The sequence below is a fragment of the Cyphomyrmex costatus genome, unplaced genomic scaffold (genome assembly GCF_001594065.2).
Source record: "Cyphomyrmex costatus isolate MS0001 unplaced genomic scaffold, Ccosl1.0 scaffold413, whole genome shotgun sequence".
Lineage (NCBI taxonomy): Eukaryota > Metazoa > Arthropoda > Insecta > Hymenoptera > Formicidae > Cyphomyrmex > Cyphomyrmex costatus.
Genome location: NW_017278351.1, coordinates 2,467 through 73,386, shown reverse-complemented (window position 1 = coordinate 73,386; position 70,920 = coordinate 2,467). Strand labels below are relative to the sequence as shown.

Sequence of the window (70,920 nt, the reverse complement as noted above, 5' to 3'; positions counted from 1 at the left end):
TGATTTAGTCTTTTCTAATAAAGCACTTCGTTTCGAAAAATGCACAGAATCATTATCAGTCATATATATAATCATATATAATATAAAAATTAATAATAAAAATAATAAATTATATATATTGTAAATAAAATGTTAATGTAAAGTCGGCCTGCAAAAAAGAGAAAGAGTATAAAATTTGGCAGAGTTTTTAAATAGATTTTAATCTTGAAAAATATATATATACGTATAGATCAAAAGTAAAAGATCGATATTTTTAGGTGATTGTTCTTCTTCGTCGTCAGACGCGGATCCAGACGCTCCTAGACATAGCCGACAGTTCTGCATTTAGTCGCTACGATAAAAAATATGAGGATTTACTCATAAGTTACGCGTGGAAAGGTATCTTTCATCATGCGATTTATCAAAGTTTCGGCGGAATTGCGGTATTTTGTTGGGGTTTTACTCCAGTCGCTGATCTGATCGCTGGTCGTTCACGCCAGCTGCCTATGGAGGGATGGTACCCTTATAATACGACGGCGACGCCGGCTTTCGAAATCACCGCAACGCATCAGGGCATAGCTATTATAATTGCTTGCTTTCATAACGTGGCGATGGATACACTGATGACGGGCTTGATCACGGTCGCCTGTTGCCAGCTGGCAATCCTAGAGCGCAACATTATCTCGATTGATAACAAGGAAAAAATCTGTGGAATGCAGAATGATAACGATGAGGACAAGTCTCTTGAAAGAGGAATTTTAGCTTATCAACTACTCAAGCAATACGTTATGCACAGCAATATGATATTTCAGTAAGTTAGATCCGTAAAAATAAGGCTGAAATAAAAAATTTGATGTGTTAAAATAGTTTGAAGCAAAAAAAAAGAGACAATTCTGTTCGAATATGTTAGTTTGTATTTTATATGTATGTAATTCAAATCTCCGAACAGATCAACTTATTTAAGTACAATGATCGGTATGTAATATCAATTTGTCATGTTTAAAATTCGAATAATTCAAATATTTTGCTATACAAATTTAACTAACGCTACATGTCCTGAAATATTGATAAAATATTCGTAAGATCTTAAAATAATATTTTAATACCACCGTATAGAAAAATAGATATTATATACATATATATATATCTATATTTTATTATACATATAATATTTTGAAATAAAACAATAAATAGGGGGAACGTAGTATAAAATAAAAACTTAAAATATTCCAAACAAGAAGACAGCCTATAACGATCAAACCTGGATTAAAATATTCCATTCGAGCATATCATTACATATTCGACAGATATTCCGCAGGCATTCCGAAAAATTATAATTCTCTTAAATGTGAGCACATTGGCAATAACTTTATATAGTATATATTATTATATATATTTCAAGAAAATTTAATTTATATAATTTAATCAATATATATTATAATTTAATCAATAATCGTTAAATTGTAAGTCAATTTAACTCGCGATATTACTGTCGTAGTTTATTAGTGTTGCGTTTCAAATCTGAAAAAATTTCGGCGCACAATTAAAGAATTACATATGTAGTATATACATTCACACGCACAATTATTTAGAAGCACCGTGATCCAATTTAGACCGCTGCGGCATATTGTTCTCATATCGGTTTTAATTTATATATCTACATTTTTTTAAATTAGATTGCATACGTGAATATGTACTATATCGAAGCTATAAAAAAAATTAATGAAAATAATTATCCGTTTACATTTAGTTTTGTTAGCGACTAATTGCATTGATTTTGCAGTTTCACAAGTGAGATTCAGGACATCTTTGGTACCGTTATCTTTTTTCAATTCCTCTCAAATTGCGTGATCATTTGCTTGATTGCTTTCAACGTATCACAGGTAAATCCGATTGTTTCAATCGATTTATCAATGAGTTCTCATGTGATCGGTTGCACCGCAGATGAATGTTTATATTCCGGCGGTGTTGATCGGCATGCTGACATACATGTGTTGCATGACGTACCAAATATTTATCTTCTGCTGGCATGGTAATGAATTACATCTACATGTGAGTATTTAAGATATTTTCGTATACAGATATACTAGAAACATGCGCGATTTTTAGAGTATACGTTTAATAACGGCTGCGTATTCGAGCAATTGGTTCTCCAACACAAAAAAGTTCAAACGCGCTCTACAAATCGTGATGATAAGGGCTCATCGTCCGCTCACTATGAGTGCCGGTAGGGTCATGTCATTGTCTTTAGATACTTTCGTGCAGGTACGTATATTTTTATCAGACACTTTGTTAAAACAAAATGTATTCACTTAAATACGTTATAAAGATCTAAATGATGATATTGTCTTTCTCGTAGTTGAACTTTTGTAAAGCATGTGCACCATTTAATTTCCGGAACAAATCAAAAAATGCCGCCTCGACTTATTAAAATAATTCATATATATTTTTATTTTAAAATAATCTTAAGTAACATTTATTATTTAAATCCACATTATATTAGTGTTTCGGAAACTAAACTGCTTTAAATTCTAAGTAAAATCTTAAGTTTGAACAAAGGTAATAATTCTCGTATATTTCAGATAATGCGGATGTCCTATTCGATTTTTACGGTACTTCAAGGATCGACTACTTAACAACAAATTTATTAATATCAAATTTTATAACTATGGTATATTTTTTAAAACTACAAAGAGCAGCAAATAAAACATAAATGTTTTAGTTTTATTGAAACTGTATCATTATAATATATACAAAAATATATGTTTTTATATATAAAAATATTCTTCATGATATTGCCTATACTTATCATCAGACGAGAAAAAGAATCAACAATTATTTGTTTGATAAATCATATGATGTATCACTCTTATCATTTCATGTTAGCTCAGTTTGTATATCACAATATATTCTTACAAAATTTAGGTTAAACCTTTTAATTGATTACAGCGCTTCTACCATCACAGCGATACCTTGACCGCCGCCAATACAAGCAGAACCGATACCAAATTTTCCAGACTTTCGCCTTCTGCAAAAAAAAAATACATATTGTAAATAAAGATATTAATAAAAACGTGTTCATACTACCATAAGATATGTTACCTAAGTTCGTGCACCAAGTGAGCAGTGATCCTGCTACCGGAAGCAGCCAATGGATGTCCTACAGCAATAGCACCACCATTTACATTCAGTTTATTTAGATCCAGATTAAGTTCTCTTGCACACGCTAAAGTCTGAGCACCAAAAGCTTCATTGATCTATCAGAATACATAGTTAATGCAATGAGAAAAAACTGAATTATATTTTTAATTACATTTTATATTAATTATTTTCACATCTTTACTTAAAGAAAAATTCGAATGAATTTTTTTATCTAATCTTTACTTAAAGATGCTACTTGATGGGTCAAATTTCTGTTGTATAAATTGAAATCTCACCTCAACGATTTCTATGTTATCGAGTGTCTTGCCCGTAGCTTTAAGTAAGTCCTTGATTGCAGGTGCAGGACCAATTCCCATAATGCTCGGTTCTACACCGACAACACTATATCCTACTAAACGTGCCAATGGTTTCAGGCCTTCTGCCTTGACAGCTTCTTCGCTAGCTAAAATAACAGCGCTCGCTCCATCACAGACACCCTAGGAACGAGAATAGAGTTAATTGAATTTGAGAGAAAACAATATAAAAAAATTCATATAAAAATTCAATCTATAAAATGAATAAAAACATAATACCGATGCAGAACCAGCTGTGACTAGTCCATCTTTCTGGAAAACTGCTTTCAATTTGGCAAGTGTTTCTAACGTTGTTTGCGTACGTGGATGTTCGTCTACACTAACAATTGTATCCTGCTTCTTAATTTTCACTTGCACAGGCGCTATTTCTTCGTTAAAACGACCCGTGTCATTGGCTGTAATAATGTTTTTTTAAATAGAGGCTTAAATTCTATAATCTAATTTATTTAATTAAAGAAGAATATTAATAAACTACGAGCGCAAGTCAATAAGTTCTTAGAAAATCTGTCAAAGGGCATTCGCAGTGTCACATTACAGTAGTACATGTTACATTACTTATTGACAAATAGCATCTTTCAGCTGATTACTGTCAAATTTTGAGCGGAATTCATCGAGAGGTTTTATTTCTGTAGACGATTAAAGCGAACAACCTTTGTATTTTTTGCAAAATGGAAAGAAACGAGTTTCGTACAGTGATACATATGAAAGGTTTAACGTCGAAAGAAATCAAAGTCCAGTTGGATAATGTTTACAGCACATCTGCACCAGCGTTTGCGACTGTATACAATTGGATGAATGAATTTAAACATGGTCGTACCACGTAAATATCCATATATGATGCATCTCGTTCGGGACATCAAATTGAGGCTGAAATCATCGATAAAGTCCACGATGTTGTTTTGACTGATCGACGAGTGAAAGTGCGCGAGCTTGTTGAGGCCGCATATCACATGGCACAGTGATTTCAATTTTGAACGAACAATTGGGTATGAAAAAGATGGGTGCCGCTTTTGCTCACTGTGGACCATAAGCGCGACCGTATGATTTCAAAACAATGTTTGGAGATGTTTCAATCCAGATGAATTCTGCGTCGATTTATTACTGTGGATGAAACATGGATTATTTCACACTCGAGACGAAGGAACAATCAAACCAATGGACTTCACCGGATGAACCAGCTCCGAAGAAGGCGAAGACCGTGAAGTCGGCCGGAAAGGTGATGGCCGCAGTTTTTTGGGATGCACTCGGTATAATTCATATCGATTACTACAATCAAACCAATGGACTTCACCGGATGAACCAGCTCCGAAGAAGGCGAAGACCGTGAAGTCGACCGGAAAGGTGATGGCCGCAGTTTTTTGGGATGCACTCGGTATAATTCATATCGATTATCTTCCGTCGAAGCAAACGATCAATAGCGATTACCGCTACGAAGTGCTTTTCCATTCAGCATATTCGCCAGATTTAGCCCCCTGCGATTATTTCCTGTTTCCAAACCTGAAGAAATGGTTCGGAGGAATAAGAGATTCACCACCATAGAGAGCAGCTCATCGCCGAAACAGAGGCTTATTTTAAAGAGTTGGACAAATCATATTATTCGGACGGCTTGAAAAATTTGGAGAATCATTGGATCAAGTGTATCGAGACTGAAAGGAGACTTATGTTAAGAAATAAAAATAAATTAATAAAAAAAAAAATGTGTTTTACTATGTTTTTTTCTAAAAACTTATTAACTTGCCCTCGTATAAACTTCAAATTTTATTTGATCAATAACTAATACGTAAAATTTTATATTGAATAAGATATTGTAGATATCTACCAGCTTTCCAACGTTGTTGACTATTCAAAGCAAATTGATCGACTTCTTCTCTTTTTAATTTGTATTGAGCACCGAGTTTTTCCGCAGTCAGTCCCATAGGCAAATTACAATAGGTGTCGAGTAATCCAAGCCAAAGTGAGTCTTCGAATTCATGTTTCTGGCCAAGAGCAGTGCCATAACGAACGTTTCTTACAACAAAAGGAGCTTGACTCATGTTTTCTGCACCACCCGTCAAGACAATCTTCGAGTCTCCCATTAAAATATTCTGAAATGGAAAATGTAGTTACTGTAGTAAGATGTTATACAGGGTATAAGGAAATTATAGCATTACCCATCATGAACAGGTAGAGGACTGAATTGAATCGAAAAGTCTTACCATTTTGCAGTTACAATAATAATATTAACAAGATATTAATTTTTAAAAATAAATACTAATACTTAAACAAAGCTCTCAATGTCAAAACAATAAAAAAGATAAGGCAATTCGAATAATAAGCTAGCAGGACCACAAAAAAACCCGGAAGAAAAAGAAATAAAGGTAGAAATGAAAAGAACTGAATTTGTACTAATTTGTACCAGAAAGAAAAAGTTAATTTATCGACTCATTTCTCGAAAAATAACCCTCAATTAAATTTAACTTGGCTAACCTGAGCGCCACTGACAATTGCCTGAAAACCAGAACCGCATAATCTATTTACACTAAATGCTGGTCTTTGTAATGGAATTCCTGATTTTAACAAAGTATGTCTTGCCAAGAAAGCACCATCGGAAGATGAATTCTATAAAAAAAAAATTAAAGATCAGTTGAAAGAGCTATATAAGTTCGTTAGTTATTGCGGTTTCCTTCTTCTTGTTAGTTTATATAAATCGCAATTGATAATTATAAATAGAAACTGACTTACCATTAGAACGTGTCCAAATACAACACTATCAATCTTCTCTGGTTTTAGGCCTGCTGCCTGCATTGCGGCAGTCGATGCAACAACTGACAAATCAGTTGCACTTTTATTCATAAACATACCTCCCATTGTACCAAATGGGGTACGCTTTGCAGCAACAATAAAAATACCTGTGGGAGATTTCAAATCGATAATTTATTTTACTTTCTTATATCCTATTATTCTTATATCTTATATAATATTTATAAATAACTACTTTACAATTAACTTATAAATAACACTTAACATGTACATAACATTACAATAGGTACGACAAAAATTACGTCAAATTACGACAGATCACATTTTATTTTTTAAAATTATACACTTTTCTACTGAATATATTTTATGAATAAAATATCTGGGTTTTTAAATTAAAAAATCATAAAATTCTTCTTATATTAGTAAAAAAATTTTATACTTATTTTCACTTATATTATTTTTACTTATTATTCTTCATTTATTATTATTTCACTTAAAAAAAAGACAATTTATAATCGTGTCCATAATTTGAGACAAAATTTGGAACGTGTTGTAAAAGAGTCGAAATTTAGGATTATCCTTCCTAACTTATATCTAATAATTAGAACTGTAATCACTAATTGTAAGCATTATGATTTCGACTAAACATGGATTAATTCAATTGACAAATGTCTATTTCCAATTTAATTGCATTCTATTTTTTTAATTGCATTCTATTTTTTAATTGCAGTACACAATGATTTTTGACAGAGTTATGAGCAATCAAAATCAGACCTTTACTTATTTAACTCGCGAATAACTTAGAAACAAAAAAATCACAGGATTTTTAAAAACGATTTTAAAGGCTTTTTTTTCACGATAGGTATTCAAAAATTTTTTTGGACACGTGAAAGACAAAATAAAAAAAAATGTTCATCTTTTTCAGCTCGTAATTTTTTTATATGTAAAAATTACCAAACTGACAGAGAAACTCAAAAAATTATTAGAGAGAGAGAGAGAGACACATGTATATAAAAGGACATTTATTTTACAATATTTTTGCTAAACATGAACGAAATTTAAATTTAAAAAAGGATTTTAAAATAGAGATTTTAAACTTTAAAATCCTTTTTTAAATTTAAATTAAAATAGAGATTTTAAGCTTTAAAATCTTTTTTAAATTTAAATTTCGTTCATGTTTAGCAAAGATAAAATAAAGATCTTTTCATATATGTGTCTAATAAAGATTTTTCCCCAATCCAATATATATATTCTTAGGGGCTGCACAGAATAAAAGGAACAAGGAACAGAGAATAAGAATTTCAACCTATCAGAAATCATATACTGTGGAATAAACAGTGTATATTCCATAGTATATGATTTCTGATAGGTTAAAATTCTTGTTCTCTGTTCTCTGTTCCCTATTCCTTTTATTCTGCGCAGCTTTATAATTTTTATACATGATATATAAAATGAGCCATAACTCGTTTTTAAATAAAAATTTCTAATTATTATAATATAATTCATTCCAATATTTTTTCTTTTAAATATAAAACAAAAAATTAATAACTTTAAGGGCCGATTGTTCTATCCTTCGGTACTTTATTAGTTCACTATCTTATTCTCCTACTCTTTTATGCACTCATTCTTTTGTTTATCCAATATGTAAATTACCACATAGTTTATTCAAATAAGATGGAACAACCGCAGACCTTACTGTACTAGCCGTTGTGTTAAGAAAACAGTTTAGGTTTAGGTACATATGCAGCTGGATACAGATATAGATATAGGTATTATTTAACAAGTCACCGATTAAATTAATCAGAGCTGTTTAATCGACCTTATTTTTGATATTCAAAATATTAAAAAGTATTAGCAGATAAATTTACGTTTAAAGTCTTCTTTTGAAATTTCCATCATTGGCGTAACGAGCCAATAATGGAAACTGTTTTGATCAAAAGGATTCAAATTAGAATAGAAATTGTACAATACATACCTTTCGTTACAGCCGACATCGTAGCGAATCACTTCAAGTTGTTTTTGTAGAATTACTATTAAACGACTATAACTGGAATATGACGGAAACTCGATGAGATATATACCCACTCGAGGTTCAAAGTCCTACACAGCGTCGAACATTAATCAGCTCATGTTTACCGAAATGTTTCTGCTGTCATCACTGTTATGGCGCTGGGAGAACTGTTAAATTAAGGCCTGTTCTCTTTAATGGAACTTGTTCGGTTTACCCTTTCTCTTTTTCTCTTCAACGCGGAGAGAAAAGGAAGAAACATGAACCATAACAAGAACTGTAGCCGAAAAGAACAGACTTATAGAAATATTTGTAGTATCTCTATAAAAGGAAGAAAAAGCTGGCCCGGGAAACTTTTCAACGTTCGATATTTCGTGTGTTTTTCTTATCATTTTTCTTCGTTTACAAGATCATCATATCTAATCATATCTAGTTTTACTTAGTGCAAGCATCGATTTTGCACATCATCTTTATATAGTGTGTTCAATAAACATGATGATGCAATCATGTACAAGATATACTTAGATATCCTTAGATATACTAAGATTTTTTTTACATAAAAAATGATTCCCCTTGAAAATTAATGCAAATCTTTATCCAGTGTATGTTTTTCTTTTTCTTTAAATATTAAGTTATCATCTTCGTTTATTCAAAATGCAAATATAATTCTGCCATATTTTATATCTGTGTAATTAAGTAATTAAAATGTTTAAATTATTCTTTCCTCTTATGTCTAGATAATACACGTATTACCCAGTGAGAAATGATAATGGAATCGACATCGAATTGATGTCGTTCGACGTCGAAATCATCTAATTGACGTCGAATTGATTCCATTGTTATTTCTCACTGGGTTGAAACAATACGTCTAATACGGACTCTATGGGTGCGTTTCACTTAACGTTCGAAACACTCATAATCATCATTTCATTTTTTAATATTTGAAAATGATAAGGATGAAATAATGCTCGCGAGCGTTGCGAATGTTAAACCCATTCTAAAATCGCATAAAGCCATTCTACAATGGACAGTAGCAGTAGTGAATTAAGGAGTAGGCGTAGAAATTAACAAATCATAGTCGAATGTGAGAAAGATAATTAACTGTCATTGGTCGATTTCTATGCTTACTCCGTAATCTACTACTGCTACTGCCCATTGTAGAATGGGCTTTAATGTGGTTGTAAAGGGAGCCTACAGACCAGAGCGGCGCAGCGGTGAAGCGGCGAGCGATAGCCAATGAGAGCTATGCTTTTGCGTAAAAGCATGGCTCTCATTGGCTATCGCTCGCCGCTTCACCGCTGTGCCGCTCTGGTCTGTAGGCTCCTTAAGTGACTGTAGTTGTAAGAATTGACTAATTATAGTCGAACATTTCTTCTAACAAAAATATTACAGGAGTGGAGTGGGTCACTCCTGTCGACCCTTAATAATATTCAAAATTATATTCAATTTGAACAATTTATTCACTAAAAATAAAAATAAAAAAAATTGTTAATTTAAATATTTTTTTCAATTTACAGGCCAATGTTTAATATATTTTGAGATAAAAATCATAATATTAATAATTATATAGAATTATAGTAGTCGTCACTTACGATTTTTTAGTTATATTAATTTTGTGACACATAAAATGAAGTATTTTGCTTTGATTTTTATTACATTGTTGGCTTTTATTAAATTGTTTCAGTCTAAGCATCAAACTTGACTGACAAGTCGCACCATATATCGTGCACAAAGCGAATACACATATTTTCTTATGCGACAATTTCTATTTCAGTTCAATAGATACAATTACACTTTATCAGAATATAAGATCAGTCAGAATATAACTACGTAAGATCAGTGATATTTACAATGTTGTTAATTTTGGTGTTGCAACAACTCTTCATAATCTATCAAACGTAATATCCATCATCTTTTCAATGTAATAATAATTAGTAGACAATTATTCGCATTAAACATTGGTGTTTTTGTGCTATTGGCTCATTGATCGTTGTCAGTATGTAACGTATAATTCTCACCAAGATTTTCGCAAATGTCCACTTCAAAATATATAGTTTCGAGATTATTTAAAAATAACTGAATTTTAAAACAATTTTTTAAAATAGTTTATCAGTATAGCTACGGAAATAGAGCTTTTATTATAAAATAGAAAATAATTTTCAGTTTTGGCACATATTTTATTAAAAAAAAAAAAGGGAACAGGAAACTATTTTTATATAGACTAGTATAAAAATGAACAAACAAATTAAATGTCGTAATGCTTGATCTACTTTTTTTCCACTTTGTGCAATTATTATAAATAAGTATATTTCTTGCATAAATTATTACTACGGGAACTTGCATTTGTATTCGTGTGCATATATAGACAATTATATTTGTCAAATTTCGTCTAAAAAAAAAGAAGAATAAAGAAGCTGTATGCAAAAATCGTACAGCTTCCCTTTTTTTTCTCTTTTCTCTTTTTTTTGGTACAATTTCCCTTACAACTTGAGAAGAGCAACATGAAACAACCCGTTTAATTAACATTTACGCTAATTTATAGGAAGGTAATGAATTACGTAAACAGTCAATTAGCAGCTACTTATTAGCTAAAAATCTTCAATCTTCTTCATGATATTCAACGACACCAGCTTGCTTCGCGCTGTCCACTCCCTGTAAAAATACCTCTTTTTGTATATCCTACGTTTTCTTAATTGTAAAATACAAATGCGTAACATGATATGTAACTTTAGATGTAATCATTTGGTCAATTTTTACTTACATCTTCGAAAAAAGTATGCATCTGTTGCGCCGCTTGTACCGACGAGAAGGCTGCCTTCAGAACTCTCCTCTCTGGAGGATCCAAAGCGTAATCAATGCCGCTCCAAATACATTCTTTGCCTTCCACCTTTGTACAACAAAAAACAGAGAATAAAAGATAACAATACATTAGTAAAAATATATGGAGTTCTCTCTCTGTGTATTGTTAATTTACTACAATACATTCAACAAGATAATGCATTTGATTTCAGAAAAACATGAAAATACAAACAGTTAAGTATGGGTGACTATTGGAAAATTGCTAATATTTTATAACGAGTAAATAAAATGAATCAAATTCTATTGTACAGAAGATGATCTACCATTTTCATTAGTATACACTATACAGGGTCTATCAGGAAGCATCTAAAACAGGCCATCGTTGATAATGTTTAACTTATTTCATTCTGTCCACTAGTCAAAGTAACAGCTATATTATTGTGCAATAATCACTTTATACATAAAATAAAACAATAACATAAAATTAATTACTCATATTTTTCTTCGGTAATTATTTACATTAAGAGACACCAGATGGCACTGATCTTAACATATTTAATAATCCTCGCTTTGAATAGAAAGTTGGACACCCTAGGAAAAGTTAGGTGGACTTTGCTTCACATAAAATGTCTTATCTCATTTTGGCATTAAAAAAAAGAGCATTATATAAATTATATAGCAAAATATAGTACATGTAGTAAAATATACATTTTTATGTTAAAAAAATTACATTCTGTTTCTTCTTAAAAAAATACTAAAAGTAACTTCACCTTCAAATATCTCGGAAACTATAACAGACAGCCTAGTTCTTATATAAGGCAAAGTTATTTAGGATCATAACCTTGACAACATATGTCAAGGTCATTGGTGTATATGTGGTGTCCCTCAATATTTAATAATGACCATTTCTTCTGTAAATTGCTTATAAAATGAATATTTTCAATATAAACATCTTTATAGTATAAACTATAAATTATCATGAAGAAAACGTAGGCTTTACTAAATGTTATTAAGATTAATAGAAGAAAAACAAATCCGCAGTACATCTCTAGTATATAAATACATTTGTTACCCGCATCACTGAATTTATGCTGATAATGGTGTTGCTTGCGTAGTCTTCCGAATCGTCGAGCTTTAAGACAATTCTCTCCGCATAGATCTCGGAATCATAATGAATTGCTAGGCTCCCTAAGCCCACACTTTCCCACTTGTTGTCATTCGGCCATCTCGCGAATACAGTGGCGCGTTTCTCGATGATAGGAAGCATCTCCTGATCATCTTCGTCTTCCTCCTCATCCTCGTCATCCTCTTCTTCCTCGTCCACATCGTGATCTCGGTCATGTTCTTCACTATCCTCCGCTTGGCCGATACATCTTTCATCTATCCGGATATAAATTAATGTGAGACTGCATGCTCGCAAATTCAATTAGAGCATATAAATAAATATATATACAGGGTGTTTCAAATTCGCGCCCGCGAAGTACAAGATGTCATACTTTACGCTGAAAGAAACAATTTTTTCCTTTTGCAAAATTGCGATTGACTTGTAGTTTTTGCAGGAGAGCAGGTTGAAGTTAACGAATAAGTGCTCTGTAGTGGAATTCTCTAAATGCTTTATCGATGATTGTCGCTATCGTTAACTAGCAACAGCCAATAGCAGGACAATTCTAAAAAAAAAGCGCGGCTCTCATTAGCTGTCGCTAGTTAACGATACAACAATATTATCGAAAAACCGTTTTAGAAAATCCCGCAACTGATCTATGTAGCGCTCAGAGCCGGCGCGCACTCCTCGTTCACTTCGAAATATTTTAAAACATTAGAAAGTTGTTCCTTGTTTTATAGTGAAAATAAAACAGGAGTTTACAGATATTAGATTCTCTTATTTATTTAAATAATGATTCTGGTTTTAACATTGTAAAAAAAAACATGTAATAATCCCTTATATAGGATAACAGTGGAATAGGCGGCTTCAGCCTTTAAAATAATCCATTGGGGATTATTCTTTTTTACAACGTTAAAATCAGAATCATTATTTAAATTCGTTAACTTCAACCTGCTCTCCTGCAAAAACTACAAGTCAATCACAATTTTGCAAAAGGAAAAAATTGTTTCTTTTAGCGTAAAGTATGACGTCTTGTACTCCGCGGGTGCGAATTTGAAAACACCCTGTGTGTGTGTGTGTGTGTGTGTGTGTGTGTGTGTGTGTGTGTGTGTGTATATATATATATATATATAAATAGCACAATATACAAATAAGGCTCAATAAAATAAATATATTTTAATGAGGTGCGTAAGTACGAGCGTGTGACATTTGTAACCACAGATTTCTACATAATATTTATAATTGCTATCTCCGTAAAATGAGGTGAAGCCAACTTGACACGGGAGGAAATAAACGGCCATCTTTACCCAGTTATGATTTAGAACATTTAGATGACATTCAGCCGAAGCCAGGGCGCCATATTTACCCGGTCATCACGTACATTACTTTACGAAGTAGGTTAGTGTGTACACTACTTCACAAAATAATGTATGTGATGACCAGGTAAATATGACGCCCCGGCTTCAACTGAAATAACGTAACAATCTATAGCAATCTAGATATTCGCGATGCTCACATACCAATACGCCACCTGGTTGACAGAAGCAAAAGCTTTGTAAGGAGGCTACAGTTTTCGTTGCGTTGTATACGTTCGCATGTTTTACCGGATAATTATTAAATACTGGATCATGTATTTGCGATAATCGCGATGATAACGTGTGAACGTATACAACGACAACGAAAACTGTAGCCTCCTTACAAAGCTTTCGCTTCTGTTCATCAGGTGGCGTATCAATGAGCATCGCGAATTATATAAAAATGTGTTTGTAACAAACTTTACGAATGTCGTGAGACACAAATAACAGCAACCGAATTTTTTTTTCTAGAGTATAATTTGAAAAAGCAGACACATGTGCAAAATGCATAATAGTTTATTGTGATTAATAAAGTTTACAGTAATTTTTAAATAAAACAAATGATTGCAGTTGTTTAATATAGCGTAAATAATAAGTTCACAAAATCGATTACTGTCATAAAATGTATAAAATATCACGTAATCAAATGTTATATGATCAAATATTATATTATTTCGTTTAACTTTAGAAGTATATGCATTTTTTAAAATGCTTAGCGTTGTACACACAGCAGTAACGTGTAGAATCAGCGAACAAATAGAAGTGTGCAACCTAATAATCTCGTGAATTAACTACTACCTTCAGCAGTTCTCTTCTCGCGCAATTCTTGTTGAATGTTATCGATATGTGCCTTAAACTGCCGGGCCAAATCGGGTGATTTAAATTTAATCGCTAATTGTTCGACGCAAGGCTCCTGCTCGGCGTAGTTCATGCCGGCCCACATCCAGGCCTGGTTTGATGTAGAAAGCGGATGGAATTCTACGTCGAGAGTGATCAAGAAGTTGCAGACGACCTTATGCACTTGCTCTCGGCGCAGCAGCAACCGATAGCTACCGTGACCTACATGATGTAAGATCTTCATTTCGCCGATGCCGCGCTCTTTCCATTCCTTCGTGGCATTGTCATATCTGTATAACTTGGCTCTTTGACAGAATACTGTAAACGAATAAAAAAATAGTTTATAAAACGGAATTTAAATAGCCTTAGGAGTGAATAGCGAATACTGCAGTTTCTTTTCAAATATTCTTAAGTTAAGAAGTTAGATCTTATCATTATTTGTATTTACTTAATAAGCTGAACATTAAACAGTTTGTAAAAGTATGAAAGACCATCTTCTTATTGCAAGTTTATTTGATAATGATATATTGGATAATAAGTATTATTCTACACTTATTTTAACTTAACTCGTGATAGTACTGCGGTAGTTTATTAGAATTTGCGTTGTAAGTCCGAAAAAATTTCAGCGCGTATTTAAGAATCTACACATACGTAGTATATAATATTATATACGTAGTATATAAATTCACACGAAATTATAAATTGAAAGCATCCAAGATCCAGCTTGACCATTACGGCAAGTTCTCATTTAATTATATTATTATATTGGCCTAGTTTATGGGTGTGATCTACTTGACGCTACAAATGCTTCGAAGAATTTGTAGCATCAAATAGATCGTAGCCTATGGGTGCGATCAAAGTCTCACTACAAATATCTTTAAAGCGTTTCAAGTGCGATCAATCAAACGCTTCAAACTATTCTAGACGCAGATATGACGTCATGATACGTCATCATTTTCGCTTCCAGCTCGCTTCCATTGCTGCTGCCGAAGAGGTAGTGTAGCTGAAGCGTTTACTGTTCAAATTTACATACGCGAGAAAGTGGCGATCACTAGCGATCAGTGCAAAAAGAGCAAAAAATCTTACCGAAAATGTGATTTAAAATGTTGATTGTTGAATGATAGTATTATGCGCTCGATATAACTTTCAATTTTTTAATTAGAAGGTTCATTTTTTATAGAATCAGATGCTATTAAATCATCTTCATCGTCATTTATGTAAGGGAGTGATTCCAAAAGCTTGTTTACGCATATTAATACAAATTATCTTTATTCTATCCATTTAATCGTATTTGTATTCCAATATTACGTGTCGTATGTAGTATGCTGGTCAACGGTTCAATTTCGAAGCGTTTGTAGTGCTATTTTGACCGTACCAGAGTGAAGCGTTTGCAACTTTGAAAGTGTTCATTGACCGGGTCTATGAAACCGTTAACATTTTTTTTCATCAAAATCGGTCAAACTGTTATATATAAACTGAGAAATTCTTTTTTTTATTTTTCAGTGATGATTATATTTATTATCAGTGATGACTTATAGTTAAAATCTCGACCGGATTCGATTGAGGGCAGAACGTATATGCTTATCCTGCTGTTCTCTTTAATTCTCTGTTTTGTTAAAACATCGCTTTATTCCAAAAGCGCAAAAAAACTCACAATTATAACACAAAAAGCTGCATGCGCAATCGCATCGTTAGTGATCGAACTTGTACTGAACGTATTCGTTAGACTTTCTATTACATGCCACGCCACTATAAAAACCTAGTGTTGCTATATTAGCAGAAAAATATTCAGTGCACCAACTTTTTATCTATATCACATATACATATATATTAGTATTAATTTAAATTTAATATAAACGATTTACTATGTTAATATTACGTCGGTGCAAAAGTTCTTGCCGATTGTTTGCAATTTTTTTTATTACAATAGAAAGATCAGTACATTATATACTAATCAAAATATTTTCCATCGCGTTTTTCACACGACCTTTTTTTCATCTTTCCGGCAGCACACGGATACCATAAAAAAAGATCATTCATTGAAGCAATCTATTGATCGACCTATTTTTGTACATCTTCGGCATTTGAGAAGCTCTCACCAGATAAACTGTGTTGCATCGATCTAAACAGATAATAATAAGAAGCAATGTCTGGTAAATAAGCTGGATGCGGGAAAACATCCCATTCCAATTCTAACACTGCTTCTTTGGTCTCCTTAGCAACATGTGGTCTGGCATTGTCATGCAACAGAATGACCTTGCGACGGTTGCTAGATATTTGCGAATATTTCTGAATTAATTCTGTATACATTTGCCTTAATTATGCTTGCTGTAACGGTCTCTCATAATGTCTTGGTTCGGTGACAACAGTTCATAGAAGAGTATCTTCTTGGTCCCAACAGATACACAACAGAACCTTACGGCCATGGATATTGTGGCGTGGAGTCAATAGTGTTGATTGGCCGGATTTCACCCAATGTTTTTTTGCTTTTTGAGGTTATCGAAAAATATCTATTTTTCTCATTTCCAGTTACAATACACCACAAAAAACTTTTTTTTCTTGCCTAATAAGCAACGAAAGGCAGTAGCAAATATGCTCTTTATCTGGCTCCATTTTTAATTGTAATATACTATAAATGTAAGACTTTATTTTTTGACATTTATGATTTATCGTGCACAATTGTTAATGCAGAGATGTCAACTTACAAAAACCATAAACATTTCTATAAAGTCGATAAAGTCATACTAAGACATATGTAGATATATTATCCGCATCGGCAAATACTTTTGCACCGATTTAATATAAACATCTACGTTGACGAATACAGAATTCTACAATCAAGTCTCCTTATATCAAGCTAAAAAGACTCCAATTAAAAATGATAAAAATATCCAGCTACCTTTTTCCTCGTCTTCTTCGCCAGTTCGGACTTCAATGGTATCCGGTAAAGGTACAATAGGTTCAAAGTGAGGATCGTGCTCCTGTTCATTATCTGCTTCGCCATCGTCTTCATCATTTTCTTCCTTTTGCTCTTCGCGCGATGTATTTCGAATTGTCGAACTATTCAGCGAGGTATTAGATTTCGAACCGAACACTGATGATCCCGCGCCAGCGAATGTAAAGTTGGGATCTGAAAGAAGTATCAATTCAAAATTTAAAATACTGAAAGTCTTATACAAAAAATTGAAGAAAATTAAGAAAAGTTGATGTTTTTAACAAGGGAAACAAATTATATTGCGCTGGGAAATAATTTCAGACGTCTATCCGGTTTATAGTTGCTTGAGTACCAATAGCTTTTCTGATTATATAATGTTATGACGTACCGATTTTAAAAGCCTCCGGTTGCACCGCCGTCGCAGCAAGCGCCGAAAACGAAATGTTATCTGTCGATAAGAAACAGGGATTGTCCTCATTTTTCTGAACGTCATCCAATGGTTTCGTACTGAAAACAGCCGCCGTCGCACCGAAAACATTCGTCGCATTTGTTGCCGTATTGAAAACGTTTGTTGCGGCTGCCGCTGTCATCCCACCAAAGATACTTGTCGTTACCGGTGCTGTCGCTCTGCCGAAAAGATTAGTCGTCGTCGCCACCGTTGTCCCGCCAAAAATGTTTGTCGTTGCTGGAGCCGTTGTTCCGCCGAACAAGTTCGTCGTTGTTGTACCACCAAACGACAAAACATTATTGCTACCAAGCGTCACTTTAGAGAAAGGCGTGGAATTGACACTGAATACCGAGTTAGAGGACTGATTGGATGTAACTGTCGACGTGGTGATTACGGTCGATGTTTTCGGAACAAAATTTGCCGTAGTGGCTACAGTAGCAATGGAAGAAGAAACGGAATTGTTACCGCTACTCTCATTAAAGGTTAATGTTTTCGGCGAGGTTTTTGAGGCACCGCCGAAAATGTTCATATCGGAATTGAAAGAGAAAGTAGACGGCTTGAATATGGATGCCGTCGATACCGCTTGACCAAATATCGGATTTTGTCCGGCTGTGTTAGTCGCGTTAAAAGCAGTTGTCTGCGTTGTTTGAGCATTTGAAGAACTACAGATTTTAAGATTCTCGAGCGAGACACTCGACGACGTTGTCGTCGTTATTTTCTCCATCGTTTCGTTAGTACCAAATTGAGGATTCATGCCGAATGAAAAAGTCGTGGTTTTCTTATCATTGAACAGCTTCATATCACCAGTACCAAAGCTCATCGTGGAGCTGTCAAAGTTAGAAGTAGTCGAAGACTTAAACGCAGCGGTGGGTATTGCGAAAGAGAATCCATTCTTCACAGACGCAGACTGCGAACCGTTCTGAGTAATCTCACTAATACTCTCAGGACCGCTCAACGAACTTGTACCCAAGCTTGAGATGTCTTTCGATTGCGTTATCTTTTTTTCTTCCGGTATAAACTTCGTCGAGTCTTGTCCAGTAGTACTTGGATATAACACTATACTCGGTTTCCTACAGCCTCTGCAACCGGGGCAGTTTTCCTTTTGTTTGTAAGAATAAAAGTTAACTGGTAGCTGCAACTTTAAGGCAGCTGCCTTCTCTTCCGGAGTAACCTTAGCCTCGTAAACAATCTCGATCTCTTTAACTGGTGAGCTGATCATTTTTGTCAGCGTTTTCGTTATGGATTTACTCATTTTCTCACTGCTGCTGACAGCGGCGGTCGGTTTAATGTTTTTCCTGGCATCATCAATCGCTCTTTTGAAATCTGCTGCGATCTCGGACGTCTTAAAGCGGCAAGCGAATTGCATGTACTCAATCTCGCCTTCGCTATAATCCGCAGTGGTCCACAGCCATGTTTTCTCGTCCTTCGATGTGAACTCTAGCTCGTTGGACAGTATATGATTCAGACATAACTTTAGCACATGATCCCGACGCATGATCAGCCGCAGCTTCCCGGTTTCTTTATGACACAGCAATTTAATATCACCCAATCCACGTTCTTTCCATTCTTTTACCGTGGTGTCAAATCTGAAGAGTTTCGCTCGATGACTATAGAGCATTTCCTCATCCTCCTCGCCGGTTTTCACCTCGACTTTGTCTGGCAACGGTATAACTGGTGAGAAGTGGATATCTTCACTCTCAATCACCTCGTCTTCGCTGGTCTCACCACCGCCGCCGCCAGGCGATTTAGTCGGTAACTTGGCCGTAAAGTTAAACCCGAAAGACTTTGCGGGTGAGCCAAAAGTAAACGGCGAATCGCCTGTATTTAATGTGGTACTGCTTTTCACCGGCATACCGAACATGAAATTGGTGCCTGTAGTTTCTTCAGGTTTGGATGGAGACTTCGCACTCTCACCTATATTCTTATCCTGTGACATCCGGAAGCTAAAACCAGTGGCGGTTGTTTCCTTGGCAGTGTCTTTGGGAATGCCGAAGGAAAACGTGGTCATGGGAGTTACACCAGAAGATGATGCGTTCAACTGGAAGATGTTAGCCTGCTGCGGCTTAGGCGGTTGCGATGGATCCTTGGAACTGTCGCAGGCAACGCAGTAGTCGTTTGTCTCGGAATTAACGATATAGCATCCTGTGCAGGTCCAGGAGTTGGCAGGTGACTTAAATAACTCTGACAACGGTGGTTTGACAGAATCAACGGGCTTAGTAGTGACTGCGGAGGCATTCTTGTTACTAGTCGTAGAAGGAGCTTCACAGGCTATGCATTTCATATCTGTGGAATTATTTCTAATGTAACAATTAGTACACTCCCAAGAACCAGTTGGTGGTTTAAATAATTCCGACAACGGTGGTGGCTTCGCTTCCATGATGTTTTGACTGTTGTTCTTGTCTGATATCTGAATTTTCTTTTCGAGTGCTTTCACGACTTCGTTCGGACTACTGCCTGTAGCTAGCTTCTGCTGGCAGCTCGATACGGTATTGTAAAACTGTAATGCCAGTTCTGCTGTGTTAAAGGTCGCGGCGTGTAACAACCAAGACTTACCGGGTTCTTTGACGTTTCCAGGAACAGTCCAATTAACAACTGTAGTGCCATTTTTATACGTAAACGCCATATCCAACGGAATTCCATGACTATAGATTTTAGAGCTTCCGCCATCCGTCAGTAACAATCGAAACTTGCCAGATTTTTTGTTCAATAATAGCATCATTGATCCTGTACCTTTATTTTTCCACTGCATGGTTTTGGCACCGCTGACAGATTGACATTGAATGCTCGTTGGTCCGACAAATAACTTGTACTCCTTTTCAATCTGTGGTTGCATTTCGTTGTTAGACGATCCTTGCTTAATGGTGCCGGGTGGTGGCAAACGAGGTCTCCTCAAAGTTGTAGAAGTCTGATCGGTTATTGGGGATGAAGTAAATATTGGCGATTCATTGGAAGCTGCGCTCACAACAGACGATTGCGAATTTGTTGTTGAAGTCGTAGCGAGAATAAAGTTCGCAGATGGCATCGAGACGGCGCTTGTTGCAGTTGTGGTCGTGATTTTCGTTTCGGATTTATTAGTTGATTTAGTAAACGAAAATCCGCTGAATGGACTGACTTTCGGCGGTTCATCGGTTTTCTTGAAGTCATTTGCTTTTGTATCGCTAACTTCTTGAATAATAGGTTTAGAACTGAAGAAAAATCCTCCTAATGTTGTCGTACCAGATTTCAATTTATCAGAAAAAGGCACTTCCGTTGTTGAACTTATCTTATCTTGTTGTGTTAATTGTGATTTCTGAGTCATGGACGAGTTTTTGTCGCTAGAAGAAGCGGTGATAATTTTCTCATTGATCTTGTACGCCTTTTCCGGAGACGTTACAGATAGACCTAGTCTGGCTTGGTCAAAAGCCTCCTTAAACGTCATTGCTTCTTCTGCAGTTTTGAATCTGATACAAAGTTTTTCCAGTTTCACTTCCTCATCGGCGAAATCGTTAGCAACCCAAAACCAAGCCTTGGTGTTGTTCGTCATGGGACTCAACTCCATGTCGGACCTCAGCATGTGATTCGCGCATATCTTGAGAATTTGATCGCGACGCATTAACAGACGCACTTTACCTTCTGTATTGCGCAGCAGTTTCACGTCACCGACGCCGCGTTCCTTCCATTCTTTGTCAACAAAGCGAAACAATTTTGCTCGGCCGCAATATAGAGTATCCTCGTTCTCTTCACCAGTAGTAATTTTCACCTTTGCAGGTAATGGTATAACGGGTACGAAGTTCGGTATCGGATCATGCTCCTGCTCGCACACCTCTGTGGATGTATTTGGCGATTCAATCGACTCATAGGTATTGTCGGTTTTGTCATGTATCTTACTACTATTAGTAGTATTATTCTGAACGTTTTGTAAAACATCACTGTTAGTTGTCTGAGTCACAGTGATAATAGATGGTGATGCTAGATTGGCATAGATCGGGGACGCATTGATATTGGCCGGCGTTACATAAGTAGAGGTTGGTGGTAAGTTGACAGTAGTCGGTATAGTGGCTTGAAGGGGCATGGGAATCTGATAGCAATGAGGTACAGTGGAAGATGACGATTTTGTTGTCGTTATTGTCATCGTCGTTATAGGCGTAGTGGATAAAGTGACAGCAACTCCACTTCCTATTCGATATTGTGGTGGTATGGTGACACTTAAGGTCGGTTGAGTGGATGGTACTGTGGTTGGTAGCGTGTCGGATGTTGTAATGACTACGTTCACAGGAGGTGCTTTGTTCACAGGTGCATCTTTAATTGTCGTCGTTGTTGTTGTAGCTTCGGGTTTAGTTCGTAATGGAGTTTCGATTTTCTGCTTCAATGATATTTGTAATGATGGATTCGCCGCGGTTGCCGGCATGAAATCGGGCAGCTGCGAAGAAAGCGTAGATGCAAAGAGGCCTTGTTGCAATGGATTATCCGACACTTTCGTCTGATTAGGATACAGCATGGGCATTGGATAAACGGTGTGTGGATATAGAGACGATATGGCTGCCTGAGTATTTGGATCGGGGAATGGTAATCCTCCCTGATAATACTGGAATGCGGTCGCTGCTGAAGGATACATCAGCGACGAATAAGGATGTCGAGCATGCTGTGATGTAAATATGTTACCGGAAATCGAAGACGTCGGACCGGTCGGTTGATTTTGATAGTTCAAATCGACATATTCGTCATCGTCAAGAACGTAGAGGTCTTCAGGATCGACAGCGGGATTTGCACTCTGTTGTTGGTGTACACGCTGCTGCTGATGCTTTTGATTTTCTTTGCGCGACTCCACTACCTCTTTCTTCAGATCATCCATTTTCTCAGTCAACGTTTTCATTTGTATCATCATGTTTTTCATCTGCTCCATCATTTCCTGTATTTCATTGTCCCGAGACTGCATAATTTGACGTATTTGAGCGTCAAGACGCTCTGGGCTCGGACGTGCCTCCGTGCGGTTCTTCGACAGATTCAAATAATCCTGCAATCTGCATGGTGTACTAGCGTGTTTTGGCGTCCGATGAATGTTCCTCTGAGGGGTGCTTAGCATGTTCGAACCAGTCAGCGTCGTTAACATCGGCAATGTCGGATTCGTGACCGCCTGATCCACGGCGCTGTGAGTGGGCGAATAACTCTCGTCGGATATACCATCGATGTCATTCCTACTCAAATCGCTCCTTCCTAGATCTGGATCTATTCTCTTCAACTCATTTTCAATATCAGTGATATGAGTACCGAGCTCGGAATTCAATGGATGTTTAGGATTCGTGCCCGGACTACGAAGTCGATCGAGTGTAAGATAAAAGCAATTTCTCGCTTTTGACAGCATTATGATGTGTTGCGATCGCATCTCTGACGTTAGACTCTCGCGGGGCGTGGAATCAACTACCTCGTCCGCAAAGATTTTGTAAATTTGCGCCAGCTGAAATGATGCCTCTGGGCATTTGAGCACCTGCAACGCGTCGATTGCCTGCTCGTACTGTTTATCGCGTACAAGTCGCTGAGCCAATAGTAACTTGCCTTCCTCAAGCGCATTCGTCAGTTCGAAATTGTTCAATTCTTTACCCTGATAATTGAACAATTTTGATGGAGACATACGTAACGTTTGATTGTTTTGTAACCTTTCTAAAAGCGGTAAAGCGGCGGTCCAATACAGCTCGGAACGTGCCTCCCATCTAGGAATGTAGCCATTCGCCTCGTCCTTCTCCTTCATAATCTTCGCGCGATAATGAAACATGCGCGCCAAATGTACCAATAACACCGGATGCATACCGTGATTGCCAATGCAACGAATGACTTCCAATCCTTGCTGCAATTCTTGTCGTAATTCGCCGATGTCACCATCTACATCTTCTCGCTTGGAATACATCTTGTATACCGCCAACCACCATTTCTCTTGATTAGTTGTGGACAATGTCACAGTAAGATCGATAGGCAATGTCGGTAGCTTTTCTGGATTCACAAAGCTACCAAGTTGCTGCTCTTCTAGAACAGCGGACGAGCACAGAATCGCTGCGTTGAGAAACGCATCGATATCAATAAGACACAGGCTGTCAGGTGCCGCTTGATTTGTGTTAAATACTGAAAATTGTAATGCCGGGAACACACGCGAGGTTTGATCCGGGTACGGAGCATCTTTGTTTTGAGACCGATTCTCCATCCCAAGCCAGATTTGATGGTGCAATGAAGCAGGCCACACTTCTTGTGCAACTGCAAACAAAAAGTTAGAAATGTTTCTATTATCCTTTTTCTTTTTTGACATTATTGTTTTCCACTATGTGACAATATACTTATTATGTACATTATTGCAACTATTGCAAAATTAAACTCAAGAATTTGTTCTAAGCAAAGGATAAATTTGGATAAATTTGGATTTTTTTAAAACTAAATTAAAGTTACTAATTTACAAAATTAATAAGCAATATTCAAATCTAAAGACCGTTAATGTACGAACATAACTAATACGAATACGAAGTCTATAACAGTTTAGCTCGGATCTTTAATTGCTTATAATTTTGCATGAATTGATATACTAATATATGTAATCCCTCTAAACTGCGCACCGAACGATTGTCGATCTTGAACGCAACTCTAATAAACTACCGCGGTAGTATCACGAATTAAATTAATTAACAATTTAATAGATTAATTGATGCTCTTTTTTTGACATCTTACATCAATGTTAAAATATATTAAAATCTGGAAATAAAATTAATAAAACTAAGTTAAAAATTAAAGGAACAAAAATTATCTTAAAAGTTAAGATTAAATTAACTTAAATTTAAGAAAAGTTAATTAAAAATTATTTTGAGATCAGAATGTACTAATTTTTTTTTAATTAGAGTTTAAGAGAGATTACTTTACGTAATAATTACAATATAGATTATTATTATATACTAGAATTTAACTTGTTATTCACATGTAAATTATATCTATTTAGAACCAAAAGATATGTATATGTAAAAATTTAGATTTTTTTTTTCATTTAAGGCTTATTTCTTATTTATGTTGTTGAAATATGATATTTATAGCACCCCTAAAATTAGTGTGATTCAAATATAAGCGGAAATTGATAAAATCTAGCAAGTAAATCAAAATCAATTTGCATATAGCGTGACTCTTATTATAAGGTTTCTAATCACAAAAGCATTAGTTTTTTGAATTAATTCTCTAATATTTAAGATCATATAGAAAAAAAACTAGCATTAAAAGATATTTCAAAAATTTTAATTTAAGTTAATAAATTATATTTTAAAAGTAACTTATTAAGTAAAAAATTAATGCATTTAAAATTAACTTAAACTTTTTCTTAACTTTTAAACGTTTTAACTAGTTAATACTCAACCTTGGTTCTGAATGTAATTTGTTATTATTAATATATAACAATTATGCTTCTTATCTAATAACAAAAGCAACGTGATATTTGTTATATATTATGGAAATTAATGAATTGCGAAATAGATATAAAATTCTTGACTATCCTTACGTATTTTAATATTATAAAAGCAGAAAGATTAATAAACATACTTTGACTATAAGTCCTTAGCTGATTTGCAGTACACATGCGTAAAGGTGGATCAGGAGCTGAATGATGATGGCAAAAAAATGAATTCCTTATATGATCAAGGTGTATTTTGGTTATAAAAATTCTCTGCAAAAGAAAATCCACATTAAACGTACATTAAAATAATATTTAATTATCAAGATTTGTAAGAAGCGCGACTTGTACCTGATAAATCCGTTCTCTCCAGAGCCCTGTGCAAAATTTATCAATTCTATCCATCAACTTTTTCGTGTCATCCCTGGCATAATTTTGAAGAATGTAACCTATTAAAATAGAGAATATAAAACTATTAGTAAAAGTTAATAAAGACATTTAAAAATATAGTAATACTATAGTGTACATGGCGTTTTCTGAAATCTTAAGATAAAAGTGATCACTTTTGTTTCAACGTTCAATGACTCGGTGAAAAAAATCGTACAACGTTCATTAAAAAAAGCAAGGTATCTTTACATTCAAGGTAAAGATTCAATCTTTCGATTGCTGTAAATCGCATTTTCGTGTAATTAACCTTAGTAATTGACCTTACGTCTTAGACTCGAGTCCCATGAGGTGTATTTTCTGCGTATAACCAATCAGTAAAATGCGAAAGCACAATAGCAGATTGCTTCTTATTGGTTATTCAATTACACGATATATAGAGATTGAAATAACAATTACCGATTTCGTAAGTAGAGATCTTTAAAATACTTTTTTAATTTTTTATCTGCGATGATTCTTTACCGAGTTACAATCCGAATATTGCCCAATTTTTAGCATGTTCGAAAGTGTTCCCTATTTTTTGTTGAGTAGTATATATATGTATATATATAACCGAGATCTGTCTCCAGATATATACACATACAGAATGAGGAAAAAGTATGGAAACCGTAAAAAATCTCAAAAAATATTAAGTTTTACAGAAAAATGTTTCGGATAAAAATTGTAAGATTTAAAAAGATCTATTTGTTAGTCTTATCAATTTGATAAATAAAATCTCGTACGTACTGTTGTCAAATCTGATTAACTATGATAGACACCGACAAACCAGTCAATGTCTTTAGCTTTTACGAAATTGTGTTTTGTTGACTGGCATCGTATTGAGCATCACATTAATGTAGCAATACAAAAAAACATTTATTTTCATTTTTGTAATAAAAATTCATTTTTACGTAAAAATGAAGAGAAACAACCTCCAATGGTCTTGATCTTGACAAATGATCCAAACCGTAATCCTGAACATTATTTAAGAGATTTTAGCCATCGGTCGGATACCTTGGATAACAGTAATGTCAGTAGTACTTTAAATTCAAATCTTGTAACTCGAAAAGTACTTAATGAGAAATAATTTTATTATAATGTTTTGGAAAGCTCTCAACACCAGCTATTAGATTCTGGAATGAAAAATAGGGAGTTTTATTTAAAGAAAACGATTAGATCTTAACCTGACTTAGGGTAACACTACCCAAGATCAAATGAATGTGATCAGTGAAAAGATCTTTTTAAACCCTACAACTTTTGTCTAAAATATTTTTCTCAAAAAAGCTTTACTTTCAAGATATTCGATTATTTACAGACTTTTAATACACTCTTATACATATTTATGATATATTATAAATTAGTGGAAAAGAAGAAATTCATTTTTTATAATTGAGTCATAAAACGTTCAGAATATGTGAAGCTCATTACAGTACCTAATGGATGCATTCGATACGACGACCGCTCACTGAGAGCTCAGTGAGCGCTTGTATCTGTTTGGTTTATATATTTAAATCTAATGGAATATGGTAATCATATGCAAGAGCTCAGTGAGCGCTCAATGAGCGGTCGTCGTACTAAATGTACCCATTGATTCTTTTTTACTGAGAGTACTGAGGACTATCTTCTATCATCACCCTAATTTTTTAAAAATAAAAACGCATAAACACCCAAGAATTTAAATAAGTATACATGGATACGGATACAGTACTTACTACTAATTGATATTTCACATTATTAAGAAAAAAAATAATCAAAACAATAGTTTTCAAAAAGGATAAAATTTATACCAGAAAGTTTGCGGGTTATCGTCGTGTCTTTCTTCATTATTAATGCCATTAATAATGAAGAATGGCATTAATAATGAAGACATGGTGATAACCCGCAAACCTTCTGGTATAATTGAAGAAAATACCCGTGAAAGCCTCAAAAGGATAAAATTTAAATTTAAAAAAATAAGATTTAAAAAAATAACTACCAATCTTTCCCATTTAATGTTAACTTATAATAAATCTCCATTAATCGAATAATCCCATAACCTCCTAAAAAAAAATAAAATTCCACGAAAATTACTGCTTTTCAAGGATAAAAAAAAAGATCTGAAAATTCAATATCTTCCATTTTTCTCCTAATAAACATCTTATTACAGGATAATTCATTTTACGTACCAGCTTGGCAACATCGATATGCTGCCTCCATTGCCCATATATTGAACTGATTCTTAAATTCATCCTCTAATTGTATGCGTATACGATTTTCCAATGGAGCTACGTGTAATGCAGTTAATAACAGCGGTGAGCATAATCTTCCTGCTTCGTTCCAACTGCCTTGCTCACATTTTGTTTTACGTAATAGCAAACACGCCAAGTGAAAATGCAACTGGCCCCACATGTGTGTGAACAAGTGTTCCGTAAAGGAGTGTTGTTTAGAAAAGTTCTTTGACTTCATCTCGTTCAGATTTTGGTCAAAACTATATCATAATATTTGTTTTATGTATATATTATAAAAATAAACATATGGAACAGAAAACATATAAACATAATTATTTTGTTTCTAAAATATGTAAGATATATTCTACAGATATTAGGGGAGAATGTCCTAAATCGGACCTTTTTAATTGAAATAAATACGGTTAAGCGCAGATTTGTGTGTGCTATTTATAATGTAAAGTCTTTATAAGACACCGAACAAGTGACAGCAGTTTAGAAGTACTCTGTTATAACGTTCATAGAATAGACGCAAATATGTATTTTCGGCTATCATGCGAAAATTTTTTTAAAAAAAGAAGATCCTTGTAAATCATTTAAAAGATGTTAAAAATTTGAACGGTAATTGATTTAAGATAATTAAAGAGTGTAGAATTCAAAAATATCAAGAGTTTTTTGATTACTTTTGTGATTTATTGTAAAGAACCCGTGTCCAAAACGAACCTTTCTTTAGAGTGTCCAAATCGGACCTATACAAAAACCAATAAACAGACGGGTAAACCAGCTAATTCATCGAAGAAAGAAGTTTCGTCATAACCTGGTTATAGTACTGATGATCGAACGATCAGAGATCTGATCTAAGGAACACTACATCAATAAAATATCATATATCATCAGACTCTGATAGAATTTTTTATTGATTTTAATTCTAATAATATAAACTGTATTTTTATCTTTGAATTTTAAATTGCTCGTTTTTACTTAATACTAACAAAAATTAAAATTTTTTACAAATTAAAATATTTTAAAATATTATCTAAAAGTCCATAAAAATAGGAGAGATCCAATTTGGAATGCACAGTTCCAAATCGGACTGGAAAATGCATTTTTACATTTTCCATTATAGTTCGACAGGTAAGAGATACGTCAAAATGGCCTAAAGCAAAAATAAAGGAAATTAAATGATCTTTTGAACGGCACCATTGTGATTTTATAATCGGACTTTATTTACCTCACAGAGAACAAAAACTGCAAATATGTCCGATTTAGACCACTCTCCCCTATATCAATAATTTTATCACTGTTTCACTACCACATTAGAAAAATACATTTTAGTTTATAGAGACGTATCGATATAACTTACTTAAATACTGCCTGAGCTGCCTCTTGAATGCTTTTCTTTGTTTCACTTCCTTGCTCCTTAAGACATAATCCCGCATATTTATCAGATACAGATATATAGAATAACCAGAAAGACCAATCAAGAAATTTAGTCTCTTTATATTTTGTTAATAATTCATACAGCAACTGATACCATGCAATGCTGTCCTTATGAGGGACAGTGACCTCTACACTGATGGCATGTTCATAAGCTTTATCCAATCTACGCTCCGACATATAATAATTTAACAATTTGATGCGAAGTTGCACATCAGTCGGTCTCGCAGCTAATTCAGCTAGAAAATTTCATAGGTTAATTCTGCTTCCTATAATTATTCTATTTCATAATATATATAATTATTTATATATAATTATTTACATGCGAAAAGTGCCTCAAGATCCTCACTGCTGTTGTTTGGTTTCTCTATAGTTAAAAGTTTTTCTTTTAATTGAAAAACTACTGAATTATGTGGAAATAGTTTATCAGCTCTCTCTACCCAATACCTCAGTTTAGTAGCATCCATTCCTATTTCCATGTCAACCAATAATTCACATACTAAAAAAAAAAAGTTTAAATATTATTATAATGATATAAAGTATTCAAAGGATAATGAAAAGTAAATGTAAAGGCTCCATCTTCTTACCTTTCAAAACCAGATTATCTTGTCTCCCTTCAAGTTCAAGGGAAACTTTGTACTCATTAAAAGCTGCTTCTTTCTGACCAAGAGCTTCATAAGCCTGACCCAACAACTTATGTGCACTGGCAGAACTATCTCGTATTTCTAAGTAATTAAATACATATCTTTTTGTGGATTCATAATCACCCACTTGATAATACAGTTTGGCAACATTGTAACAACGAAGGTTTTTCTGTAAAAAGAATCACAAATACTAAGGAGATTCCACAATCCAGATTCAAGTATAAAATATAAAAATATATTATCGTTAATTTTAAATATATTTAAAAATGTATTCTCATAATTTAATACTAAATTGTGTTATAATTAATACAACACTTCTTTTTCATATCCAGGTTATCTAGACAATATCACACTAATAAAGATTATTATTAAAATTATTAATGAATTAAATCTTTTACTATACAAATATAATTTTCTATATTTTATTCCACTTATATTAACTATATTAACAGAGAAGAGAAATAAAACAAACTTATATTAAGTTTATATTAAATAAAATTATATATTATATACTCTGAATATATAAAAAACATTTCAAGTTTTAAATTATAACTTTTTTCATTGCAATGAAAATTTAGTTTAAAAGATAGTAGTTATTAAACAAACATCTGGAGGATAAGTTCGTAACTAATGACTGTATTAGGATAAACATGAACAAATAATGGCTGCAATCAACTGAATAAGACATATGAATTTTTTGCCATCAGTATCCTGTTGAAAAAATTTTTATATTTTTTGTATTACATATTAAGTTGTTCTAAAAGTCCATTTCAAGTTTTCTAGTTCAAAATAGTATATTATACATTTCAAAAATTAGCAATTATGCCATTTGATAGAGCAAAGTTTTAGCTTTAAGAATCTGAGTTCTTAATCGTGGTACTATAATTTTTTTCAGAGTTATGAGCAATTAAAATCAAAATATTCCTTTACTTAACTCGTAAATAAACTTAGGAATAAAAAAATTGTAGAAACATTTTTATAAAATTTTTCGTAGGGGAAGCTTCAAGCTTTCATAAGTAATCAAAAATTTTTGAAAATTTTTTGAGGCACATGAAAGACTCACAAAGTAAAAAAAAAGTTTTTCATCTTTTTCAGAGAGAGCTCGTAGTTTTTATATGCAAAAATTATTAAACACACAGAGACTCAAAAAAATAAAGTAACCTATCAAAAGTAGAGATTTCAAGTTTTAAAGTTCCTTTTTTTAAATTTAAATTTTTGTTCATTATTTACAAAAATGCTGTATAATATATACAATTTTGAACTAGAAAATTGAAATAAACTTTTCAAACAACCTAATATAATACATATCAATATTTTAAGGATTTTTCACGTATTAGTATTATAAAGATATCTGAAAAATATCTTATAGATTTCTTCAAATTATAAGTTTTTTTCGAAAGTTATAAAACAAGAAATCTCAAAATATTTCAAAATTAAATAAAGAATTCCAGAAAAGATGCATTTACATACTTTATCAACATTTTGACAAACATTCTAATTTATATTGAAATCTTCTAAAAAGTTGCAATTACATAAAAAAACGAAAATTTTGGAATTTAGATTAGAAATTCGAAAAATTATACGAAGAGTTCGAAGAAAAATTTTCGTCAGAAAAGCGCGAGAAGTTTCCCGCGAAAACTTGCCGTGATTCAGAAGTACGTCGCGAACTTATTTGACATAATGACTCAAAGATTGCCGTTCGGTGACTTTGACCTTGTTTACCGAGCACACGCATACTAACCAGTAACCTCCTATTAAATTAATTTCGACGATGCGTGTAAATGTATACACGATGTTATTTAATTAATCATCTAAATGCATATGTTTACCAAGCTAGTGCACCAGCTAGTTCTTTAAACGTATTGCCGCAATTAAGCTAATTTAACAGAAAGTTAGTAGAAGTATTTGGTGTAAACTATAAGACATTTAGGCGGCCAAGTAGTCGTCGCTCGGAATATCGAAACATATCGAAAGTACTACTTATTATTGATATTGATATCGGTTGTAATTTGCAAACAGAGACAAGGAAAGAAAACTCATTCAGCAAGCGAATGTCGAGGGCAAAAAGTGAATGTTCTCATGTGCAATAATAACCTTACCTCGTTCTCATTTCGCAGTTTGCAAAAGACGTTCTGCACGTGGCGGTCAACGTCCTTCTTCGAGCGGAACATACTGCCGATTGAATCGGCCCTACACACTTTCGTCGTAACTGCTCACAATCGAAATGAATCGTTTTCACAACTTGAGTGCTTCACAGCGGCTCATCGCAAAAATTGATTCGCAACGCAACGTATCTCTTTCAAACGGTCACCCGTCGACCGTCGAATTCTACGCCGCCAACATAATGATCGTTAACACGAATTTTCTCTAGACGAGGTACAGGGTATCGATCCATGCAACTTTTTCCCTAAAGCGAAAACACAAGGATGCTATTTTTTCATTTGTGCATCTTTTGCCTGGTTTATGCTTCAGGTCTTAATCCCAAGATCCTAAAATTCAACCAATAAAGCTGCCAGTTCTAACCGAAATTTGAACTCTATTGGCTGAATTTTAGGATTAAGATCTTAAGACCGAAGCATAAACCAGGCATTATGCTTCGGTCTTAAGGACTTAATCCTAAAATTCAGCCAATAGAGTTCAAATTTCGGTTAAAACTGGCAGCTTTATTGGTTGAATTTTAGGATCTTGGGATTAAGATCTGAAGCATAAACCAGGCATTTGGGTATGGTTAATTTAATGCTATAAATCCTTTAAAACTTTTTCTGATTGGGACATTTATACATTATTAAATTCGTAATTTTTTTTATTATGTAAAACGAAAGTTTGGCGAAAGCCAAACTCTAGTTAACTTATCCATTCCAGTAACTTTGCAGGATTGACGAATAGCATTTATTATTTGGTTTTAGACGATAGACGCGATTGGTCAATTTCAATGGACTAATCAACCGATTAAGTTAGGCGAGAAACACACACTTTTGCATAACGCATAAAGCATGTGCATAAAGAATTTGATTGGTTCATTGACTCATGCATAAGAAAATGGACCAATGAAATTCCTTATGCACATACTTTATGCGTTATGCAAAAGTCTGTGCTGCGGCCTTAAAACTCTATTGTAGCCTAGTTATGCCTAGTTTATATTGGATGCGATGGGCGATGAACGACGAGCGATATCCAATAAAAGCTTTGCTTTAGCTCACACGACGATGTAAAGCAGAGTTCTTATTGGTTATCGCTCGTCGCGCATCGCTAATCGCGCCTAGTGTGAATTAGGCATTATGCCAGCTGCACACCAGCGCGATATTCGTCGCGCGCGACACGCGATATCCAATGGGCGGCTAGCTTTAGAATGAGAACATCGGTAAAGCTGTACGCTTATTGGATATCGCGCGTCGCGCGCGACAAACATCGCGCTGGTGTGCAAGAGCCATTATGCATTTCATGTGTTTTGGGCTTTAAGCTGGAAACACAATAGGCACAGGCAATAAGCACAGGCAACAGGGAATAACGAGCCGTCCAATCAGAGCTCTGACATATAAGTTCGATTTTATATCCCAGAGCTCTGATTGGACGGACCATTATTCCCTGTTGCCTGTGCCTTTGTGTTTCCAGTTTTAAAGCCATTTATTGAAATTGACTATTCTTTTGGTACCAAACTATCGTTAAAATTTCATATAGACCTACAGTTATCGATATTTTAAAACATCTCGGTATCTTAGCGATTTCTTTAAATTCTTCATGTGGTCGAAAGTCGGAAAACCAAATAGGGGTCTAAAGAAGAAGAAAAATTGAAGAGGACTTCAATATTCATTCTAACCGATCTGTCATATCGCAACTGATCCAAACTGATCGCAACTAAGTAGTTGAAGTACAATGGTGGAAGAGGTTGTCAATCCCAGCGTTAGGACGAAAGTAAGAACAATGAAATTGTGCATAAACGAGAATTTGTTGTTGATGTTAAATTCAGTGTTATAGTTCTAAATAAATGTGTCCTTCGAATAAAATAAGGACGACAAGGTTATTTTATATTGGATTTTATATTAAAATGCTCAACATTTTGTTTCGGAACATATTTATATTTTTTTTGTTTATATATCTGAAGCTAATTCTACAATGAGTATGTAGTTGAAAGTCTTAATCTTAGTATGCTTTCCTTTTAGAGGACACACTCGACACAAACATCGTTCTATCTTTATCATTCGTTGAATGTTAAGAAGGATAGAACGACGTTTGTGTCGAATGTGTTATCTAAAAGGAAAGCATACATAATTGGTGAAGTTGGTCAATCAGCGTAGTCGTATGAGTTAGTTATTGGTCAACTTTACCAATAATTGACTATCAACTCATTGTAGAATCAGCATAACAACATATTGCTGTATTTGATTTATTCACATGATCTGACCCAAATCAATAGTCTCTTCATCAATAGTTTAGCTGCAAAAGAATAGTTAAACCATATAAGAAAGTGCAACTAAAAAAAATAGGTCGTTGACTCGGAATTGTTTTGTGACAGTAAATTGAATACATTACAAGTCTTTGTATGCATTCTATTTTATGCTTGATGAGCATAATGTATTATTTTATCTTTTTTTAATATTCAGTGAATAAAAATGAAATGATACATCATGCACGTAGCTGCTAGCTTTCAACTAGTGTTTCTCTGGAGCTTAAAAGTCATGTATTTGACTGTCCTGCAGGAGATTGCTTAGAAAGCTTTTCAGTTGGGAGATACAATTAAACACATTGTCAGACACAGAAGTACTATATAAAGTTATTTGTAGTTTAAAAGGGCTATTAAATTTTTGCAGCAAATTGAAATCTTTTATTTTTTTTAAATGATTGATAGCCATGTATTTGATACACAAGCCTCAATTTTAGCAAATTTAAATTCCATTAAATTTAAATTAGTAAGAAATATTATTTGAATATATATAAGTAACTATCATTTTTATTTGAGATTAAAATGTTTCTTTTATTTAACTGGCTCTAAGCTCTTTTATTTTCTAAATTAATAATCAAAGTTTAATATTAATATAGATATTTTTCATGAACAATAACACATTTCAATATTTTCCGGTTACCTTTTTTTTCGATTATTGGCATAAACCAATTTTTCTACAGCACTCAAGTATTTCAGAATCGAACTTCCAGATTAAAATATTCTTTTCCATTATCAATAGATCTTTACTTTTCAAATCCATAAAGGTTTAATGAAGAATGATCAACGTTTTTCTTCTTACAACTTTTTTGTGTAGACTCGCAAAGAGAACTTTTTTTTTCATCATTAAAACATTAATATCAACAAATGGCACAAGGAAAATCCAACAAATGAAATTTTTTATTCGTTGGATTTTACTTGTGCTATTGTATTTTATGTAATTCTTTATTGGTCATAAAATTTAAAATGTCTTTTTATAGTATTCAAGCAAACATTACAATAGTCTTTAAATTCTTTTTGGTGAGTGCATTATCAGCGTTAATGAATTATTTTAAATTCTATTCTTGTTTTACATCTAATGAATAAAGATAGAATAACATAATAGCGCTGATAGGTGTAGATATCATGTTCCTCGAACGTAGTTTTAGGGACCTATTCTATAATTTTTAACGACTATAACGTTACAGTTATCCTTAACTGAACTTCTTGCACAGTTCACCTTATTTTTTCTTTATCTTTCTAACGTAAACAGAAAAAGGAGAAAGATAAAATATTGGTGCAAAAAGTTCAACTAAAAAGAAAGAATTCTAGTAAAAAAAGTACGGGATATCTAGTACATTCTTAAAAGTATTCTTGTTGCATTTTACAGAGCAAGACAACTCGACCACGTCCAGTGTATTTATGGAATGTGCTAGATGTACAGAAATGGCTGAGGCGACACTGCAGCGACTATTATCAGCTATATTATGAACTATTTCTGCATGTAAGTGTTTTTTTACTCTATCATAAGTATGTTTTTCAAATTTTGTTTTTAATTTTGCATCTCCATAGATTTACCGCGATACTAATTCCATATAGATTGTCGTTAATTGTACATTAAGAGTTTCTTATTGATGAGAATATATATTTAACAAAAAATTAAAATCTTTATTTTTTAAGCACGACATTACAGGAAAGACATTGTTAAGAATAAATGAGAATAGCTTGAGACAGATTGGTATCGATAATGAACAGCATAGGATGGACATTTGGCGTGAAATTATTAAATTGCATCTTAAAACAGATATGCTAGAGCTTAAGGACATTGAACGACGTGATAATATGATGAACCTGGATCGAAACATGTGAAATCTATTATTGCACAGTATATGTTTTAAGTATGTATTATTTATGGTATGTATGTGTGTGTATATGTACATATATATATATGGATAAAGACGTACGAGTGGGTCAAATATAAACAAACATTTCTTTAAAAAATTTTTTTATATATATGTAATAAAAGTACAAAATATCTTTTTTATTTTCTCCTTTTTTGTGATCTCCTGCTTTGGAAACGTATTTCCCCCGTTTAACTGGAAGCTTCTTTATACCGTCACTATAAAAAGAAGTTTGACATGTTGTGAGCCAATTGTACACAAATGCCTCTACTCCTGCATCGTCCTCAAAATGCTTCGTGCGAAAGTCACGTGAACTTGAGGATCCTAAAGATAATGGGTGGCGCATTCAGCGGACTCAATATTTCAGTGAGCGCTCGCTAATATTGGTGTATTCTTCCAGATCTAAAATTGTGATTGGATGATCTAAAAGAATACACCAATAACAGAGAGCGCTCACTCAACTGTTGAGTCCGCTGAACGCGCCCAAAGTTTCATGTCGAAAGAACATATGGTGCTGTAAGAACCAGTTGCGCACAAGCCAATCACAACGCTAGAAAAAAAAATTCCCTACGCAGAAATTGCTGTGATAAGCAGTGGGTAATAGCAGAGAGAAACCTGAGAGCGGCCATGGCGGCCTTTTTCCTGTAATGCTTCTCACTAGCGGCACCAACGTCCATTTTCGAGCTGCGGGAACTACGTATCACTAAGAGTCCTAGATATCAGAGAAGCGCAACCGGTGTGCCGCATTCTGATTAGCTGACTGTCAGCCAATCATGACATTCATTCAGTGGTACTAAAAATGGCTGACTAACAGACGATTGGTGGATTTCAGTTCGTCCGCAAACGACGCCATTTTTAGTACTTTTCTTAGTAGTTTTGCGTTACTGACTTAAGCCGGTTGCGCTTCTCTGATATAGCATAACTATGCATCCTTTCGGTAACTGCCGAAGGATGAAAAATAGCTACCATAATTTACTTCATTTTTAACCATTTAAATTTGCCGCATAATGATGACGTACTGGATGACAATTCTCATTGATTGTCTGGACTATCATGCGCGTGAGCATACCCTTGTCTTTATACCATGATTCCACCTAATTTGGCAACCCTGCCGTTCTTACTGACGGGTAGAGTCACAATTCTATTTCACGTTATATAAACGTGGGATCCGTAATTTTGAGTTCTTTTTCTGTGGGTTTTTCAATAAGGATGGTAATATAGTTTTGTTTATTGTTTGTAATTTTCCTGAATTTTCGCACAATACGTTTCGCGTTTGCAAAATTTTCTTTGCTATTGCTAAGGCCAAATATATGTTGCGTTTTGATGACATAAATTTCACAGAGGATCAATATCCTTTCATTAAAGCTTTATCTCTAAAGTGAGCCATGTGGCTACCACATTATTTAATTATTTCAAAGATATAACGAGAGTTAAGTTTAAACTTCTTAATTTAATCGTAGAAACACGAATCGATTAAGCATGTTTACGATTTATCGTAAAGCTCAACGAGGCAAAGACTCTAAAGCGAATTATAACCTAATAATTTCCCATGTGTATCACATTGCATATTTAATGTGAATACTGGTTTTGGACTAGATTCATACTATACATATATATGTATCATATATAAAGGAGCTGTCTATCAAGGCTTTTAGACAACACATATCGACACAGTGTAGAATACTTTGTGCTTTCCAACACGATACAAGTTTTACATCCAAAAGGGATGCTTTTCAACGCGTACACAAGTGACACTTGTGTGACAGTATAGGATTCTATGCTTCCCAACTATGACACAAGTCGACATAATCAAATGCAGCATTTTAGTTATATATGATTGTGTTATGTATGATTATGTCCTTGATGGAAAACTCCCATGATATATAAACATACATTACTGCTTATAAGTTTGATAATGTTTGTGATATCTCTAATTTTACACAAAGTATTACAAAAAATTATAGAAAAGTTTATAAGAATGTTTTAAAGAGAAAAATAATTCTTTATATCAGTCAATTTTTTTTTGGAATCATTTTAAAACTTAAAAGTCTGCTTTAAAATTTATTAAATTTTGTCAGATAATATTTCATACAGATATAGCTTTTTGAAAAACAAACATTGGTAAAATATTTTTTCAATGTGTTATGTTTTTAATGTTACATAATTTATAACAACAAAATATCTTAAAGATATAAAATTTAAATACCAATTGAAAATTCTGTCTTTCCTATTTGTAATTTCTAAAAATGGATTTTTAAAGCTATAGTTTGTTTCATCGTTGAGACACTATTTTTATAAAATACAAAAATATTGCAAGTATTTTCGAAATTATGAAATAAATGATAGTGCATATGTATGTATGTATCATATATTAATTTTACATTGTTATATAGGGTTATCTAACTGAGGCTTTGGAGATATGATCTCTTAACTAATCCCTTAAACTAATGATTTTTTGATAATTGTTAAACTATTTGTTATTTCAAAAGGATATTTTTAATGGAACTTTATTTTGATAGGAATATATTTTAATAGTAACACAGATCATCTCTCTAAGTAGACTTGTCTCCAAAAGAGACCTGATTTTATCAGAACCATATTAAAATATTTTTTAATTTAATTATGTGCACTTTTTTAATAAATAATTTATAATATTTATATTAAACAATATATCCTAAATTTTGACTTATCTAACATATATATTATTATATATATGAAATCACAGATGATGTCGATAGAGAATTAAATAATTTTGCACACATCATAACAATAGAGGAAGAGAAAGGGAGAGAGAGAGACGTAGGAAGGGAGGGAGAAAGGAAGGGGAGAGAGAGAGAGAGAGAGAGAGAATAAAATTTCATAAACAATTGATTTTTTTATATCTCTATCTTAATACTTTTATATACAGAATAATTAGAGAAATCATATTATATAAAAAAACAATATAATTTCATTTAAAAAATTGAATATTACTTTAAAATCTTAGTGATACATCATAGGTTCACCTAGAATAACTATAAAAAAATGTTCTCGAAATGAAGGGAGTTCCACTTAAATATTGTTTAGAATAACTATAATAATTTAGGAGAGAGATAATTGCATCCTAGTTTCAAATGGAACACCCTGTATACTCATACTACATGTATAATATTTTATATACATTTGTATCTATATATTTAATATATAGGTCATAGAATATGTATATAATTAATACTGCTTATTCATTACAATGACATACCTAACTGAAAATTATCATTTTTAGTTGTTTATAGATAATGAACGATACTTTAGAGGAAAAGGAATGTTTATTTTTCTTTTGTTTTGTCTTTTTATTCCTTTGTTATTATACCAAAATTTGGCTGCTTTTGGAATCATCATTTGAGTGCATCCAGATGTTATTTTATGTTTGTTTAACATTTATGAACAAAGATAAAACATCTCCCTCTCTCTGGGCGCATCCGGACAACGATTCTGCCTTATAATTTATATATAATAATTCAAAATTTATTTTTTTTCTGCAAAACTTTATTTTTTTTTAATAGAACATTTCTATATTAATTTATATAATTGGTCCGTTGTTGTTTATATCGATATGTATTCGTTTCTGTTTATCTGCCAGACTTGCAAACGCAGAAACGGTGGACGTGCCAAGCATGGCCGCGGTCATGTGAATCCAGTCCGCTGCACCAACTGTGCTCGTTGTGTCCCTAAGGACAAGGCCATCAAGAAATTTGTCATTCGTAATATCGTCGAGGCCGCTGCCGTCAGGGACATAACGGAAGCCAGCTTTTATCAATCTTATCAGCTGCCCAAATTATATGCTAAGCTTCACTATTGTGTTTCTTGTGCTATTCACTCTAAAGTGGTACGGAACAGATCCAAGGCGGATCGTCGTATAAGAACGCCTCCTGTCCGCAACTTCCCAAGGGTAATTATCTTTATTTTGTAGTCCGTTATGTAAACACCTACCACTCTTAATTTAAAATTTAAGTTTTTCTGGGAGTACAATGAAAGTTTTAAATATTTTAAATATGTATTATAGTAAAGAAATGTATATTCAATACAAGGGAGTAATATTTTATATATTTTCAATAACTACACCTGAAATAATACGAAGTTATAACCAAGTAAATATAAAGTTTTTTTAAGTTAGTTATAAAATCTATGCAGTATACATATATGGTGCATTTTGTTTCCAGGATCTACGCCAGGGCCAACAGAACAGGAAATAATTTTATCATGTAAAGTTAATTTCGATATAAATAAAAATTCGTAAAACCAGAGCATTGTTATATTACTTTTATTATTGTGGCAGAAAGTGAATAAAATACAATATTTTGTCGTAAATTAATGCAAAATTGGATAATAAGCTATTTAGTGCTACTACATGAATAAACTCGGATCGCCAAGCTCATTAGAGCGACTGTAGATTTATTGTACATGGATATAGGATTTATTATACATAATGTGCACATGCATTCACACAACGCACAGAGACGTATGCGCACGTCTAATATTTTCCTTGATCTTAAAAAGCGAAATTTTAAATCTAAATTTTATGTATACCAATGAGTTACTTACATTTCATAAAAATACTTGCATCTGACTTTAGCGACAGTTTCTAATAATTGTTTAAAATTAATGTACAAGTAATCATTTTTCATATGCACGCACACACATATAATTGTGTGTATGTGTAAATATATATATTTATTATTTAGTACTTGTTAAATTAGTACTTATATTAAATATATATAATATATAGAAAATCATTTGTTTGCCTCTTCCATTGCTTTCTTTAGTGTTTTCTCAAATATCTTTTTAGAGTCGCAAAATCCTTGTTTTGTTTTTCCGAACGAATTTGGCCCAGCAGATGTTGGTGTTTCACGCCCGATATTTCGCATCCTCATTCTCGCTTCTGCCGGCATCTCCTCTGGTTCTTCATCATCGTCCGTGTTGAACACCGAGGCTACCGTTGGTTTTTGTACTGTCGTTGCTTTTGCAGTTGATTTCTGTAACAAAGGGTTTCTTAGAGACAGAATTTCATAACAAAAATTTGTGTAGTAAAACGAAACATCAAGGTCAATGAGAATGGTTTACTTACAGAGACAGAACCTAATTTAATTTGAATTCCTTTCTTCTGTTCATTGCCAGCCTTTTTCCCAAAGCCAAATGCCAACTTCTGTTTCTTTGCATCCAATTGGTCACAATCGTCTGTATTGCTACGTTCTTCGGTTCTGAGTGGAGAACGATCCCTACCTCTGTCATCCTCTCTCCTGTCATCCTCTCTCCTGTCCTCGGTTCTGTAGACACTTGACCCTGACAACGTCAAACACTGGCAAAGTTCAGATCAAGTTAAACAAAGTTGATTTTTTAACCGGAAATCTTTAAGCGGATTATGTTTAATGCAGTCCTATAAATTCAACAATTAAAAATTAGTTGTATAAAGTTATATATAAAATAAAATTAAACACGTAAATTAAATATGTAACTCTGTAAAAATGTATATTACAATAATTATTACATATGTAAATACAATTACTGTGGACAAATGCTTTTAAAAAATTATGGTACAAGTAAAAAGTAACAACAATCGTACTTACAGTACAAAATATATTCTGTGTCAGGCTAGCAATAAAGGACCAAAGATAGCCACACGATCATAAGTAACATCAATTTCTTTAGAATTAATTATTACAACTGGGGTTCTACAATGGCTGCGTTCAGATAAAACAGATTTGCAACTAAAATTCTTCAATACAATTGGTTTTCGCATTAATCTAATTTCTTATAAATCTGTTTTCTTATAAATCTAAATATATAAACCAGTCATATTATAGAATTTTACAACAGTTGCGAAACTATTTTGTCTGCTCAATGCAGCCAATGAATCGGTAGATGAAAGTCTTAAGTGGTCCTAATGAACTTTCTACAATAAACTATTATATAAATTTTAAGTTTTAGCTATAAAAAATTGACCAATAGTTGAATGTAAAAAAAATAATGGATTGATTGATCAATTTCTTACAAATTAGACTTCAATGATTTAAAACTTAGATGATGACTTATTGTAGAAAGTCCATAAGTTTTAATTGGTAAAGTTGACAAATAGTCAACTTATACAAATTATAGACTTTCTATAATAAACTCTTAACTTAATAGCATTTTTTATCAATGCAGATTTGAATCAATTTGAGTTAAATATTCTACTATTCAATTGATTGACCTTATATTTTACTAATAGATCATAATCCAATCCAACTTAGGTCAAACACGTCATAAATTTTAAGCCTTTAATCTTAAAAAAATAACCAATTATAAATATAATTATCGATTATGATTGATGAATTACTTATAACTAAAGACTTAAAACTTAAATAATAATTTATCGTCTATAAAGAGTCGTCTACAATGGGCAGTAGCAGTAGTAATGATGTTATAAGATGTATCTGGAGTAAGCTGATTTTCCAGCATAATAGGACATAAAGTAAGTCTGAAAACGATAAGAGTAGAATGTAGGGAATGGATTTCAATCATTCACTTAAGGATTTAATTTGCGCCCTATTATACTAGAAATTCAGATTACACCCGACGTGTTTTACAGTCTTATTCCCACTGCTACTGTCCATTGTAGACAACGCATAAAGTTAAGACCATAAAGACTGGTTAAAACTTCTGATTATCACCGACTCATTGTAGAATCTTCATTTATACAAAAAAAAAAAAAAAAAAAGACTGCATGTCGCTTCAATAATTTACGCATGAAAATAATCTAGGTGTCTTAGCCAGGTAGTAAGTAATGAGCGTTATCTACATTCTACTGACAGCGTAATAAATATAATGAACAAAACCTTTTCTATAGTCATCTCCCGAATTTCTTCTAGACATTTTGTCAATATCCTGCGGACACAACTCGAGCAAGATTTACACCAGTTTCGCAGAATATATCATACGAGGTAACCTAAAAATCGTTACTCAAAATTATCTGTCCGCATTGTTGCCAATTTACCGTGCACAAATTCGTTCCTGCTGGAATGTAATGGCTGTTTACAATAGGTGCATCCGATACAACGACAGCTCACCGAGCTCTTGTATCTGTTTGGTTTATATTTTTAGATCTAACGGAATATACCAATCACATACAAAAGCTCGCTGAAAGCTTATAGCGTTTTTCACTGGCAGTAAAGGCCATCACACGTACAAAAATTTTAGTAGTAATCGTAAGGTCTTAAGCCCTAAACACAATGCGAGGGAATAGCGATAGCGATAAGTTTTAACCTATCAAAAATGTGTATTCCGGTGTATTCGATTTCTGATAAGTTGAAACTTATCGCTATCGCTATTCCCCGCATTGTGTTTAGGGCTTTAAGCAAATCGGCCAATCACAGTTTAGCGTATTAAAATGTGAGATCGTAATCTTGATTGTGATTGGTCGATTTGCTTAAGACCTTACGATTCAACTAAAATTTTCGTACGTATGATGGCCTTTATGTTTGGTATTTGTGTCGAATGCTAGGAAGAGAGTTCTAGGTTCCAGTTCAGTTCTTCAGTCTAGTATAGGAACTGATAGGAACAGAAAACAGATCAACTTAATATCTCGGTTCACGGGACAGAACGTTTATCACATTCGTTCATTCTAAAGTGTCGAATGAGCTATTTTCATCGATTTTTAACATTGAACTGATCAATTAGTGAACTGTAAGTTTACTTGATTCATTATTGTGTTAATTTTCTGAAACTAATATAATGGGTAAATGTTAAAAACAGCCCGCTTACCTCAAATTTTGATAAAAATATACTGAATCGACGCGTTTTCACGTAAAAAGATTTGACAAAAAAAAATAATCAACTTTAACTTAAAATATTTCACGAAGCAGAGCGGAGCTTTTTTCTTGTCAAATTTTTATTTTTACGCGAAAACGCATCGATTCAATGTATTTTTATTTCAAAATTTAAGATGAGCGGTTTCTTCTTAACATTTACTTTTAAACTTTATCTAATTTTATAAAAAATAACTTAAACACTTACGTCTTTTAAAAATAAATATTTTCTATTGTTGGTATTAGATTTGTTAACTTAAACCCATTCTACAATTGCTTAAGCATAGTTGTAAATAGTTATAGTACGAAATAATCATATGAATAAAATGTTCAACTGTGATTAGTCAATTCTTACAACTACAGCCACTTACAACTACATTTATGCAATTGTAGAATGGGCTTTAATAAAATTTCTCAGCTGTTTTAAAAAACGTAGTATATTTTATGAAGATAATACATTTGTATTACTTGTTTTTTTTTTATTAAAAAGATAAAGTTAAAAGCCCTATGTCATTACATTAATATGTATTAATTTTTGTTTATAGGAAAAATGAATGTTGGTGTAATTTTTAAATCAGTATATCAAACAATTAATTCTATGGCTCCAAAAGTTTTAACAATTCCAATTGTGGAAAATGTATTATCTCACAGAATCCACTATATGTGCAACAGAGAAAAATTAAATTCATCCAGCAATTTATCAAATCACAAAAGAACATGTTTTCTTTTGCAACCCGTACTGCCCATGTATAATTCAGTATGTGGTCTAAAAGCAAAAGGTAGATTACAATTACGTTGCAAGGATTGTTACTATCTATGTAAGAACGATACATGGTATGTGCTGTGCAAAACCCATCCTAGACATAAACAAGTTAAAATTAAAAAAAAAGAATACAACACATGGATAGTAACATGTGCTTCTCAGAGCCCAGTACGAGGCTGGTAGATGAATGTATATAAATCTTAAATCTGAAAATAAAATATTGTTGTGTATAGCAAATAATATATGAGTTTATTCAAAATACATTTCCTGCGAAGATTTTCCAGAATGTATTTTCAAAATTTGTTAATAAGTCTGTTCTTTACAGCTTGTATACTTGTATACTTATTTATTATTTGCAGAAAATGAAAAAAGATTCAGTACAATAAAGAATAAGCTTAATTATGTTCACTTAAACTAATGATATTTTTATCATTTCAATCTTTTGATAAATGTTTATTTTAACTGTCATTTTCAATTTTAATAAAAATTATTCTATGGATTTTTCGTTCTCTTTCTAACAGAAGAAAGTGGAGGATACACATAGCATAGATCTCGCTGTAGGAAAGAGTAATGGCTTTTGTACACGCGGATTTTAAGAAAATGTAAACTTTTCCAATCTTTTTTGGTGGAATACTTAGTAGGTAGTTTAAATAATAGAATTGCGAGTGCTTTGTGTTTCTGTTGAGTATGTGTTTGATGGAATTTGGATTAGTCGTCATTTGATTATCTATATGATCCAATTTATGGAGTAAAAAGTTTTGGACTCTCTCTCTCTCTCTCTCTCTCTCTCTCTCTCTCTCTAATATTGGAATATACTCTGCAGGCCGAGAGAGAGAGATCCTACTGCCTAGATAGAATCTCTCCCCGAAGGCCAGTACTATCTGCAAGGTTAATGGGTTTCGTTGTTGAAACTTGAAACCCGAGTTCTCAGGGTCTAAAGAAGAAGAACTCACTCGTTTGAGCAAAGTATTTGCTTTTAATGCAGAAGATTTGTGTTTTAAAGTAGTGAACCATTGCTGACAAATTTCCTAACTTGAATAACCGTTGACTTTAACAATTAATATTTCGATTCACAGAGCAAAGCTTGTTTTTTTTTGTTGTCAAATTATTTTTACGCGAAAACATATTGAGTGTATTTTTATCAAAATTTGAGGGCCATTAAGATTATAATTGAAAGATTATATATTTAATTTAGGCGCGAAATCTTGGATTAGCTCTACGAGCTCGGTCTTTGAATCCGGAGTGAATTGAGGGGCTCGATTAGCTCTACAAATGTTAATACCGAATGCACCTTATATATCAACTTTCAATTTTTTACATAATACGTATATATATTCCTTACATATTGTATTTTGATTGATATATAGGATATTTCAGAATTATGGGTAAAATCTGGATCGTTAATAAGAGTCTGAAATGGAACAAAAAAATTTTAGTAAATATAGGTAGTTCCGCCAATCATTTTCGAACTTTACTTTTCATTTTATAAACTATAATATTTTTTGTATGCTTACTTACACTATTGTGAAAAAATTAATGTTTCAGAGAGAATAAAAGTAATTAACTTACAAAATAAGACGTCAAATGTTTCGACAATGAATTTCAGATATATATTTATTAAGGTTTTTATTATTATTTTATAAATAGTAATAATCAGTTGAATTTACTTATAATTCTGAAATATCCTGTATATGTAATAAAATTTTATGAATATAGTTACTATATTGTATATGTTACACTTAAGACAGTTTTATATAATTATTTAAATTTGTACACATTAGTTATATTTATGTTTGTCTTTAATGCTATCATACAATATGGAGCACATAAATTATTTTATCTATCTTATCAGTACAAATGTGAAATTGAATAAACATTTTGATTGTTTATGAAGTAATTGAATATATAATCGAGAGCTTCTTTGTTCTAAAAGTATTGTGCCACTAAGTATACAATCGTTTTCATTTTTATTATGAATTCATTCATATAAGAACGATTATTGAACAGTAGAAAATTTCATCTACAATAGCTTAAATAATGCACTTATTTACTAAGTTTGATATCAAGATATACAATCTACTAGCGCTTGGATTCAACATCAAATATTTTAAATATACACAAAATTCGCAATCATAAAATATTAACAAGAAAGTTTTCGAAAAATTGAGTAAAGAAAGTAATTTGTATAATTTTAAACAGTAATTTTTGAGATAACAAGAATATAAATATGATCTGATATTACAGACTATATTTAGATGGTCATCTATTCGTGAGTTGTGCGCGCGATAGTATTAGTGCTGGTAAGCTCACTTCAATGCAGCGCTACTTATAAGTGATTTAAACGTAATCTATAATACGTGCTTGCGTGCGTGGATATGTGTGTGTGCGCGCGCACAAAATTTCCCGAATTTAAATGGCCAAACTTCGGCAATATGTAGGGATCGATAAACTAACAACAAAGAAAAGATCCTTTAAAGATATGCTTGTTTTTAGAAAAAATCCTTCATTTTAGAAAAAACCGAACATATTTCTAAAGGATTTTTTTCTTAGTTTATCGATCTCTTAGACGCTCCCAAAGTTTGTTCATTTAAATTTGGGACACTCTGTGTATAGAGTAGGCAACTTATGAGTAACGCGATAATGTACAAAGCATGGGATGATCATACATTCATGATCCCTCTTTCCATCAATAAAAATAAAATTTGAAAATTTAAAAATTCCAACAAGAAAAACGTAAAGTCAGTTGTTAAAGTGATTAAATGCTAATATTATACTTATGCGTATAACTTATTATTATACTAGAAGTACTGTCGGATTGTCTTGCTTATAAAACATTTTTTTAAAAGAATTTCATAAAGATAAATTAACGTTATCTGTTGGAGAAATGAATTGCAGATAATGTTCATATAGTCGAGTCTTATTTGTAATCTGTATGTTTTAATTACAATAAATAAGATACATATATATACTTAAATATATCTTCCCTTGTGATTAATTAATTATTCAACAATAATCGCTCATCTCATCTATTTAAAAAATGTCACGTAGAAAAATATTTTTGTCATCTAGAAACAATATATACGCACTTGATGGCACATTTTACGAAAGTGTAGATAAGAAAAATGTGTCAGAAAATCGAATTAAAATCGTGTATTTTTAAAAATCATAAAACGCGATGACAAAATAATTTAAAATTAAAAAAAATTGTCATATTAAAGTTAAAGCGTAATATTACATCATTCATGTCAACGTTAATTAAAACACATCGTAAATTTATAAAAAAAGATTTTGGCATCAGCTTCAGTCTCTGTGACTTGATTATCTTTTTCTTCTTTTTTCTTTTTTACATAGACATAAAAAAGATAAATTTAGCGTACCATTACATGAATAAAAAATAATAGAAAAAGAAGAAAAAAGGAGAAATTTTCATTTTTTATCCTTATTTTTTATCAAATTATTCAATTATTATTAATTATCTAATTTATTAAACGTTTATTATTACGATTTACTGTGAGGAAGACGTGATAATAAACGTTATTAAATAATTGTGAGAAATGTAAAATATAAATAAACATAACGAATAAATTAATAAATAAATAGAAAACAAAAGTAATTCATTTTATATGGACCCATTTTTATTAAGGTTGATTATTATCCGGATATTCGGATCTTGATTCACGGAAATTCTATTCCAAATATTCGGATAGAATCTGAATAATATATATTACTAACTGTATACCCGAATATCAAATAGTGATATTATCTATAGATTCTAAATCCAAATAATTATATATAATATTCCGTGAAATTGTTGACTTTAATTGAAATATTATAGATATATTTAAATATCAATATCCGGATAAATTAATAATCGTCAACTCTTTTTAAACATATTATTATTATTATTATTGTGTGGATAAGAAAAGAAAATGATCTAGTTTTTCTCTCTCTTTCGTTGAAATATACGAACTATATTAACAAGTATATGTTTATAAATTGTATTGCCCAGAGAATGAAAGTAACTGCAATTACTTTATTACTTCCATTCTCTGAGTATTTTGCCCTGTATTTCTTATAATATTTTTTAACGAATTATTTATAACGCCGTTACTTTCCTTATCGTTACTTTGTTAGAATAACGATTTAACAGTGACGAATCTTTTTATGACCGCAACGGTAACATCGAGTTGGAAAGTCATTCGATTATTACTTATAACGAGTCAGAAAAGTAACTCATTATTGAAAAAATTAATTCGATATTTATAACTCGTTACTTTTTAGTCATTATACTTATAACGAAGTAAATTAAGTTACTCTCTCGTTATTTGATACAATTTACTTTTTTCAGTAAATAAACGCGTAATGGTGCAGTTATTATCTTTTAAAGTGATTTTCCTAACCTTAACACATGTCAGTGTTTAATTAGTTATTATATCATATATTATATATAATATATAATATAATAATATCATAAAAATTACAATATTATTATCAAACTGTTATTATAAAAAAAGTAACAGAATAGTAACTTTTCCATTCTCTGACCCATTTTTTCATTATTTGGTTAACTTGTGATTAAGCTTAACCTGATGTTTCACCCAATGAGTTTTCACCCCATGACATTTATCCTAGACGAAGCCTATTGGATAAAATATCAGGTTAAACCTAATCATAAGTTAACCATATATGTATAATGAAAAACCAGGCCTCTGTGTGGTAATGCTAATACATATATATATATATCTAAATTCTTAGCTAATTCTGAACTTATCTCTATATGTCTATGTTCTTTTTGCTTCTTACATTTCATATATGTAGCATAGTGCACTATGTATCATCAAGCGCGTGAAAATACTACAATGTTGCGTCAATAAATAAACGTACGTAGCTTAGACATATTCAATCATCATATCTAGGAGATATGCTAGAGGTTATTCACCGATATGATCTGATTTATCCAGCCGATGTACGAGGAGACTTTTACATACACACCCGGTACATTTTGACGACCACAACCGAATCCCCAAGACACCAATCCGGCCAATTCATAAAATCCGTCATCTTGACATACCAGAGGACCTCCACCATCGCCCTGAACATCGAAAAATATAATTAACTGGTTTCACGTTAGACAAAATATTTATGATAAACAATTTTACACCAATTGTTATGACAATTACGCTCTGATACGTTATTATAAAAATACACAGATAATATTTTTCTGTATAGAAAAGTGATACCTGACATGCATCATTTCCTTGTTCCCCACCGGCACAGAAACTGCTTGCTGGTAGAATAAAAATTTTCTCGGTCACGGCGTTCACTTTCCTTATACATTCGGCATCGCTAACGATTGGTATCTCCGCTTCACGTACTCGAAGGGGTATAGGACCGGCTGTAAAACATTACCGTATCTTGTTGCATAAGCAGTGAAAATACACATACCACGATGTTTACTCTTTAAAGAAAGAAATATGCAGTATCAAGTGATGTATGAAGATGCGATTTACCTTCTCCCATGTATCCATAACCGGTAACTGTACACCTTTTTCCAGCTGTGTGACTAACACCTCGTGCAGGCAAACAAACCAAACAAACTCCGTCCTTCAGTTCCGCTTGCCCATGAAGCTTCAGTAAAGCGATATCATTATCGAGCGTCTGACTATTGTGATTATGATGAATGTATGTTGTTGCGACGCGCAAGGTCTGAGCACCAGGGCTTCCATATTTACGAGTGAGGTCATGATCGCCCACCCTTACGTAGATTGCGTCACCGGTTCTCACGATGCTGGAAATAAGCGTTTTTTTCCCTACTTTTTTCCATTTTCAAATTTGTTCCGCGCTGAAGCAGAAGACAGGTGTAACATTTGCTTACTTTGTAACACAATGCGCAGCAGTAAGAACCCATTGCGTCCCTATTAGTGCGCCTCCACACAGGTATTGATTGAGGGAATTTATCAAGGCAACCTGCCAACACCATTCATTGGCATCTGCGTCTTCTCCACCTACAACGCGTGCGACTCTTTCAAAACTTCGTGCCTGAAGAGGACCGCGTGAGGTCCCCTTCACACCGCAAACATATTTACTGTACACCGAACTTCTAGTGGTGGTGGTAATCGTCGTTGTCTCATCTGAAAAATTAATGATCCTTTAGCATATATATACAGATACACATTTAAACGACTTTAAATTGAACATTAATCAGCTTTTAACTTGAACTTGAATCAGCTAATTTCAGTTTGAATTTGAATCATTCTGTAACTTAAATTTAATCAATTTTAACTTGAACTGAATTTAATTTAAATTAATTTATCCTGACAATTTTCGCAATTTCCAGTAGTTTTATAATTTCACAAAGTAATGATAAACTTTTTTCAATTCTTAGATACTCACACGACGTGGTGAGTGGGGTGGTATAAGGTTGCGAAGTGACGTGAAACGTATCGTTTCTGTTGGTTAGAACCGGCTCCGTAGAATTTCCACCGTGGAATTCTCTTATCAGAGATTTCGGTGCACAGCACTGGTGTCCCTGTTTCTTGCACTTGAACAGATTCGTCAGCTCAGCGTTTCCTATACACGTATGAATAAACATGAGGTACTATCCACGCATATGAAGCACGCATTCTTTTTACGAGTACTTACTAAAACAGGTAAATGACAAGTAAGATACGATGCAGGAACCAGGACAGTCCGGACGTGGGTCCGGTGGTAATGATATTGTTGTTGGCGGTCGTGGAGTAGGTCTCGGTTTTGGTCTTGGAGTCTGAAACGTCGCAAGAAAATAACAAAAAGATTACTAAACATATTATAGATGAATAAATATTTTGTTGTTTACATATTACATTATTTTCGCGTAGAATTTTTTCTATATTTACAGATTGGCCAACGAAACTCCGACAGGAGAACTGATTGTAAATCATGAGTTAATTACCTGCGACAGACTTTTTGTATTATCGCAGCAGATGTAACCGGATTGACAAGTCGAAGTTTTCATGATGATTACTTTCGGTCGCTCACAAAAGGCTGCCATAAGGGTTAATAGGCAAAAACCAGGGCACGTTGGTAGCTTCGGTTGAGGAGCTTTTGTGGAGGGCTGAATCGTCGTTGTCGTTTCCTAAAAAAAAAAAAAAATGATATACTTATTTACACTGTTGCGAACAATTTCATTTTGGCAAGATTAGCCAAATTATAGTACTTTTAATGATCTTCTAAATAGTTTTGAGATAATATTTTCGGAATAAATCGACACATTCATAAATGATAGTATTCGTTAAAGTACTATCAAATGTTAAATCTCATTACCGCTTTTTCCGGTTCACTGATGCAGCAAACCGTATATATGGAATCATCGGGAGGACAATCCGCATCTCCGTCAATGTTCTCGCAGAAAAGAGCGGAGAGACCGCTCGTGCATCTTCCTTTGCACGGCTTGAATGGTATTGGCTTCGGTCTTATCGTTGTTGCTGCTGTCGATGGCTGTCTGGTCGCACTTATCGTTGTCATCGTTGCCACTGTCGTCGCAGTAGCAATTGCAGAAACGCTTGTCGATAACGACGTGTTCGGTCGCGTTGTCGTCAACGGGGATGAGACCTTGCTGGTAGTTCCGCTGTTCTTCTCGTCGATACGAGAAGAGTTTAGGCGGTCGATTACTAAAAGCTCAGGTGGCGGAGACTCCCCAAAGGCATCCCTGGATACGCAGCACTTATAACCAGGCTTGCATAGGGTGTCTATTACCAGTACGGCATCGCAATAATCGGCGATTCTCTCGGCCATGCAAATGCCCGAACAAGTTTTAACTAAAAATTACCATTATCATTTTAACTCACTAATATAATAGTATACAATGATATTTCTTTACTGACTTTCTGAAACTGGTGATCTTAATATCAAAATATTTTTTATAATTATAAATAATAGGATAAACAATTATTTATTTTTATATATATAAGTATCCATTATATAAAATTATATATTATAAGTTTTTCTTTAATTACTTTTAATTCATTCAATTACTGAGTTTAAATGTTGTTTGATAAATCAATTTGTAGATATTTCTCAAATATTTCAACTGATAAATTTGTAATTTTTATAAGTAAAAAGATAAAGAAATTATTTTAAATGATGTTTAAATAAATATCAAAGTAATAATTAAATAATGACACGATAAAAAGATGCGCGCAAGTGTATCATATTACAGATATATATTTTATGCAAAATGTTTACGTACTTGATGACTTTTCACTTGTCTCGTTATAACTTTCCTACAAAATAAAAAAAGAATATATAAATATAATTTATAATGCTTCTAATATAATTGTATACAAAAAAATATAGATATCTACATATATAATGTCATTCATTAAACATTTCCCAGGTAGCACATGTTATATATATACATATATATATAGGCTTTATGTAGGTACGTTTTCTAAACGTATTTTATCTTTTATAATAATTAAACATTAATAAATATCGTTTCAAAAGAAACATTTTTTAAAATTTTTTACATAATATATATGTAAAAAAAACACATTTTCACGTATTTGTAAATAAATAAAAATAAAAATTTTTTAATTAAAAATTTTATATGTATATGTACAGCATACATGAATGTATGGGGCACTATATCTTTCAATAGATATAAAGTTATCCATATACATTTTCAAGGTTGAATTGTTGCGTCCAACTTCAAACGCACCGAATAAATTTTAGTACATTATTCCGAAAAAAACAAGGAGTGTTTTCAAAAGATCTTTTTATGTGTCGTTTAGCTCTATAAAATTAGTTACTTTAAATTGATAAGTCCATGTATAAAGTCTAAAATATTAGTACCACCAGTACTTGTCGATATTATTTTTAGTATTCAGAGACTTTTGGAGGATCACACACCAAATTTCAAAAATCTATTATTCTGTGTTTGAATCGATCAAATTTCATGATTTGTAAAAAATGAATTAGAGAGAATTTCGTGTAGTGTGACTGTAAAATGGTTTGATTTACGCTATAAAGTGCTTCTATAACCCCTTTTTTAAATTTGGACTTTGTAATGTAAATTTATATACAAACCACGAAACTTGATCGATTCAAATGAACACCAAACACAGAATAATAGATCTATGTCACTGAAAAAAGATGTTAAAAAAAGACCGATTTTTGCCCATAAAGGTGTAAGTAAAAGGAATAGCGTTTTTTTTTTTTTATAGATTTTGATTTCCTGAATATAATAATATTAATAAAAAGTTTGGGATCGATAGGGAACACTTTGAAAATTAAGCATGAACATGGTGTATTAGCAGAACTCGAATGCTGTATATAGAGCTATAGAAATATGAAACAAAAAAATTCAATAATAATTTAATTGATTAATTAAATCAAATTATTTGGTATGTTACGTCGAAGCGACGTGCAAGAAACGTTTTATATCTGCAACTTTGCAACCAAAATAGCACGTCTCTTTCACGTACAGGCAGGGAAGAAACACCTTGTATATATATATATATATGCTTTCTAGTAATAACTTTCTAAAGCAGTGTTTTCACGATCTAGCTTATTTTCTCTAATACCAAATCTGCTAAACGTACCGGTGTAGTTTTTGCCGAGGTGAAGGAAGTTGATGTGCTGAGTGTCGTAGTTGTCGGAGGTGTCGTAGAAATCGTCATGGTCTTGAGAATCGTCGTAGACACGGTCGAAGTTGACGGCTCCTCATCATCGTCAATTGCGTTCTCAGACGAACCGGTACTATTTATCGGATCTGGCAGGCAACATCGCATACTTGTCGTGGGACACTGCACGTCCTCGAGAACGTCGTCGCACATAAACGTCGCCAACGTGTGCATACATACTCCTGGACAGTCGGCGATCTTCGCAGTACTCGTTAGAGAATTTAAAAAACCTGCATATACACATAAAAAAAACCACTCTTATACATCTTGATCTATTAAAACAACAAAACAAAATTCGTTTAATTTAAATTCTTCATATACGAGGTTTGTTAAAAAAAATAACCGGACTTTTTAAATTACACGCGACAACGGAGCGTCCTAGCGACGTGCGGTTGGCAGTACTATACATAATTATCATAATTGTTTGTAATAAGGCTTAATAAGTTTTTAAAAACTAATATAAAGAAACTTATCGTAATCTTCCAAAAGCAACCGGGCTTTTTCACATTGTTTACATCTCGTTTAGTTTCAAAGTTATTGTTATTTGAGTGCAACGTGTTTTAGTGTTTGTGGCGATTTTCTCGATGTTCGATTTACAGGAGCTATCCACTCAGCCTTGTCAAAATTCGCAAGTTTTGTGCCAAATATCAGATAACTGTCCTCCCCCAGACCTTGTTCCCTATGAGTTTTTCTTGTTTCCAAAATTAAAATCAGTGCTGAAAGGACACCGTTTCGACACCATTGATGACATTAAAAAGAATTCGTCATTGGCATTGAAGGATATTTCAAAAAAAGTTTTCTGCATGTTAAAGTGGAAACCGGACAAGTGTGTGAATAGAGGAGGGGAATACTTTGAAGGAGACAAAAAGAATAAGCTGTATGTTAAATAATAAAAATAAAAAAAAAACGTTTGGTTATTTTTTTTAACAAATCTTTTCTACAGAATATAAGAACAATTTTGCTACTGTGTTTCAGAATACATAACTTAAAAATTTTGTAATATACTTTTATATAAAGTTTGTCTTTTTAAATTTGCCTAGTATAATTTAAGCAAAAACTCGCATTATATGACTCATTCTGAATTTCTTTTCAACATTAATACACGGAGAAAAAACATAACATATAGGTAGATTATAGCTAATAAGTAGCCTAATTCAAAATAATCTTTTAATTTCAATAACAGTAGATAATAATGAAATATAATACATAATACTTTGTTAAAATAACAGTACGATGTGATTATTAGTAAGATTTTGTTCAATTATAAGAGTTAATTAACTAATGTTTTTAATACATTTTTTTATGTACGAACATATATATCACATCGCATTACTTTAGGAATTTTAAAAGAATTAGGAAGAGATAAGCGAAGATATTAAGTGGAGTTATTCATTGTAAAAGTCACGAAGACACAATGTGATGGTGACGATGGAAAGAATAATGGTCCCAAATTCTGAGTCAGGAATCTTATACCCGGAATAGGTTCTCCAATAGAGACAATTTTTAATCGATTCAGGTGTGTGAGTCGCGAGCTAGGTGTCCCGGACAGTGTTACCTCATATAGCTCGTAGCAGCGAGATTAGAGAGAAGCCTCTAATAAAATTACTGTCACTGCTGCTGCTGTTAATTGTAACTGTACATCGTTTACAGGCGCAGTCACGGCACCATCGACGAACGCATTCCTGCATATGTAATTTCACTGGCAAGACCACATTTATAAAAGTGGTCAAGGATGACCACGAGCTTGAACTTGACAAACGTGAGAATCAAGTTAACGACCGAGGAATTAACTCACTGTTATTGGGATTCTTCTTCGTGGAACCGAAGAGTTTATGTCAAATTATACATTTCACCGATCGATGTTATGTAAAACCGTTAGAGAATATGTCTCAACTATTTGACTACTGAAGAATGATTTATGTGGATATAAACAAATGTAGAAAGAGATTAATATGTATTTCTCACTTCCGTAGCTAATTGTAAGTATATTAATTAAAAGAGTATATTAAAAGTATATTAAAAGAGTCTCTTTTAAGAATATAGATAATAGATACTAATAAACCTTTCTTATACCTAAAGCTTAATTTTATAAACAATTTCAATTAATTTTACGTTATACTGTCTTGAATTTTTTTAAATTGAGAGTATTTTCTTTTTAAATTATATTTCTCTTAATTATTTCTCCTTATACGTGTTATTAGTATTTTTGTATATAAACTGTAAATAACCGTTATACTTATATGTATTACATAACACATGGAATATACGCGTATTTAAAAAACAAATAAATATAAATTAATAAGCAAGCGAATAAACAATTAATAGAAAATAAAACTCATAATAATCGTGCGAAGCACGATTTTTAGTGCTTAAATAATTCTATGTGAATTATTATTCTATTTTATGTGTGTGTGTGTGTGTGTGTGTGTGTGTGTAATGTGTGTGCGCGCGCGTACGTGTAATCATTTAACTGTGCGCCAAAGTAATTTTTTTATAAGTTGTATAAAACAAGCTAGAGTGATCAAATTATCGAGACATTGCAGTCATATAATAATCTCTAAATTGACTCTGAATGGGATAAAAATCCTTTTACGGGATAAGGCAAGCGCAGCGACACGACCGTGTACTTTACGCGAACTGCGAATTGCGGGGGACTGAGATTATACTAGATCTCAATATAACGATGACTGAACTAATCGAGTTGTATTATATGCTTAAAGGGATACTGAAGCGACCAAATTGTGGGGAGTTTGATATTGCAGTTTGATAAAAATATTTGAATTTACTGAACGGAGTCAAAAATCCTTTTACAGGATTGAAGTAAAATTGGATGAGAGTGCTAATGGATTGTGTACTAGAATCGGAAAAAAGTTAAAATACTTTTTTCAACTCGTAGAGCTGTCACCTGACGTAAATGTTTCCTTAATACAAAAGTTTTACAGCTCGTATGGACCAAACGACAGTTCAACCCCCAGCATATTACATGAACAAACAATACTGAGTTTACAAAACTGAGACTAAAAGTTCTAAAAAAGAGATTTTTATTGAGTTACAAAATTACGTATATTTTTTTATTTACTCAATGAAGACTCAACATGATAACAAACCAAGAATTACGCCCTTAGAACATACATGTTCTAAGATTACGCCTGACAGTAGTTACTCGATTTTACGAGAGATGGCATTGCATATATTAGATAAGGACAGATGAATGCGTAAGATACAACGATATATGACATAATCCCTTATAGAAATTTAACACTAATACTGGCTAATTAATCATTTATTTTCAGTATTAAAAATACTGTTAACAATACTTTTAATACTGGAAATAAGTGATTAATTGACCAGTATTAGTGTTAATTAAATTTCTATAAGGGATATATATAAGAAATGAATGATAGATGTCACTATTATCGAATTTGGAACTAAAAATGTCTATAATATCGATCTCGATCAAATTCAGCCAGTGTTGCTAGCGGGGACATGTTTTTTATATTTATAATTTCTTTATTACATTTTAATTACATTTTTTTTAACTTATTATAAGTCTAATAATAAGTCTAATAATAATTAATCTTTCTATAAAATTTATCTGGAGGTTCTAAAGGTACCCGTATTCTTATGAACTTGATATTTGACGCAAGAAAACGCGTCCCCGCTAGCAACACTGCAGTTCCAGCATCCCCTTTAATCGATAATTTAAGGGAATACTGAAGCCGTCTGTATTATCGATAAAATTAACGTTTTTGACATTTTCATTCCTGTCTATAATTTCTTCGTAGTAGTTTCGCAGAATAAAAATTTCTTCTCCACGATTTAAATATTCATACTAGTATTTTCCCCTGGTCTATATTGTGTTCAAAGCTGGAAAAAATATGAAATTACAGATTTCTTTATTCATTTTTATCTTCAGCGTTGGTCGCCTTACTGAGATCGGCGTACTAAATTGGGTGTATCTCTTATAATTAATATATTTTGTAAAATCTAATCCGTCTTGTTAAGTCATATGTCAGTATATTTGTCATGTATTAGTCTGGATTTTTATAAGTTTTCCTCTTAGCTATGAGCCCTCTATATTATAGCTATGACCCTACATACTCTGCAGCTATGCCATAAGGCATAGCGTTATGAGCTTTTCTCAAGCTAAGTTCGTATTAATTAATTGCAAAGCAGAAAAAATTTAAAAAAGTTCCCTACAGTTTGGAGAATTTTAAATTTCATATTCGAATTCAACACATTCAAATCTATAAAGATTGACCGATTTCATATATTTTCATCACAGGTAAATATATTGGTCATAAACAGTTGTTTTCTTGTGACATAATAATTTTTAAAGAGGAATTAAAGCTATTGTAACTTGTGGGTTGAAATAGGGAAATCAATATAAAATATTATTGAAAAAATAAAATCTAACTTGTGTATAGTTGTTGTTGATACCAAATAATTTAAAACTCTGGCTTTTAAAAGTTTTCTAAATTACAGAGAAGCGCGATATCTTCTTAATAATTCAAGACAATACATTGGATTTATAAAAAATCTTGATGTAAGTAATATTAAACAGAAAACATTAAAATATATCGGCAATGGCTAATTTTGTTTATTATAATAACGGTAGCGAAAAATCAGGTTGACCGGAGGATCGACTTTGTGAATAATAAATAAATTGAGTAAAAGGTAAAAAAAATCCATCCTAGAACATAGACGCATCGCTTCCTAGTTTTTAAGTTTATATCAGCAACGGTCTTGTTACTGCCAGTGAATTGACCATCATCCGCATAGCGCTGCACAACTCCTAAAAGTGGAACACAGTCCATCCTTCCAGATTCTACTTATAAACGCGTATGCCGTCGGCGCCACGCGAATTTCTATTTCTTGAAGCCGCTGCTGCCACCGGATAACTTTTTGTCGGCTGTATATTACGTGTATATTACGCTGTATATTACATCGCATACACAAAAATCGCGCCGAATCACTAAAAATCAGGCAAGAAGAGACCAACTCGATTTTATGCGATTTAATAAAACTGCAAAGTTCTGACTTAAACACACATTTCATTTCAAATAGCTTATTTTAACAACGCGATATATTGCTCATACATACTATACTCATTGCGCACGTGTACACGCACGTGCAAAAGTACTCAAAAAAGTAGTTAAATAGTACTGGCACAGTGTTAATATGTAGATCATTCCGGAATCTTGCCGAATCTTTTTCAGTAAAAAATATTTTTTAATAATAAATATATACTAAAAAATATTCGGCGCGCGATTAAAAATCTACATACGTAGTACATAAATTCACACGCAATTATATAAAAGCATTCAAGATCCAGCTTGACCGTTACGGCCTGTTCTCATCGGTCTTTCATTGGTTTAAGTTCTCACGGTCCTATAAGATTTAATATTGTTTATTCGCGTCGCTTGCAAAATAGACTTTATTCGTACATACACTGACTATTGCAAAGAATATTCTGAAAAAAATTCGATGCGTAATTAAAAATCTACATAAGTAGTATATATAAATTCATACGCAATTATATAGAAGCACCCAAGATTCGGCTTGACCGTTTTACGGCCTGTTCTCATCTGTCTTTCACTGGTTTAAATTCTTACGGTTCTATAAGATTTAATATTACATATATAGGGTTAGAAAAAAAGTACTATGGTATTTTATTATCTCAAGATTGTATAATGTACATTTAAAAAATTAGCGATTATACTATTCAATATTAGAGTAAGGTTTCAACTTTAAGAATCTGATTTTTTTATTGCAGTACAATATAATTTTTAACGAAATAATAAGCAATTAAAATCAAAATGTTTCTTTACTTAATTCGCGAATAATTTAGAGACAAAAAATCGTAAGAATATTTAAAAAAAAATAGATTTTTAGGAAAACACGAAGCTTTCACGTTAGTCGAAAACTTTCGCAAATTCTTTTTTGGTACATTATAACAGAGCGAGAAAAAAAAATTCCTTTTTTTTCAACTTGTAATTTTCTATATATAAAAATTACAAGTTTACATGAAAAAAATTATAAAAACGTTTTGAAAGTAGGAATTTTAAAAGCTTTAAAACCTTTTTTTTTAAATTTTGTTCATTTTTGACGAAGATTTTGTATATGTTATAGTTTAGATTTAATAAAAACCGCAGAACTTTTTCTCCAATCCAATATACATATATATATTGGATTGGAGAAAGTCCTTTTTAAAAAATAAATTTTTAAAGCTGAAACTTTACTCTATTGAATGATACAATTGCAACGAAAATTTCGCAACACATGATGGGGGAAGAATTCTTTTATATATATATAAAATTATAATATATGTATATAAGTGGTATTGAAATTTATAATTATTTATAATGAGAATCGTGTATATTTATGACAAGTTTTTTTAAGAAATACGATAAAATAAAAAAATTTCACGTAAGTGTAACAATAAAGAGATACTTACGGATGATATAAGCCAATAAAACATCCATATAATTATCACATCAAAGCATTTCTCATCGGGCGCAATGCCAATAGTACCGTAATTTTATTGAACGTAACGGTGGTAAACATATTATTGTTTATATCTCCAGTTTTCAATCATTCAATTTATGATTATAAACTGTTAGAGATAAGATCATAAATCTCTACATAAAACTTCCTTGTTGCAAGTTTTAAGAATATCTTCATTAATTTCGTGTTGCTCCAATATCATTCTATCAATTAGTATGTTACATTCTTTTTGTTGGTTTTATCAAATCTCTCCAGTAATACATCTAATATATATATTATAATAGACTATTGATAAGACTTCAAACAACAGTTCTTCAATTATATGAATTCATAGGAAATATTGAATCAAATCACAAATTTTATCGTTTTCTGATAAATTTCCGCCGCTACAAACTTTGAATGAAAATGACAAAGTATTTTTGTTTCACATGTTTGTTTTTTATACAATTAATTAACCCTAGATTTATTCTCGATTTAAATTACTCTTTTTATCTTCTTCTAGTTCTAAGAATTAAAAAAAGATAAAATAAAAAGGTTAAATCGAGATTAAAGTTAATCTACATTAATAGAAAATATCGGCCAATCGAGAATTCTTACCTGACAGAAAGGTACCGGCTAAAGAATCATCATCCTGCCCATTAACTAACCCGATGAGTGCGAGTAGAAGGACGATGCCCTCGGGGACAGCTCTTAATATCATCTTCAGCCTCCCTGTAGCTGTCTTCGTTTGTTTCTTAATCAGGAAAACAGTGAAGAAAGAACAAGAGAAAGAAAAAGAGAGAAAGAAATTGTTAAGATTGATGCACTGTTTCGTTTGTGCGGTCCCGATCACGTGCGCGTCAAACTATTTCTCTTCACTGACGAGAGAGTTCAACGACGTTTACAATGTTGCGCCATGCAGACCCACATCATTCGCTTCGGCTCGTTTGAACGACACTGACTGGGTAGAGATCAGGGCCTACTTGTGGGTCAGAGTGTGTGGATCCCCACTTCCAACACCAGTGGAAGGCCCATGAAGATAAAAGAAACAAGGAGAAAGAAAAAGAAAGGAAGAAATGAGATAGAACGATGATTGACCGGCTTTGTAAATGTTATCCGGAGGGGATAGGGTTTGTTGACAGGGGCGGTGCTAGCTGCGACTTTTGTTGCTTTTTTCACTCCTACAAAGCATTGCGATGAGATCAACGATTTAGGTTACCACTTACGGAATAAGTAACGTATAGAAAAGAAAGATTTAATCAATATCTCAGTTAATCAACTAATTAGTACACTATTTGCGGAATTCTGAACTACAGCTTTTGATCAGAAGTATAAAAGCTCAGTCTTAATTTAATGTATTTTTGTAGAAAAGACGATAATAAATGCCAAAAGAAAACTAGTAAAATATTTAACAAAATATTAAATGTTATACAAATAAATGTTATTTTTCGATAAAACTTTTTAAATTAATTTTTTGTTATATATAAAACATTTACTTGAATTTGTAAGAGTGTTTTATACATTATTATTATAAAGCAAAGACTGCGTACTTGTGAGAAATTTAAATGTGCGATTTTAAATGCAATACAAGACGTCCTCTTCAATTTTTCATCATGATATAAATAATTTCATTCATTTGAATCTGTATAGGAAGATTTAACATTGATTGATCGGACAACCGTTCCTGCTCTCTTCTGTGCATTCTTCGTTTCTTCCTCGGTACTATGAACTGATCATTTGGATGTCTCTTTTGAATACATTGTGTACGAGTATATGAGAGACACCATAGTCCCAGTTCACGTCCCCTCTGATTTTTCCGTTCTCTTCCGCGCGACCAAATCTCACTTTTTTTTCTATTTTCCTTGTTATACGCTCTTCTTCCTCTTTCCTTTTCCATCCTGTTCTCCTTTCTAGCTACTCTCTTCCGTCATTCCCTCTTTCCTTTCTACATATGTTGTGTATCGTGTGCGCTTGTGTTGGTATAAATATCCACGCCCGGCGCATGCACGTGTGTGTACGCACGCACATACAAAACGCGTATGCGGCGTGCCCGTGTGCGACTAGCGGTACTTTACCCGTAAATGTACGAGATACCGTTCGATATTTTCCTCCAGAAATGATCGCACATTGCACAAGGTGGCATCGTTCTACAACTATAGCATAAATTTCTGATAAGATTCCGTAATAACTATCTAGACGTAATAATTATTAAATTAATGCTTAAGCATCCATCAGCTAAAACTATCTTGTGCCACTAGGAAAAGATAATTGGAAGAGATACATAAATTAAAAGCAGCACTCATGTTATAATATATTTAGCTTATATTCAAAAATAAATCCTTTATCGATAATTTCATATTTTATGTATAAATGAATTCTTGTTTGACTCTCTTTCTCTTTTTCAAATAACATTAATCATGTATCTAAACATTTATAAAGCCTTATTCGATAATATCTTAAATAGCATATCTAGAATGAATAGAAAACAAACTTAAAAAAATGTTGAACATATGATATTATAATAATAGAAAAATATGTAGAATTTTTACCCCTTAAATATCAATGAACATTATTGAATATAAAATAGAATATATTTTATAAGTAAGAATATGTACGTGTTTTATATAGTAATATATATTATTGTATAGTAATTTGAACACTTATAAGAACCTTAAGTAAGACAGATCGATAAGAGTTTTTCGATGCAATGAATTAGTTAGCTATACAGTAATCACAAACTAACAAAAAGCATATTGTATTGGCAGTTCACTTATTTGTTTTACCTAATAAATATATAACGGACACAATCAGAGGACTCAATAGTTGAGTGAGCGCTCGCTGCTATTGATGTATTCTTCTAGATCTAAAATTCTATAGAATAATTTAAAAAAATAATAGCGACTCAATTTAAGTCTGCTGAACGCAGTTATTGTGTACACATATACAAAGGATATAAAACAGATCATTTACGGTGTGGAAAGATCACTTGTTAATTATATATCTTCTAGATCTTTTGAATTTGATTCTCTATACATGTACTCTTTCCTTTACAAGTCTTATCAAGTCATCCTTCATGAATCGTACGTTACTAATATGATAAGTTGCGTATTTACTTGCAAAGCAAAATAAAAGAAACATTTCAGATGGACTTGTATGAGGATCACAATATGCACAAATAAATTTAATGAAAATTTAAAACAATTTTATGATTACTTATGACATTATAAAAATGAGAACATTAGATAATTATAAAATTTAGGTTATTTCAATGATTAAATTTTTCTTCATAGAGTTAATACTATAACATAGTATGAAAAGTTATTTTCAGATTTGAAATATTATTTTTACGATATCACTATATGGGATATTTATGTCATATGTAATCAAATGTAATACGTATATGCTATTTGTTTTCTGCGGCAATGTGTGTGTGTGTGTGTGTGTGTGTGTATTATATAAATATAATTAAAAAAATTTTTTTTCAAAGTATTTTAAGGCTCCTGAGTAATCACTTTAACCATATTAAATTGTGACGTCGTAAATTAAAGAAATAACACGTTGATTATCTTACAACTCTGCTCTAAAGACACAAAAATTATATAAGAAATTATAAAAAATCATTTTGTTGTACTGTTAAAGCAGGGAATTTGTTTCATTGGAACGCAGTTGTGCTCAAAAGTTAGGTTTTATTGATAAACTTCTTTTTGTTAATAACTTTTTAATGAACGAGCTAAAATTTGTTCAAGATTATTCGGAGTCATGACCTTGACAACATATGTCAAAGTCATGGTCATTGGAGGATAATCGCTTATACTGCATAATTAATGAAAACATTTGTGTAAGAATATTAAAAAGTTTTTTATTATACAAGTTTTTTTTTATTATAGAAGATATACTTTTGTTATTTCTTACAATTTATAAATAAAATAATAAATTTATCTGATCTATGACTGTGACTGTGTTTTATTATTTAAAAAAATCTAATTAAAAAAAATTAAAGTATTCTGTAAAAAGTATCTCTGGATCATTTCTCAAGTGAAAAAATAGGGATTATTTTTAGATTGATCCATGGTATACCATGCGCATAGATCGTTCGTAAAAAGTAGAGACGCCACAATACAATAAAAGTGTAAAAACTTTGTTCACGATGCAACAAATACATAGAAAAAAATGTCGATTTTTGAAACATAAAGTGTGATAAGCTACAAATTTTTTTCAGATTTTTAAACTTGCTTTTTATTTCTCCTAAAATAGGGAAATTTACTTTTGGATTAATCCTTGTGTAAGATAATTAAAATTCTTACTACAATCCCAGATGAGCTGGATCGACAAGAGTAAATTTTTCGATGCATTCAATAAGCCATATTAATGGCAGACTCTTGATATGTGGCATATTATATTTAATAAGCGGTTCACCTACCTTTTTACCTGGCATATATATAATATAATGCGTACACTTATGTAAAGGATGAGACAGATCATTCACGATATGGAAAGGTATTACTTGTGACATATCTTTTAGATCTTCTGGATCTGGTTTTCTAGTAAGTACTGTCCCTTCTCCTTCCTTTACAAGTCTTATCAGATCGTCCTTTGTACATCGTACTGTAGCAATATGATAAGTTGTATTTGCTTGCAAAGCAAAATAAAAGAAACAGTTATTGAATAAACGTGGATTTTGACATTCTGTATTCTGTCTCGCTTTCCTCGGGATGCCAGCAGTGGGTGCACCGTTAACTTCAAATAATTCGAGATCCATATTAGTTATTTCGTCCATATCTGCTGCTAGTCGAATCCCTTTAAATGTTATTTTCTTTACATATTAATTTTTTCTAAATATTAATTTTATATTGCTTAAATTTTTATTTAGATATAACAATTTTACTGTATATAAATATAATTGTTATTGTAATACAATATATTTGAGCAAATAATTCATAGCATAAAAGATCATTATAAATATATTTTATCTTACACTCGCTATTGAGAAGCCAACTTCCATAAACAATTGAGAATAAGACGTCAAGTGTTAATGTTGTACAATTTTGCTCATTTGCCTCTACTATGACATGTGTAACACATTGTCTGAAAAAAAATTGATTGTACTCGTTTGCATTTCCTGTAGATTAAAAAACCTATACAATAAAAAAATATACAAAAGAACGAATTATACCTATACGTTGTTAAAATTTTGAATTTATGTCTTGCGGCTACGAGACCAAGCAACTGCTGACTTTCACGTTTTAAATTTGATGCAAGAATCACAAATTTGTTAGATGTACAAATAGATCTATCTAGAGTTTGATTAAGATCTGATATCCTTTCTGACGAAGTTTTTGGTAAATCCATCAAAAGTTGTCGCATCTGCACTGATTTACAGTAGTCTCTGCAAAATCACATTAAAAGATTATGCAATAAAGTTATCTTTAGTAAATATTCTTTGCGGCTACGATAAAACATGTACATACATAGGTTTTTTGCCAAACTGATCACGATGGTTTCTGTTTGCATTATAATGCAACAACAACTTAGCTTCTTCAATTCTGTTATACTTAGCAGCGTCGTGTAGTGGTCTTCGGTTCTTAATACCTGCTACATCGGGCGAAGCTCCACACTCTAGTAGCAATTTACATATTTCAGTATATCCAAAATTTACCGTTTCTTGCTGAAATATTATGTAGAATATAATTTAAATTTGACAAGTTTACAAAAAACACATATTAATCTTTTTTTTACCAATGGTGTCCAATCAGCATGATCTTTTGTATTAGGATTTGCACCAATCAACAAGAGACGTTTAACTTCTTCAACATTTTGCTATAAAATAATTGTCTTCTAAAGCTTTCTTAGAGAAACAAAAATTATTTTTTGGTATATAACAGGGTAAAAGAAAATGTTAAAAATATATAACGTGTTTTTTAACATACTTTTAATGTTTTAAATGTTTTAAAACCATATCTATACAGTGTATTCTTTGTTTACTTACTTTTCACTACTTTTTATTTTTTGCCTTTTTCTCTTACTCAGTTTTTTATTTTCTGTTGTCTAAAATAAAAAATATTCAATATTCAATACTAAAGACTGTTAATGTAGGAACATAACTAATATGAATACGAAGCCTATAACAGTCTAGCTTGGATCTTTAATAATGGATCTAAAATAAAAGTTGATGAACTTCAGAAAGAAAAAAAACATGTGAGAAAAACATGATAGTTGGTAAGTACCCATACATATTCATAGACAGGCCTATATATAATATTTAAGGCTCCTTAAGTTTATGTTCAGATGCTCTATAAATTATTTTATTAACTACTGAACATCTAAAGATAAGGAAACCTTAAGTATAATATAAAGTCTGACTATGAATATGGGCTAAGATGGTCACAAAAAAGAAGAAAGACATGAAGTAAAAAGCAAAAAACAGAACACACTGTAAATTAAGTCAAATACCTAGTATTAAAAGAAATATGCTTGAAACAAGGTTTAAAACATCAACTATGTTTTTTACCAACCCTGTTATATAGAGTATACATTTGAGATTTAATTCAGGTACTTATTACAAATTATATTTTTATACAAATCAAAAGAATATAGTAAAGACAGTATTAGTATTTTATTTCTATACCTTCAAGCATGCAATATGTAATGGTGTTTCCCCTCTATGATTTAGTTTATTTATATCCTTTGTACGTCTATAACTTTGCTTCTTTGGTGTATGAAATATTGTAGATATTGTATTATCCAATAATGTACTAAATGCATCTGTAGCATTCTCCCATAAATCTCTAAAAGAATTTATTCATACAGTTATTTATATAGTTTTATTTAGCAAACTTCTAACCTTTTATGAATAATTTCTGCAATAACATCACAATTATGTACAAGACTGGATACTAAATGATCAGGTTTTATTTCCTTTGGCTGCACTGGTACATCACATTTATTACATTTTGTCGCAGATATGATACAATTACGACAAAAGAAATGTCCACAATTTGTGAGCCTTACAGGAGAAACTGGTTTCAACCCACTATATAAAAAGATAGTGATTATATTATATAAAGCATACATAAAACAATAATAATTAATGGTGCGAAAGAAGGACTACGAGTCTAATAAATTCATTTAACTTCATATTCATCATCACACATTATGTATGTTTTCATTGCAAGTTAAGACAGGGAGCTATCCAGCAAAAAACACAGTGCAACACAACAAATCATTATATCCTTATTGTTCGCCAACGTTAAACAAAGATGAAATGATTACTATTACAGTGTCTCTTGTTGGAAAGCTCCTGGTAAATGTTGACGCTTTTTTTCTGCTAAATTCTTTCGTTTCATGCAAAAAAATATTGATTATTTAGAATGCCATCTCCCCCCTTAAATCTTAATAAAAATATATTCATTCAATGCGTTTTCATTCAAAACAAAAACATTTGTAAAAAAAATCTGCGGCAGTCGGTCTTGTGAACCGAGATAAATTCGAAACTTTACAGGTTAAATCAAATATCTGTCACTCGATATAAGCGCTACGTGTACGTACTTTTACTTTCGTGCTACAAAAACACAATTTAAAAACATAAAAGTACTGCTTCAGAAACACAAAATATCACTGCTTTGAAAACACTCAAGTAAGTACTATGAGGATAGTATTATAAAGCCTTTTTATTGATCTTTGAAGTACAGAAGTTTATAAAAAAAAAACATCAAATTATAATTATCGATATGTAAGGAAATTTGAATCTTACGCGGAATTAGAAGTACTAATAATTATACAGAATACAGTAACTACCTTCGATTTTGATAAAATTAGGCTTATTCGACGTGGTTTTTTTTTTGCATAAGTCCTCAACTTCAACGCTTAATAACTCAGACAAGGTCGACCGTCGCATTTTTCTTACAGATTCTTTCGTTTTGAATAAAACGAGAATATTTTTATTAAGATTTAAGGAAGGGTGTATTCTAAATAATTATCATTTTTTATAAAGAATGTATGTTGGAACTTAATATCATTGTCAACTATAATAGAATTTCAAATAGTGTAATTATACCATTTCCCGCAAACCAAAACATTTGCAAAATCTTGCAATGCATTATCAGTATTTATCCATGACATTGTTCGCCTCGATGTTTGCAAATTCTTCTTCTTTTTTTGTCTTATTTAATTTATGGCTCCACGCCTCCAGTAGGTTTGTCTTTTGTGACTGGATTACACTTTTAAAACTTCAAGTGAGAATGGTATAAGTTTAATATTTGTAGAAAGCGACAGAATTCCTAGTTCAGTCTAGAGATCCTCTAATAACAATCTGGACACAGTGAAGCCCAAAATGGAGTGCGAGTGCGCATACGCGAAATCAGTAAGTTCCCCAGTAACGCCATCTAAACTTCTATCTCATTTGTTCTTAATTTCCTCTTTCTCTCTGCTTCTTTCTAGCTGCTCTAGTTATTTGTATCAGAGAGAAACCTGAGAGCGGCCATGGAGGCCTTTTTCTTGTAATGCTTCTAACTGCCCGTACACTAGCGGCACCAACGTTTGCGGGAACTACGTACCACGTCCATTTTCGTGAACCGCCGTCTCGTCGATAAAATCGTATCTTCGAAAGTGGACGTGGTTCGGGTCCGTGTTAAATCAGGATAAAGAAGATTTGCTCAGTATGAGTGAGCGCGACAGCTCGATACGTTCGTTCTTTTCTCGTTCGGCAACCTTTGACGCATCGAGAGAGAGCGAGACAGCGAGACGCTACGTCACGAACGTCCCGTCCTTCTCGCTCGGTCGCTTGTTTCGAGCGACTAAAAATGTTTTCTCAGCGATCGCCGCATATGTATATACCGAGTGGGGCAATAACTTTGCCACCTTAAATATCTCCGCTATTTTCAGAGATATGAAAATATTGTTATTACGAAAGTTTTCTAGGTGGAGGCGCTTCGGAGATTTCGAGGTCGACCTCATTTTTTTAAATGGAATTATATGAATTTTTTCACTATATATGATTCCTCTAATTATTCTGTACATAAAAGTATCAAGGTAGAGATATAAAAAAACCAATAGTTTACGAGATATTTTACATATTCTTTTGGTACATATCGACATAAAATGTTTAATAACTCGTGAACTATTGACTTTTCGATAATCGTACCTTAATGCTTTACGGGGCTGATATTTTATCGGTCGACAATGCTTTTCAATGGCTGCAGAACAGAATGATTCTCAGATTATCTATTCTTGAAAAGAAACGTATATGTATGAGAAATCAGAGAAATACTAATACAAAGTTTATTAATGAGTTCTCAAAAATAAATTTTTGAATTTTGTATATCTTCTAATAGAGTAATCAAAATTGCTGACTTTTAAGAAACTTGAAATCAAATATTCAAACAAATTAATTTCACGAATTTTGTCTGTTAATACGTGTCTGTATAAAAATGGAAGTTGAATAATTAGGAAGTTGTTTTTTTTATGTTAACTTAGCCCGTTCTTACTAAATATATGTATAGTTATTAGTAATTAGTACATAGAGATCTTGAATACATTTAAAACTTTTCCAATCATATATTGTGTGACAGTTTAAGGTTTTATTTAGCAAAAACGAGCTAGAGAGGCCCTCCACCACCCCCGTCGATTTTATCGGCGGTCCTCTTTTCTTTATAAATTATACTTACTCGTAAAAAACGGACCATCGTAAATGTAACAACAGCCTGTTTTTACTTATAAGTATATTTGTTGTTTTATATTTTTATATATATTTTTTATTTTTTTTTATTTTTTATATACATTTTAAATATAATATTTAATGCTATTTTTGGATATAATTCTTTATTCAATTTAATAATATAATAATTATAATATGTACAATAATTATGTGTATATTACAATAACAGTGACAATATATAATAATAATAATATTTACAATCATAGATAATATATACAATATAAATGCTGTTCAAAATACATGAAAAATCATATTAAGAGAGAACATAATTAAAAAATTACATTATATAATATAATAAAGTGGGATTATACGAAAACGTCGAAAATACGTATAAGAACACATAA

At 32.4% G+C, this 70,920-nt stretch overlaps 8 protein-coding genes across 9 annotated transcripts in view; 3 read left to right on the top strand and 5 right to left on the bottom strand.

Moving 5' to 3' along the window:
- Positions 1-2,669, top strand: part of LOC108777153 (uncharacterized) — a 6,505-nt gene extending 3,836 nt beyond the window's left edge. Inside the window, exons 3-7 of the mRNA XM_018543964.1 lie at positions 365-790; positions 1,763-1,862; positions 1,924-2,031; positions 2,089-2,244; positions 2,562-2,669. Coding sequence (XP_018399466.1) covers positions 365-790; positions 1,763-1,862; positions 1,924-2,031; positions 2,089-2,244; positions 2,562-2,615 — 844 coding nt within the window. The 3' untranslated portion in view covers positions 2,616-2,669. The remainder of the gene's footprint in view (positions 1-364; positions 791-1,762; positions 1,863-1,923; positions 2,032-2,088; positions 2,245-2,561) is intronic.
- Positions 2,670-2,780: 111 nt separating this feature from the next.
- yip2 (yippee interacting protein 2) lies at positions 2,781-8,302 on the bottom strand. The gene is made up of 8 exons (XM_018543984.1): positions 8,209-8,302; positions 6,216-6,382; positions 5,961-6,092; positions 5,314-5,578; positions 3,714-3,889; positions 3,417-3,617; positions 3,082-3,236; positions 2,781-3,007 (listed from the first exon to the last, which is right to left on the bottom strand). Exons 1-8 carry the CDS (start codon positions 8,225-8,227, stop codon positions 2,923-2,925), a joined length of 1,200 nt encoding a protein of 399 aa, XP_018399486.1. The 5' UTR covers positions 8,228-8,302; the 3' UTR covers positions 2,781-2,922.
- Positions 8,303-10,506: 2,204 nt separating this feature from the next.
- Positions 10,507-31,986, bottom strand: LOC108777196 (E3 SUMO-protein ligase RanBP2). Its single transcript, XM_018544021.1, has 13 exons — positions 31,915-31,986; positions 29,759-29,984; positions 29,494-29,670; positions 29,098-29,410; positions 27,696-27,997; positions 25,459-25,556; positions 25,257-25,380; positions 17,658-23,939; positions 17,234-17,464; positions 14,296-14,652; positions 12,113-12,420; positions 11,003-11,128; positions 10,507-10,893 (listed from the first exon to the last, which is right to left on the bottom strand). The coding sequence occupies exons 1-13, from the start codon at positions 31,984-31,986 to the stop codon at positions 10,840-10,842; spliced, it is 8,670 nt and encodes a 2,889-aa protein (XP_018399523.1). The 3' UTR covers positions 10,507-10,839.
- Positions 31,987-33,504: 1,518 nt separating this feature from the next.
- ave (sterile alpha motif domain-containing protein aveugle) lies at positions 33,505-36,117 on the top strand. The gene is made up of 3 exons (XM_018544007.1): positions 33,505-33,727; positions 35,623-35,736; positions 35,913-36,117. Exons 1-3 carry the CDS (start codon positions 33,689-33,691, stop codon positions 36,099-36,101), a joined length of 342 nt encoding a protein of 113 aa, XP_018399509.1. The 5' UTR covers positions 33,505-33,688; the 3' UTR covers positions 36,102-36,117.
- Positions 36,118-37,272: 1,155 nt separating this feature from the next.
- On the top strand, positions 37,273-40,414 carry RpS26 (ribosomal protein S26). The gene is made up of 3 exons (XM_018543981.1): positions 37,273-37,345; positions 39,753-40,061; positions 40,333-40,414. Exons 1-3 carry the CDS (start codon positions 37,343-37,345, stop codon positions 40,363-40,365), a joined length of 345 nt encoding a protein of 114 aa, XP_018399483.1. The 5' UTR covers positions 37,273-37,342; the 3' UTR covers positions 40,366-40,414.
- Positions 40,415-40,902: 488 nt separating this feature from the next.
- On the bottom strand, positions 40,903-43,137 carry LOC108777165 (PEST proteolytic signal-containing nuclear protein). Of its 2 annotated transcripts, none has more exons than XM_018543980.1 (3): positions 42,985-43,137; positions 41,238-41,468; positions 40,903-41,145 (listed from the first exon to the last, which is right to left on the bottom strand). In XM_018543980.1, the coding sequence occupies exons 1-3, from the start codon at positions 42,997-42,999 to the stop codon at positions 40,903-40,905; spliced, it is 489 nt and encodes a 162-aa protein (XP_018399482.1). In that variant the 5' UTR covers positions 43,000-43,137. The 2 variants fall into 2 exon arrangements, with proteins under 2 accessions (XP_018399482.1, XP_018399481.1); XM_018543979.1 differs by having other exon boundaries at positions 41,238-41,452.
- A 6,456-nt stretch (positions 43,138-49,593) lies between these two features.
- mas (trypsin-like serine protease domain-containing protein masquerade) lies at positions 49,594-54,408 on the bottom strand. The gene is made up of 10 exons (XM_018543972.1): positions 54,298-54,408; positions 52,944-52,977; positions 52,019-52,512; positions 51,648-51,830; positions 51,359-51,479; positions 51,110-51,286; positions 50,592-50,847; positions 50,227-50,504; positions 49,957-50,111; positions 49,594-49,808 (listed from the first exon to the last, which is right to left on the bottom strand). The coding sequence occupies exons 1-10, from the start codon at positions 54,373-54,375 to the stop codon at positions 49,641-49,643; spliced, it is 1,944 nt and encodes a 647-aa protein (XP_018399474.1). The 5' UTR covers positions 54,376-54,408; the 3' UTR covers positions 49,594-49,640.
- A 10,414-nt stretch (positions 54,409-64,822) lies between these two features.
- On the bottom strand, positions 64,823-69,185 carry LOC108777182 (BRCA1-associated RING domain protein 1). The gene is made up of 8 exons (XM_018544000.1): positions 68,918-69,185; positions 67,706-67,894; positions 67,490-67,649; positions 66,601-66,681; positions 66,333-66,529; positions 66,038-66,250; positions 65,840-65,949; positions 64,823-65,661 (listed from the first exon to the last, which is right to left on the bottom strand). Exons 1-8 carry the CDS (start codon positions 68,980-68,982, stop codon positions 65,168-65,170), a joined length of 1,509 nt encoding a protein of 502 aa, XP_018399502.1. The 5' UTR covers positions 68,983-69,185; the 3' UTR covers positions 64,823-65,167.
- Positions 69,186-70,920: the final 1,735 nt, after the last annotated feature.

What these genes read in the sequence shown, in the direction of transcription:
- LOC108777182 (XM_018544000.1), bottom strand. Translation starts at nt 68,982, where the DNA reads ATGTCATGGATAAATACTGATAATGCATTGCAAGATTTTGCAAATGTT. An exon ending in ATGCTGATTGGACACCATTG is followed by an intron (nt 66,530 to 66,600) that starts GTAAAAAAAAGA and finishes ATAATATTTCAG; the next exon opens with CAAGAAACGGTAAATTTTGG. An exon ending in CAGTTTGGCAAAAAACCTAT is followed by an intron (nt 66,251 to 66,332) that starts GTATGTACATGT and finishes GTGATTTTGCAG; the next exon opens with AGACTACTGTAAATCAGTGC.
- LOC108777165 (XM_018543979.1), bottom strand. Translation starts at nt 43,021, where the DNA reads ATGTCTAGAAGAAATTCGGGAGATGACTATAGAAAAG. An exon ending in GGGAGATGACTATAGAAAAG is followed by an intron (nt 41,453 to 42,984) that starts GTTTTGTTCATT and finishes TGACGTTGTCAG; the next exon opens with GGTCAAGTGTCTACAGAACC. An exon ending in TTAAATTAGGTTCTGTCTCT is followed by an intron (nt 41,146 to 41,237) that starts GTAAGTAAACCA and finishes CCTTTGTTACAG; the next exon opens with AAATCAACTGCAAAAGCAAC.
- mas (XM_018543972.1), bottom strand. Translation starts at nt 54,375, where the DNA reads ATGACGATTTCTACGACACCTCCGACAACTACGACACTCAGCACATCA. An exon ending in CTTGTCATTTACCTGTTTTA is followed by an intron (nt 51,287 to 51,358) that starts GTAAGTACTCGT and finishes ATACGTGTATAG; the next exon opens with GAAACGCTGAGCTGACGAAT. An exon ending in CACCCCACTCACCACGTCGT is followed by an intron (nt 50,848 to 51,109) that starts GTGAGTATCTAA and finishes TTAATTTTTCAG; the next exon opens with ATGAGACAACGACGATTACC.
- RpS26 (XM_018543981.1), top strand. An exon ending in CTGTCCGCAACTTCCCAAGG is followed by an intron (nt 40,062 to 40,332) that starts GTAATTATCTTT and finishes TTTTGTTTCCAG; the next exon opens with GATCTACGCCAGGGCCAACA.
- LOC108777196 (XM_018544021.1), bottom strand. Translation starts at nt 31,986, where the DNA reads ATGTTCCGCTCGAAGAAGGACGTTGACCGCCACGTGCAGAACGTCTTT. An exon ending in CGAAGAAGACGAGGAAAAAG is followed by an intron (nt 14,653 to 17,233) that starts GTAGCTGGATAT and finishes ATTCGTTTACAG; the next exon opens with TATTCTGTCAAAGAGCCAAG. An exon ending in TGCATACTTTTTTCGAAGAT is followed by an intron (nt 10,894 to 11,002) that starts GTAAGTAAAAAT and finishes GTATTTTTACAG; the next exon opens with GGAGTGGACAGCGCGAAGCA.
- yip2 (XM_018543984.1), bottom strand. An exon ending in CAATTGTCAGTGGCGCTCAG is followed by an intron (nt 5,579 to 5,960) that starts GTTAGCCAAGTT and finishes TTTCCATTTCAG; the next exon opens with AATATTTTAATGGGAGACTC. An exon ending in TCAACAACGTTGGAAAGCTG is followed by an intron (nt 3,890 to 5,313) that starts GTAGATATCTAC and finishes ACATTATTACAG; the next exon opens with CCAATGACACGGGTCGTTTT.
- ave (XM_018544007.1), top strand. Translation starts at nt 33,689, where the DNA reads ATGGTGGAAGAGGTTGTCAATCCCAGCGTTAGGACGAAA. An exon ending in ATCCCAGCGTTAGGACGAAA is followed by an intron (nt 33,728 to 35,622) that starts GTAAGAACAATG and finishes TGCATTTTACAG; the next exon opens with AGCAAGACAACTCGACCACG. An exon ending in ATTATGAACTATTTCTGCAT is followed by an intron (nt 35,737 to 35,912) that starts GTAAGTGTTTTT and finishes TTATTTTTTAAG; the next exon opens with CACGACATTACAGGAAAGAC.